The 72,089-nt window shown below is 40.8% G+C and overlaps 1 long non-coding RNA gene across 1 annotated transcript; it reads left to right on the top strand.

The window, feature by feature from the left end:
* The first annotated feature begins 41,519 nt into the window (after positions 1–41,519).
* LOC137146239 (uncharacterized) lies at positions 41,520–49,784 on the top strand. Its single transcript, XR_010917862.1, has 2 exons — positions 41,520–41,685; positions 49,580–49,784. It is a non-coding gene; the product is annotated as an uncharacterized lncRNA (long non-coding RNA).
* Positions 49,785–72,089: the final 22,305 nt, after the last annotated feature.

The raw sequence follows: 72,089 nt of genomic DNA, 5'->3' as shown, positions 1-72,089 counted from the left end.
AGATAATTGTCTAATTCATCATTAAGAACACAATTATAACACAAAATTAAACTGCTAACCTAGACTATAAAATAAGTAGGTGTTATCTGTGTAAAATGCCAGTCAGAATTTAAATGGCTTTGCATTCATCTTATTGTAAGAAACTAGACTGCAAGAAAAATAATGTGTTTAGGTAACGATGAATTCCAATGCACAATGGCTGGTGGGGGAAATCACTTAAATCAGAAGGAAACCTTCTGGGCACAAAGACTTACTTAACTAAAATCTAACTTGAGAAATTAATTGAGCTTATTTTGCAAAAAGTAAAATCAAGTGTTCTGCTCAGGCTTCTCACCAGCTGTTCTGCCCCTCAGCCTTCCCTCTTTCTTTCTACCTAGATACATCTTACTCAACTACCTTATATTCCTAAAATACCTGACAACATTAACCTTGTGGTGGGTTTTACTTTCATTCAAATATAGTCAAGAGTAACAAAACTTCTTTATTAAGCTGCAAAAGGGAAGCATAACTGAAAGAAACTGTCCTGGCTACGGGTGAGCAAGTATCACTGAAGCTCAATGCCAGCAGCAAAACTTGTATTGAAAAAGCAATTTTCTTTTTAGATTGCTACTGTGTGCAAGCTGCAAACTTTGTCTTTTCCATTGAATAATAAGTAAAAGTTAAAAGATGCTGCGATTAAATCTGTGAAGCAGATGGCAGTGGTGTTTGGGTAAAAGTAATTAGAATGAAGCAATATCACTGAAATCAAGAGATTTCATGAGCTTTCATTTAAAAAAGAGTAAGTTTTCTGGCTCTCCTGGTTGCTGAGAAAAAGCTTGTGAAGATACAGTGAGTGCAACCTAAAATTTCAAAAACTAGCTGGCAAATTAAAAGAACCCAAAATGTATTGTTTTAAAAAAAAATCAATGTTTTAATGCTTGGGGCATTCATATTTAAAAGGGTGTAGAGAGTTTGGTGCTTGTTGCTTGAGTCACAGGTAGCAGCACTTGGAAAAGCAGATTCTTAAGCCGCTATTACCCCTCCTACACTGGAAATGAGAAGGCAAGGGCAGCGAGCTGGTGAAGCCAAGGCACCCCTCCCTCCTCATGCACCAGTCAGCATAGATGAGCTGGCATGGAGAGAGGAGAAAGTGGTAACAGGAAAATAGCTGGCACTGCTCACTTCCCCCGGGAACAAGGGGGCACTAGAGGCCAAATTGTGACACTCAGTGACAATTCAATCCTTGCTCTGCCTCCGGGGCAGCACGACAATGTGCTGCCCTTTACTCAGGGTGGATTGCAAAGTGCCAATCCAGACCTTCATGTTTAATAGTGAAAATAGCATCCCAAGCAGCCAGTGTGAGAGATCAGGCAACAAGTCACCCACCCCTCCTGTCCTGCTGCTGAAGAGGTAGAACAAGGCGGCCTGGTCATTTCAAGTCTGCAAAGCCTCTTGCAAAGAACTTGTAGGCACAATCTATCTCTTGTGTTGCTTATGCTAATAGCTGGTTTCATAAATACCCTATAACAGATCTTTTTCTAACCTCAAATTTATAACATACTAGAAAAAATCCACAGGCCTGGAGAAACCCCATAATCTGTGGGACTATTTTCTGCTTCCTTTCTCCTTACAATAGTCCATGTTGTTGTTGTTTACTTATTATTCATATTACAGTATCATTCACAGGATGCAATCAGTACTGAGGCCCTATTGTCTTAAGCACTCTACAAACACAAAAGAAAACCTAGTCCCTGCCCCAATTTACACGTCACACACCTATGCAAATCAAATAAAAGCATTTAACACACACTTTGCATATCTGTAAATGACTGCGTGCGGTGAAAGTCACCAGAGAATCAGGCTTCCTTGTATGTGCTCACTTTGTATTTGTTTCTCACGGATCTGCTATATACTATAGAATCTAAACTTTACTTTTTTAAAAACCTATTTTTAAAAAATTAATTCAAAATTCAATTATGCATCTACAAAAGTAAAACAGTGATCAAAATGTACTTAATAACTTTGTCAAACTGAAGAATAGCAGGATTAAGGCCGTAGGCTTTAAACACAGTGACGAGCTACAAATTACAATGAATGGATTCTGCTTTGTCCAAGCATTCTATTGAGGAATAAATAATCTAAAATTGGATTTAATGAAAAGCACCGCACGTATTCTCCTTAAATTGTGGAGCAACTTTTCCATAGGTTATTCTGTAGCTGATAAAAGCCCCCAGACTGAAGTTCATAATTTACTCTTCTAATTCTGTAGACATTTTAAATCCTGTTATTTAATAATGTATGATTTAGCTATGTGGTGGAAATTCCCATTAAATCTGAAAAATTGTTTTTTTATTTCAATACAGAAGATGAGTCTCCCTAGCATTTTGTATTCCTATGTTATGCTGCTGTTAATCCTACTACAAAATGCAGAAAAATGGCTCTTCAATTATTCTCTACATACTGCAGATCATGATATTTTTCTCCTATTTTATTAGGAAAATTTAGTTTGATCATGAAATTACAAAAAACATGCTTCTGATTTTTTTTTAATTTTTTTTTTTTATTTTTTTTGTTAAGAACAAGGAGAAAATGTTTTTGCTTTGTCCATGAAGGAATTTAAATATGTGCTCCCTCTCCCATCTCTCTCCGGAGTTCGTAGAGAAGTTTTTTATTTTGTTGATCCTTCCTGAACACCCACCAAGAAATGGGATGATGGACTGTTTCAGTTAGTCCTGAAGCTGGGCCTTCTCGCTCTCCTTCCAGCCCCCTAATCCTCAAAAGGTGGTAAAGGGTATATGAGGCCTGTGGAGGTAAGGAGAGATTATTGGGTTTGAGACCTCCCCTGGTGCTTCCTGAGACTAGCTGGAAATGTTGTTGAACCTCTACATTTAACCTTGATGAGTCTTGCTTTTGTACAGTTTTGCTCAGCTGTAGCAAGGCTGGATTTCTTCTGCAGTATCAGAATATTGAAGGACTCTTAAGTGTACTTATCATGATTAACTCAGTCGTTAGTCAGCTTCTAATATCCCCAGATAATTTTAAATAGAGTCAGAATCTTTCTCAAATGGCTGCACTTCAAAAATTTGCTTAGAGTTGTAACCCTTAAAGGAGTAGAAAATGATTATCAGCACAATGTCTTTCTAAACATGGAGAACACACTTTAGAAATTCTATTAACATAGATAATCCAAACTGTATATTAGCATCCTAGAACAAAAGAGAAACTTTGCCGATTAAAACCCTGCTGAACTTGCTATGTAAACACACATTTTAAATATTAAGCATGGATATTCCAAATCTGAATATTAAATCAATATTAAAGTGGGACATAAACTGAGTTTATTTTATGTGTTGCCAGATCTGTTGATTTTGTATTCATTATATTGATTACTTAAGAACCCCCAACTGATAAATTAACACTCTGAAGTTTAGTAGGTTTTAGTCCAAGGATCAGGTCCAGTGTTGTTAGAATTACTGTTAAGGGGAGAACATTTGCAGCACTCTGGCTTAGGAAAAAACTTCTGAATTTACAATAGTTTTATTAACACCTTAGCAAAATTACAAACATTCCACCTCAGCAAGGTAGATAGAGGCATCCATTTACTCACACCATCCCTTGCAGAAAAACCTACAGTGTTAGTTGTCATCCTCACGATCATCATCATCATCACCAGTGGTCATTATCCTGGCATCTCCTTTGGCTCGCTGGCCAGGATGCAACTTTTATAATGTTATGCTGATGCCCACTACTCCTAATGCATGTGCGGTAGAGGTTTTATCCCCTTTTCCTTCTTTGAATTCCACTAATGTTCAGGTGCCATTCTTTCATAGGTTAGTAGGCTTTTTACCTCAAGCTTATTAGCATATATGTCAAATAGTTACCAGGAATTCTTGTGGTCAGACATCTGCTGTTGTTCCTAACTTAAAGATATCTAAAGCCACTATCAACTGGCATCTTGTGTTTACCTGCCAGAACTTTAGTCATTACAACATTCTACCTTGCGATAGCTTATGATCTAGGGTCACTCCTGCTTAGCTGCTTATGCTATAGTTTTTAGGGCCTTATGTCTTGATTAGTTCAGCTAACTATTGTTGTACAGGCCTTGAAGCTTTTAGGCTCATTGCATTACTACTTTAATTTATATCTGTGCCTTACATAGCATATACCTACACCTATAGGCTACATGTGAGTTTTCATACTGTGGCCAAGGTGGATGAAACTTTTAATCATCCTTCCTCTGTTATTTTTTAGGTACCTGGAGGTTCAGTAAAATTCACCTTTGCAGGGATCAATGTGCTGTCATTGAGACTTTCTTGATTCCCCCCACTCTAGTATTTCTTGAAGTCTTTTGCTCAGGTCAGAGCTAGCACAAACAAATGCAGATTCCTCAAAAAGACATCAAATAAACTTATCAAAAAGAAAATCAGGCATACTTTTTAAGGACCTATCCTCCTGCAGATAATGGTTTGGTACTCTGTCTTTCTCTCACTCAGTGTAATCATTAGCTCTCCTGAGCCTGTTTGACATTCCTAGAATGACAGGAGTGTTTGTGTCTGTCTTGCTGGTATGATCCCTTTGAAGACATGGTTTTCTAAGAACATTCAGATTCACTTTGCAAGAGCTGTTGGAGGAGACATGGCATATTCCAGTGGGGAGGGCACTTGATTTGGACTTGAGGGACTCAGATTTTGTTGGCTCTACTGCTGTCCTGCTGCATATCTTGGGCGAGTCACTTTACCACTCTGTTTAATCTCCCACTTTTGTCTGTGTTGTCTATTTAGACTGTAAGATCTCTAGAGCAGGCACTGTCTCTTACAGTGTGTCTGTATAGAATCATAAAAGATTAGGGTCGGAAGGGACCTCAGGAGGTCATCTAGTTTATAGTTTCTCAAACTGTGGTACGTGTACTGCTGGGGGTACACGAGACACAGGCAGGGGGTACACAGTGAAAAACCCAGTGAAGGGAGGAGAGTGGCAGCCGCTGACTTCTGGGGAAGCCAGGGTGGCAGCCTCCTGCTTCCTGCCCGGTGCCAGCTCCCAGCTGTGAGGCAGGCAGCAGCTGCCAGCTTCCTGCTCGGTCCCACCTCCTAGCTGGGAGGTAGACCACAGCTGCCCCAGTCCTGGGAAGCTGGGCAGCCGCCGCCAGCTTTTTCGGATGCCGGGTAGCAGCCGCTGGCTTTTTGGGAAGCCGGGCAGCAGCATCTTGCACCCTGAGAGCTGGGTTCGCAGCTGGGTGGCTGCCACCCACACCCCAGCTCTGAGCCGAGAGACAGCCTCCCATGCCCTGGCTTGAAGACGGGCAGAAGCTGCCTGCTGCCTGCCCACACCCCTGGGTCCCAGCCTGCGCGGAAGCCTCCAGCTCGGAGTAGGTGGCAGTCGCCCACCTCCTGGGCTGGCAGCCAGGTGGCAGCTGCCTGCAACTTGCGCAGGTGGCAACTCCCCTCCCCGGCTCAAAACCCGGTGCCCAGAAAGCTAGGTGGAGAGTCCAGCAGTTTGCCCAATCCTGGAGCCAGGCTCTACCAGCAGGCTCACTTGTCAATTTCACTGCTCTAGTTGTGCAGTGAAATTGACAACTATGACAGCCCCAGATTTTATCAGTATAAAAATGTTAAGAGCGGCCCACACAGTATGATTTGCCCCAGGCCCGCACGCCCTTAGGGACGGCCATGTGGAGCGCTGCTATCCACTCTGGTGGGCCGCTACTGCCTGTTCATACCTCACAAGTTCCTGCCTGTGTGAAGAGAACACCACATGACATAGTGATTGGCTGGCGTTGACCTTTGCTCCTATATGGAGGAAGGAGGGGAGAAACAGTAGGGGATTTTGTGATCTGTCACAGCCACAAAGCACTGCAGAACTCAGAACTCTCCTGCTTTACAAGAAATACTGTCATCCAGCAGTAAAGGGGGAAAAGATTGTATTTCTCAGAATGGAAAATTGAGTGTTGGGGTACTTATTAAAATTTTCAGATGTTAGGGGGTACTTGCTACTTAGAAGGTTGAGGAACGCTGATCTAGTCCAACCTCCTGCTCAAAGCATGACCAACCCCAACTAAATCATCCCAGCCAGGGCTTTGTCAAGTCAGGCCTTAAAAATCTCTAAGGATGGAGATTCCACCACATCCCATTCCAGGCAACCCATTCCAGTGCTTCACCACTCTACTAGTGAAAAAGTTTTTCCTAATATTCAACCTAGACCTCCCCCAGTGCAGCTTGAGACCATTGTTCCTTGTTCTGGCATCTGCCATCACTGAGAACAGCCTAGTTTCATCTTCCCTGGAACCCCTTTTCAGGTAGTTGAAGACCACTATCAAATCCCCCCTCACTCTTCTCTTCTGCAGACTAAACAAACCTAGTTCCCTCAATCTCTTCTCATAAATCATGTGCTCCAGCTCCCTAATAATTTTTGTTGCCCTCCACTGGACTCGCTCCAATCTGTCCATATCCTTCCTGTAGTAGAGGGCCCAAAACTGGACACAATACTCCAAATGTGGCCTCACCAGTGCCGAATAGAGGAGAATAATCACTTCCCTTGATCTGCTGGCAATGCTCCTACTAATGCAGCCCAATATGCCATTAGCCTTCTTGGCAATAAGGGCACACTGTTGACTCACATCCATCTTCTTGTCCACTGTAACCTCCAGGTCCTTTTCTGCAGAATTGCTATTTAGCCAGTCGGTCCTCAGTCTGTAGCAGTGCATGGGATTCTTCCATCCTAAATGCAGGACTCTGCACTTGTCCTTGTTGAATCTCATCAGAGTTCTTTAGGCCCAATCCTCCAATTTGTCTAGGTCACTCTGTATCTACCACTCACCCCAGCTTATTGTCATCTGCAAACGTCTGAGGGTGCAATCCTCAATGCTAGTGCCTGGTATAATGGTGTCCCTATTAGAGCTGGTTGGGCATTTTCTGAGAAAATGGGGTTTCTCTGGAAAATGCCAATTTGTCAAACCTGAACTGTTTTGGGAAACCTGAATTTTCTGCCTGCTTGAATTTCCATCAAAAACCTGCCTGGTTTCCTGCTAGCTTGCCTAATAGGCTGCTCAGGAAACCAGGCATCCAAATCCATGGATCTAAGATAGCCCCACCATACCAGGGCTTCCAGTGTCCAGTCATGAAGCTGGGCTTGGCTCCTGTTTCTGCAAGAGAGAGCCTGGAAGCCCTGAGAACTTTTACTTGACCTGGGGCTCTGAGGGATTCTCCTGACTCCATGGCAGGGAGCCTAGGTTCTGAGAAGAGCTACCATGGCTCTGGGGCAGTCCTGCTTTGTGGATTTCTGCAGGCCAGGAACCTTATGGCCTCAAGATTCAGGCTGCCTCATTCCAGAGCAGTCAGCGTTGGGAATGAGCTAGCCCAGGAATCTGGAGGCCCTGGGGTTCCCTGCTCTGAAACAGCCTGCAAGATGGGGCTTCCCCTTAGGCATAGACTTTGGGAGCCCAGGCAACTGTGGGCTGAAATTCAGAGAGGGTTAAATTGATAAGAATATCAATTTCAGTCAGCAGCTACCATGTCCAGAGAAGCATATTTGTTTCCATAACACAGTATGTCTGTGTTTCTGAAGCGATTCCACCCACCCATCCCCAACATTCTGGTTCACATGACATTTAAAAAAAAAGATTTTGTTTTAGATCAGAATTAAGTCAAATTTTAAACTATCAAGATTTCTCGCAAACTGGAAATCCCTAGCTCTAGCCAGCTCTGGTCCTGATGTCAGCTGGAGATTCTAGGTGCTACTGTGATACAAAGAATAAATACTAAACAAGACGATTTGGGAAGGATCAATGTTCTGTGTTAAAAATGTTGAGCTACACACCTCTAGTTTGGTAGTGAAAGTGTTTGGATGAAAATGTTCAGAAGGAGGGAAAATTAGATGTTCACTTTGTTCATAACTACTCAGAAAGTAGAAAGAACCTCACTGTTTAACTATGGAAACAGAAGAGAAGAAAAAACTAACGAAAACAGAGGCTTAGTTTCCACAGGAGGAGGAAAAAAGTTTAGCTTTATTTGATAGAAAAATGTTTGAATGTAAAACAATGAGAAATTTCAGACACTTAGTCAGAAGTGCATCCATTGATTTGTGGAAGGATAGACTCAAAGAAAAAATACACCCAGCTAATTACATCCAATTGTACCTTCATCACTCAACATTATATATGTCCCCTCTCAATTAGTCGCATTGACTTTAAGTGACATTTTATCAATCATACTAACATCCTATCAACCCTACTCCCACATAGTGCCTAACATTCAGACTGATATTCCTCTTCACAGATGCTTACTATAATTCATTCACTTTGTGTTGGCTAATTACCATCCTGTCTCTTTTAACCATAACAGTCCAGTCTAATGATTATAGGAGGTGACTGAGTCGGATTCCTGGGTTCTATTTCTTCCTCTGTTATTCACTCACTGTGTGATCTTGAGCATATCTTTTAATTTCATTGTGGTTCAGCATGTCCATCTGGAAAATGGTCATAGTAATACTTTCACATCTATTAAGCATGCTGTGAGTATTAATGTTTGTAAAGCAGTTTGTAGTTATCACCCAGCGCCTTTCATAATAGATCTCAACACACTATTATAAGACAGGTGAGTAAAGCAGAGTGTATGCTGTTAGTACAGCCAGTCCTCCTTGGGATTGATTAAACCCAGCTATTGATTAAACCAATAGTTCTCCTTTTAGAAACAGTCTTCTCAAATTCTTCATAAAAATATCTAGGTTTTAGATACATGTCCAGTTCATTAGAAATGTCCATTCATTTTAAATTTTGATTGCACTTTCAAGGTTTAACATTCCTCAGGCATTCATTATATTTGGTATTTAGCTGTGTTTCTCTGTCACAGAGCTATTCTTACCCAATGTGAATGAGGGTGGCAGAATTTAGTCCTAAGGGAATGGAGACAAAACAGAATAATTCTTTCAACTGAGAGACTACTTTTAATTGGAGCTGTTGTAGTTGTACCAGTCAGTGTTTGAATTGTTCTTGCAAAATAAAATCTTCAGATAATGTCATCAGAACTGTTTTTCATTTTCAGATGTATATTTTTTCTGTGGGCAATGCAAAAGTTCTTCCTTGACCTATGAAAACTTACCTGAAATATGCAGGCAAGGAAAACTAAAAGGGGTGTGGGTTGGTACCCATGACAATTTGGGTACCTTTTCAGATATTGCCACCTATATGAATCAGTAGGTAGAAATATTTTAGGACCGGCCAAGAGGGGGACAGATGCAGAAGAAGTTGGGAAGAGGAGGGTGTAAGACGAAGGGAGTATATACTGGAAGAATGCAGAGGTGCCTCACCTTGTGCTTTCTTCCTCCTGTTAGCTAGCTAGAGGGAGAGGGAACTGATCGGCTCCTTGCTTCCCCACTCAGTAGCTTAAATCCTTTCCTAGGGTTTTAGGATGTTCTCAGTGGTCTATGGTAAAAGGTTGACCCGAAGTCTTTATGGACTGAGGTCCCTTTTATGATAGCTTCTGTCAGAGGTTATGGTAGGAGCCCTGTAACCCCCCACTGGACCCGCATACATTTCTGATATAAGAGAGGCAGGGTAGACAGCGCCCTTCTGCAGTGTTCAGAAAGTTTTCACCTGCCAATTAAATCCCACTTCTGTAGAGTGGGATTCATAAGGGGGTTTAGATACCTAACTGCCACTTCAGATGCAGAGTCCAAAATTTGGATCCTCAAAACCCCTTCTGAGTTGTCGCCTAACCCTGTAGTCATAAACTCACTAGGCACATACTTTTCCACTGGTGAAGTCATGTAGGTGACTATGTTTCTGCTGTTGGTTATGTGAACAGTTGCCTCTCTCCTGACACCACCCAGCAGCTCAATGCCTCACTCATACTTAAGCCCTAATGGATTCACAAAGTAGGTATACCTCTGCCTACCTTTGTTGAAAGGTCTGATCTAGTAGATGTGCCCAGTGGCTGCCTTAGAGCATGTCTACCAAATTGGGACCTGCACAACACACAGCCAGAAAAGGTGTACCTCTTATGCCAAAGAACCCAGTGTTTCGAGCACTCTTCTAGGATGTGCGAGACCTGTATTCAGATGTCCCTCTGCCTGATGTGGAGCCAGGATCTGAACCCAGCTCTCCCACCTCCTGCTGAGTGTCATAAACAGTGAGCCAAGGAGTATTCTGGTATGTGTTTCTCAGTCTCTCCTATTGAAGCCATTCCACTTTGTGTAAAACACTTAGTCAGTAGAAGAGGAACTAGATCCCGGGGTTCCTCCCTCCCAGGTGAGCGCACTAAACACTGGGATATAGAGTCAATTGACTAAGTTGTTTATACAAAGTGGAACATTTTCAACAGGAAAGACCCAGCCCAGAATAACCCATGTCCTAGTGGTTAGGACCAAGGCCAGATTTGCCGTTTACATGTCCCTAGGCACAACATCTTCCATGCCTCCCCTGCCTACAGCTGACCTTCAAGTTTTCCATATGGGAGGGTGGAGGCAGTGATGGGAGAGAGAGGGGTCTGGCCAGGCCAGCTCTGCACGGCTCATGGGGGAGAGGGGCTGGGGCGACTGGTTTGGCCAATTCTGGGTGGGGGGAAATATGTTTAACCCTGGGGTCTGGCTTCTGGCCTGGCCAGGGGGTGGGGCCTCTGGGGGAAGAGGAGGAGCAGGGTGGTGGGACTCTGGAAGAAAGGAGGAGGAGGAGCAGGGGGTGGGGCCAGAGTTCCAGTGCTCATGCAGGGTCCCCAAATTGCTTGGGCCTGTTGGCGGTAATCCACCACTGTTTAGGCACCCCTAGAATGCCGGTGCCTCTAGGCACGTGCCTACTGTACCTAATTGGAAATCCGGACTGGTTAGGACATGCACCATGAAGTGGGAGACTTAGAAATCCCTGTTCAACATCAGGGGAAAGGAGATATGTATCCTGGTCTCCCACCTTCTGGGTGAGGGCGCTAACTAATGGGTATTTGGAATGGGGGAGAGGGGTCACAGCTGTGAACCCCAAGTATAAAGGGGTACCTCCCTTTGGCCTGGAGCTAGCCACCTAACTCATGTAGAAGTTGAAAAGGTACAGAGAAGGGCAACAAAAATGATTAAAGATATGGAACAGCTTCCACATGAGGAAAGATTAAAAAAGACAGGAACTGTTCAGCTTAGAAAAGAGATAATGAAGGGGGGATATGATTGTAATCAGCTATCCCTCAATACGAGGATGATGTCTGCTAGGGGGAAAGTCACTGAAGAGACTTAAGATGGCTGAGGAATCCAATTCATACTCTACAGATTTTTCCACGTATGTAACAGGTGGTTGCTTGGAGAAAACACAACTGCTGGCTGGGCTGCTGTACACTTTCCTTCCTCCTCTGCCATTACTTAGCCTCTTGAGCAAGGTGATTCTCTTCAAAATGGGCTGAGGCTTGATGTATGATGTGACACCATTGCAGTCTTCCCAGTTTGCTCTTCCCAGTTTGTAAGGTCAGTGCCTCTCTTCTTAAGATATGCTTTCAGACTGTCCTTGTAGCATTTCCTCTGTCCCCCATGGGTCCTCTTACCATGAATAAGTTGACAAAAGAGGACTTGTTTCAGAAGACAAGTGTCAGCCACCTGCACACTGACCAGCCCAGTGAAGTTGATGTTTCAAAATCTTCTCCTCAACACTGGTGATGTTAGCTGCAGAGAGAATGCTGGCATTGGTGCAATGGTCTTCCCATCTGATATGGAGAGTCTTCCTAAGGCGGTGCTGTTGGTACCACTCCAGATACTTAGGATGGCTTCAATATGTCACCCATGTCTCACACCCATATAGAAGACTGGGGATGACTACTGCATTGTAGAACAGGATCTTAGTTTCCATTAGTAGATCGCTGTCAATAAAGACATGACGGAACAACTTTCTGAAGGATGCACTGACACAACGGATCCTGTGTTTGATCTCCATGTCAAGATTGGTTGTCAGGGAGATGTGGCTACCAAGGTAAGGGAAATGTTCAATGTTTTCCAGGGGTTCACCACCAATGACAATTTGTGGGATAAGGGGGACAACTTGTACTGGAACAGGCTGGTGGAACACCTTAGTTTTCCCAGTTTTGAGAGAGAGCCCTAGGCTATGATAGGTGCCTGAGAAGAGATCTAGTGTGGATTGCAAGTCAGCGTTGGTGTGCACAGATAGCACAGATCATCAGCATGCTGAAGGTCAGTAATAACAGTCTTGCTGGCCTTAGTTTTAAAATGAAGATGCTGCAGATTCAAAAGCTGTCCATCCATGCAATACTCAATCCAAATTCCAGAGGAAAGGTGGTCATGAATAAGAATCAAGATTACAGAAAGATAGATGGAGAAAAGGGTTGGTGGCAATAATACAGTCCTGTTTTACACCAGTATGGATGGTGAATGTGTCCGTCTCTAACCCAATACAGAAGACGGTGGTGGTCATTCCATCATGAAGTAGTCTGAAAACACGAATGAACTTCAACAGACAACCAAATCTTCAGCACCTTCCCTAATGCTTTATGATTCATGGAAACAAAGGCCTTAGTTAGGTCAACAAATGCCATAAACAATGGCTGGTGTTGTTCTCTACATTTCTCTTGGATCTGTTGTGCAACAACAATCATGTCAGTGGTGCTCTGAGAGGGACTGAAACCACACTGGGATTCCAGAAGGACGTCTTTAGCAAGAAGGAGGAGACAGTTCAAAAGAATGAGAGCAAGGATCTTCCTGGAAATACCTCAATGATTCCCGCACAATGACTTGTCCCCTTTGTTAAAAATGGTCACAATATTGGCATTATTTAGATCAGAGGGAATTTCCTCATTAACCTAAATTTTAACAAGAAGTTGATGAAATTTTTGTATGAGTGTTATTCGACCAGCTTTGAAGACCTGAACAGGGATGCCATCTGGGCCTGGTGCCTTCTTGTTTCTAATCTGAATGATGGCACACCAAACTTCCTCAGAAGATGGGGTTAGGCAAGAAGTTCTATTGCTCGATGCTGAGGAATGGACTTGAGGGTGGCATCTGAAACTTCAGATTCACAGTTCAGTGGAATCTCAAAGTGCTCCTTTCAACGTTGCTGGAGGGCTACATTGTCCTTAAGAAGGGTGGAACCATTCTGGTATTGCAAAGGGGTTATGCCATTTGAACTTGTCCTGTAGATGGCTTTTGTTACTTAAAAAAAGCTTCTCATGTCATGTTGATCAGCAAAGCTCTGGATCTCAATGGCCTTTGCTTGCCATCACTGATTTCTGAAGTCTGTGAAATCATGAATGGTGTGGAAAAAGTGAACAGGGAAGTTGTCACACATTACACATGTAATTATCATCTATGAAAGTGAGTTTCTGTAAATTACAAACTTCCTCCTGCAGGGAAAAGGCTGTGTTACAAAATCAGCATATTCCACACAAGTAAAGAAGCTCATTGACAGAAATATTTTAAAACAGAGTAATAAATATGTTTGAAATAGACAATTAGAATGACAAGAACTGTTAAAATGAGCCGCCTTCTGATGCTGCTCACCTACAATATTAGTGTTACGTGACATTCATGTGTCATTAATGAACTAGAAAAATTGACCCTAGCTTTTGGATTCTTATCTCTCACTGTTATGAATTAGTTTTGCACATAACCTAATTAAAATCAGTGCTATTTATTGTGTGTAATCTCTATATATCAGAGAGAGCTTTAGCTATTTGTTCAGTCCTGGAGTTTGGTGGAAAAGCTATGATTTAGGCTTCACTGCACTCATGTACAGTAGTTATGGATTTGTGGTGTGTGTGTGTGTGAGTGTGTGTTCAATTTCAGTGATTACTTATAATGATACTTAATTAAACCTTTCCAGACCTACAGCCACAGAAAAATATTTGGAGGAAATGAGGCAGATGCTTTTGTTTTGCACACATTTTCAGACTGACTGCCTACTTTGGAGCCTGCTTTTTACCATCTATAATTTTATGTTTCTAATCTCAGTACTAGAGTTGGGTAAAAGTTTGAATGTTGCTTTGTGAAAACTTCTAGCTAAACTAAGAGTCTTTTCACACAGATTATTCTGGTAAAGCTTGTGCTTGGTTTTGTGAGGTCCTCTGTGAAATTATATGCATGGAATGCAAGGCAGATTTTTCCTTAACTATATGGCATATTTTGTGGGATGGGATATGGAAAGAGAGGTTAGGTGGATTTGGTTACTTTAGGGGGATGAGAGTGCCTGTCACTGAGGATCTAGAGAAGGAGGTTATCAACTGGTGGGGGAGCAGGGATTAGTCTTTGTGGAACCAGTGTGGGTTGAAACCCCCAATTAGTCTATCAGAGTGGGAGAATCACATCAGCAAGGGCAAATAATAGGTGCCTCTGGGAATGATGGGTGGTTGATAGAGTGAGATCATCAAAAGCGTGGGATCTGTGAAATTGCAGTTAGTCCAATGTCACAGCTGCTGCTGGTGCAAAATATCATAGGGTTTTTTTAGATGTGTACTTTTAAGGCCGAAAGGACCATTACAATCATCTAGTCTGACCTCCTGTATAACACAGGCCATAGAACATGACCCAACGTTTTCTGTGTCAAGTCCATAATGGAGCTAGAGCATCTTTTGGAAAGACATCCAGTCTTGATTTAAACTTGATTTCTAACATTAACAGCATTTGGAGAATTTCGCTGACACTTTATGAGTAATATATAAATTAAATCAAAGTATGATACTGTTCTTACTTAATAAACAAGCTAACAAACAGGTGTGACTTCATATTAAGGGCCATGCTTTTGGTTATTCAACAAAAGAATAATCCATACTAACTACATTTAAAGAGAGTGAGGCATGTAATAAGTTGTCCTTTTCATTCAGGAATTTCAAAACAGTTTATAAACACTGATTAAGTCTTCAACACCATGTCAGGTGGGTGAGTGTCTATGCCAGGCTACAGATGTGGGCACTGAGATTGAGTGGTCAATCAGAATCAAAATTTTCAAAAGTGACTAGAGATTTTGGGTGCCTTAATGGGGCCCGATTTTCTGTGGGAGGATACCCAACACTTTCTGAAGATTAGACACCTTTAAGGAATTTCAAGATGGACATCCAAAATCTCTAGTCACTTTTTTGAAAATTTAGGCTTATATGACTTGCCTAGGCATACACAGTAATGCAGCGACTGAGTCAGTAATAAACCCCAGCACTTCTAACTCTCAGTTCCACATGAAACCCATTTGTCATTATTATGTTTTCTCATTAGATAGTTCCTGCTCTTCTGCAATATTCCTCTAGCACTAAGCTATGAATTGTTTTGAGTGTTTTTCAAAGGTTTGGCTCCCATCTGCTGTATGACCTCTAACTTTTCCTCATTATAAAACACATCAGCTCATTAGGAAGATCAGATTCAGCAAGTGAAAATGTCTCCTAGCAGGGAAGATTCACCCTATTATTTTCAGTTTCTCCCTTCCATAGTGATGCAGAACTTTTATTCTACTTTCCCTTGAAAAGCTGGGAAGGGAAAAAAAACAAACTACACTTCTCTGCCATTTTGCAGAAGGAACAAAACAGTGAAGCCATTTTGTTTTATGTGCAGAATAAATTTTACAGATATAAGAAGGCTGATGAGAAACAGGTGGCTTGCTAAGTCACAGCTGTGTGGAGCATTGCTCTCTCCTCTTTGTCTAGCCAGTGGCTGTAATCCGTGGTTGAAGAAGCTGCTGTTATGCTCTTAAATTCAAAGTAATTGCATAGTAAGAATTGTATCCTGCCATTTTGATTTACAGGCATCATCTCTAGGAACAAACCTCATGATAGAAAAAACATTTGTTTATTTTTGTGTCAGAGGGATTTTTTTGTTTTCTTATTTTGATTATTTTATAAATGCAGCAGTAACACAGGAGTGAAAAACCTAGTTTGAATGCTAGAAATAAATAGGGTTGGTTTTTTTCAAGCTTTTAAGACACATTTCTGTATTGCCAGATTCTCTTTTTTCTCCCCCAGGGGCTACGGTGCTGCATTCACGTATGTACAATTTAGGCTAGATTCACAGTTGGTCATCAAACTGCCAATTGTGGGGCTTCAGAGCATGCCTAAATGTGCACAAAAGAAGCCAGAGGAAGAGAGATGGCCATGCGTCCCTCTTACCCCACTGGTTAAAACACTTACTCAGGCTTTCAAAGGCCGAGGTTCAAATCCCCACAGTATCTGATGTGGAGCAGGAATCTGAACCCATGTCTCCCACCTGAGAACTCTGACCACTGGACTTAGGGGGTGTGCTGGGATGGGTCTTTCTCAGTCTTTCCTGTTGAAGCTGTTCCACTCTGTATTAAAAAAATAATCATTGGAGCAGGGTGACTGGAACCTGGGCCTTTTCTCTCCCAGATGAATAGTCTAGCTCCGGGAAGAATATAGTCATTCTCATTCTTTCTGGTCTAGTGAATATTTAAGAATGTATATAGAGTGGAACCGCATCAACAGGACAGCTTAAGAATCCTAAGGCACTCACCTGGGAAATGGGAGCCTGGGTTCAGGTCCTTGCTCCACATCAAACAGAGGGGATTTCTGGGTGAGTTTTCTAATTACTGGGCCATTGTGTACATGGCGGCACCACGACATCATCTGTTTTTTTGGGGAAGAACAACTAACTTGGCTTAGGACCCTAATTTCAGGAGAGGATTCATGGCTGTGAATCCCAAATCGATATAGGCACCTCCCTCTTGTCTGGGGTTAGGCACCTAACTCCTTCTAAGTGGCAGGTCTTAGGCCACTTATTTCTCCTTGGCATTTCCACTGGGTAGCATAGGTGGCTCCCTGCTCAGCGTGCAGACTTCTGTGAATCCCTTTTTTAGGTGCCTATCTCTCCCCATGCCTTGTACAGGGATCCTCAGTGCCTAATTTGGGCCGTGAATTCCACTAGACAGCAGGGACCTGAAAGTCAAGCATTGCAAAGCCTAAGGGGTATGTCTACACTAGCGGCTGTATATGTGAACATGCATGGGCTTGTGCCATAGCCTCCTATTATCCAGATTTAAATCTGAGAAGCACACGTCTGGAGGTGAGTTAGAGGGTTAGTAAGCTATGACCCCTGAGGAAAGTGTGTAAGTACACACCTTGGTATGTGGCACCACCCTGTTCCTGAGCCAGTTTTTCAGTGTGGACAGAGGTAAGGGGGTATACCTGGCCTCAAGTTTCAATAGTCCTCCACCCCCATTCCCACAAGGCATTGAACCCTTTTCTTTCTGACCCTTACCCAATCTATAAAAGGTCCTTCCCCCCCTGTTTTCACTGGTAGTAGCAAGCTATGCTGATCACATCAGAACAGCTTTCCACTTCACTTTTTGCTGATCAGTACCAATGGAAATGGATCCTGCTCTGAGAGCAGCTACCTGGCCAGCTGATCACACTCAGGTGCTGATCAGTGTGTGGTTGGAATACATCATTCTCCATGACTTCTCCCGACGTGGCAGAAACATTCACCTATATTGGGAAACTTCAGAGGCTGGAGCAGGCAGGGCCTTGAGCAGACTCCAGCCCAGTGCATGAACACATCAAGCAGTTGAGGCTCCAGTACAGGAAGGCTAAAGACTCATATGCTGGGAGGGCTCATCATACATGCCTCTTCTACGTGGAGCTTGACCAGGTGCTGTAAGGGCACCCAGTACAAAGCCTGATGTGGCTCGTGATCCCCTCCTCAATCCCTCCAACCTCATTGTCCGGGATGCTGATGAGGGCCAGGGCAAGGAGGTGACAGCAGCCATGGAAGATGCCCCAGAAGACCTGGAGAACAAGCAGCATTTGATTCTGTACCTCTACTTGGAGAAGACAGTTGAGGAAGCATCCCCTTCCTAACAGACCTAAGGAGGATCCCGTGCCGTGGCAGGAACCAGACACTGTTTTTCTTAGCCAGCAGTCAGCCAACAATGGTCTTGGGGCCATATGGATCTGGGGCAGAGAAGGGATGGGTTAGAAAGATCCTGGTTGGGGACGGAACAGTTGGTTGTAACAGCTGTCTTTTGTCCTCTGGAAGATTACACAAATTCAGTGCTTCTCCCACCCTGATCTTACTGCCCCCTCACAAGTGGGAGTTGTGAGGAACAGGTGGCTGTTGGGTGGGAGGTGGAGGCAGGGATCCAGTCCAGAAAGAATCAGGAACAGAAAACAGTTGTAGAACACTTTGGTTGTTTGAGGAAAAGTTAGTCACACCAGTCCTTTCTTCCTTGGAAGACTACAAAATTTTTACTAACCCTGGTGTCTTGTTCTCCCCACACTGATTCATACTGTGAGCAAAAGGAAATTGGGGTGGGAGAAGGATCCAATCTGATAGTTAGATAAACACAGTTGGTTTCCCTTTGCCATGGAGAGGCAAGAGGCTTGTGGTGCTGATCTGAAACTTCAGGGAACCAAATAAAGTTGGGGTGTGTCTTTCTTTCCCTTTCCATTTCACTGTTAGGCAGGATTTTCTGGTGATGCTAGGTGCTGGACATGTTTGTGGCTTGCATTTCCCGTTGCAAGGAAACTCATTGTGCTAGCTGAGAATATAGTTGATTTACAGTCAAATTCCATCCCAGTCCTCTAAGTATATTTCAGCAAATTTCTGGTGTAGCAGAAACTTCACTTTGGTCTTGAGGTTCACTAGCAGTGCACAACTGCTTGGTCCACATTGTGATAGCTGACCAAACATCTCCTCTGACATAGATTGCCAGATCTCCTCCATGGGACTGAAAAGCCACTTGTCTTTTCCACTGTGGTTCCACTATGTTCTCTAAATGTCTGGCCAGCCTGCAAAGAAGAAATTGAAAATTAGTGACATAGTTTATACTATGAGCATTTAATTTTTTTTGAAAACATTAGTACAGTTTACATACCATTAGTAGCTTCTGCTACTTACTCCTGGGCTGCAAAAGTTGTCTGAGAACCAAGGATAGTCTAACAGATGCATTCCTGGAGTGCTGAATAGTTTCAGAACTATGGCCTTCTACAGCAAAGTTATGCTCTGTGTGTGTGTCTGTGAACCTGGCTTCTTGGCTTCTTCCAGGAGAAAAAAAATATAATGATATCCTTGTCTCTGGATCGGCAGGACCTTCATCTCCCAAGAGAAGATGGGAAACCATTCTGTCAGGAAGGCAGAAGCAGCACGCAAGCAGAGGCAGCTGGGAGGGACCCTGGAAGAGCTGTGCTTAGGGACAGACAGAAGAAACCAGGAGCAGTTTGAATTCCTCAGGTCATGGAAGGAGCAGGCTGTTCAGCATGAAAAGACACTGATGAACTGATTCATGGAGCAGGAGGCATGTCACCTGGAACGGGAGCATTCCCTAATGGAGAGGCTCATTGAACTGGTGGTCAAATGAGTTTAAAGTCTGCCTGCTGACAAGGCCACTAAACCAGTTCATGAACCGCCACTGCCGCTGCCTCCTCTGGTTTCCACCCAAGATACTACGGAGCCCCATGATCCTGTTTCAAGGACCCTGAAGAGTAGCCAGGAGGAGATCAAGTAGCCTGCAGGACTCCCAGGGGCAGGACTCCCAGGAGCTGACCATCCACTGGCACCTGAAACCCCTTGCAGGGGGACATTTCACCTCATACTTTTGATAAATGTTATACTTCCCTTGACTTGTGCCTGGCATCTCCTTCCTAATGATGAACGAAAGATGTTTTTAGGTTCAGGATTGAACCCCATGATTCACAGCACATGAAACTGAATAGTGTGTAACTGTCTGGTCCCAGGATACTGCAAACACTTTTCTAGCTGTCTTCTACCAACACCCTTTCCACCTCCAGGTTCAGAAATATCCAAAATCCCAGGGGTAAACAGAAGGGACGGGGAAGGAATAGAGTTGGTCTTACAGAAAGCACTGCTAGTTTTCAACACAGCAGAAGTCTAAAACACAGAAGAGGGTAAAGGGAAGGTCTTTATGAAACACAATTCCAGTAATAAAATAGGCAATGACAGCATCTGCCACTAATTCTGTGCATAAATGGCACCTCCTTCCCTCCTGAAACCTAAACCAGTTTCAACTGTAGTAGAGATTAGTGCTCTATAACATCCACTAAGTGCACTTAGTATGAATGACCATCAATGGTCAAAAACCAGAATGGCTAATACTTCCCCCCTCACCCAGCTGCCCTCCAAACAAACATGAGATTGTGTTCTCCCAATACCAGGTTTGTAAACAAGTGTGAATATTGCAGACAACAAACATTGCACAATGACTGCATTACATCTTGGCTGTCACCCTCCAGACCACAAAACCATTTCTGCAGTCACTATAACTGAATCAGACAAAGCAGTTTTGTCAAACATATCTCTACTTATGGCCAAGATACAGTCAATTGATTTGAGAATCTAAGTGCATCTCCACTCATAAATCAGGAAGTAAAAATGAAGGACTTTATTGGTAAATGGTCAGAATTTTGTGGATAACCAATACATTCTGCTGCAAACCTCTTAGATCCGAGGTTCAAAGGTAGTAATGTTAGTGATAACATTATTACAGCATTTGACTAGATTACTAAACAAGCAACACACTTAGCACTAGATGTGGGGAAAATATTTCAAATGGTGCAGAATACTGTACATCTTCAGGTATTTGGTTCAGGTGTGCAACCTCGGAATCTGCCTTGCATATTGCTTTGACAACATGGTACAACAGAACGTCTGACTCCTCTTGCTTTTCATGTGCTTCAGATTGCTCCACTTTTTGCAGCATGTGAAAGACACCAATCAATGTTTGGAAATATACGCACACAATCAAGAAACAGGCTATCATATGAATGAGTTGAGAAGTTTGATCCAATTTGTGCAAATCTTTAGTTTAATGACATATGTGAAGATCATAGTGAAAGTTCAGAAGCAGATGTTGTGGATCTTTTAGACACAGATTCTGATTAGAGAAGTCAGAAAGAAAAACTTGAGCAATGCTAGCATTTCCAAGATTATATTAGTAACTAAACTGTTATATTATACTTGTTTATAAAATGGCTAGTTTTGCTTACAGTTATAATACTTACTTTATATATGACGATGATGATGCACTATTAGTCTGGTGTTTATTAGAAAATTTGGATATGTATCCAAATGTACAGTTGGTCCTTAACATGCTGTGTTAACTACATAATAAAGAATAGATTTAGGGATGTTTATTTTCTGAGCTCTTTTTTCTCTAGAAACGTAAGTGTCTTCTGTATCCGCATTATAACAGCAGATCTCTATTAACGTACTGTTTCTGAGCCCTTCGGATATAACCTTCCTTTTTGTTTACAAGTCAACAATATTGATGCTTTCTATTTTCAACATTTCCCCCCATATTTTGGAGTTATGTCAGCAGACAAAAATAAAACAAAACCAAAAACCCACGCAGGTACCTTAGTGCGTAGGTCCAGCTCTAATACTAAGTATATTTGTCATTTTTCAAAAGTAAAGAAGTTATACTTATTTACTTCATAAATATACCTAGCAGTACTTTCTACATGTTAACTAAATTAAACATAATACATTTCTTAATCCTAAAGAAGGAAATATAGTTTCAATTAGCAAGTAACTACTGTAGATATTTCAATTTTCCAAAAAATGTATGTTCCCCCTATGCCTCCTCCCACACCCAAAATATTTTGGTTTTCCTCTATGCCTTCCAAATCTCTGGGAATTTTACATCTCTAAACCCAACTCTAAGGTGATAATCCAGTGGAGGTGTCCTGTTTTATTTTTCTTTAATATGTGCAGTTTCGTATGAATGAATGGCTAATGACCTTCAGCTACAGGCAAACCAAACCCTCTCAAAGCTATGTAGCCTCACAAGTATGTGTCAATATTTTCTCATGTACATTTCCAGCAGCTATATGGGATATGAAGGTGTCCCTTAGCATAACCAGGTATCTCCTTCTGCCCCTGTGCTGCACCAAGATGTGTGGGTGTGTGGCATCCCTGATTTCCCATGTCCTCTGGGAACCAGGACCAATGTGCATGTGGGTGAGATCCATCTGCCTGTACAGAATTTGTAAGCCAGACTTATCCTATACCCCCTCAGGATGGAAGCACTTCCCTTTACACTTACAAACGTTGTGGAGTGTGCAACAGACATTGATTATACGAACAGTGTTTGTCACATTGGCATCTATATGGGTGTGCAGGAAGCAGTAACAAGTTTTCAGCCTAACAAAAAAGCACTCCATCACCACTTTTCAGCTACTGAGATTTCTACGGTCATTGATGTTGGGGTACAGTTTCATGAGCCAAAGCAGGAGTGGGTATGTGGGGTCCCCCAAAGTAGCAGTAGGCACAGATACAGTCTGTAGAACAATATCATTTCTGGGGAATAAACTCAGCCAGAGGTTAGGGGTCAATTATAGGAATGGGTGGATGAGGTTCTGTGGCTTGCAACGTGCTGGAGGTTAGACTAGATGATCATATTGTTCCCTTCTGATCTTAAAGTTTGAGTCTATAAGTGCCTTCTTCACCCTGCAAATTCAATCCTGATCTGTTCAGTACCCTGGCATCATGAACCTTGTATTCATGAATCTGCCTCTGTGAGCCCCCAGGCCTTGCAGAATGAGTGAATAGTAACCTTTTTGGTTCATAGATTTGCCCCTTGTGAAGGGCAAAGTATTGGGATATGGTGACATCTATGGCTGTTGCACAATTCAGTAACCCATCCTTTCAAATCCAGCTATTATTTCTGGAACTTTCCTTATTTACCTGTGGGTAAATCACAGTATTAATTGCCTCACAAACCTGCACAACCCCAAATTCATTATAGGTCTGCCAGTAATCAGCTCCCCATGGCAATAGTGGAAGCTTCTACATGGCAATATTTTGAGCAGGGGGTTGGACTAGGTGACCTCCTGAGGTCCCTACCAACACTAATCTTCTATGATTCTATGAATAGAAACCCACTTCTGAACTGGTATGGATCCCCTGAGTTAAGTGTGCTAGCACTGGAGGTGTGATGAAAGTTTGTCACAAATCTCCATGAAGGTTTGTTTCCTCATTTGGAAGTTCTGAAGCCTTTGCAGGTCCAGGTTTCCAAAACTGTGATTCCACCACATCATGTTGGTTCTCTTGTACCTGAAGTGACAGTCCACCCATGCACATACCATGGCAATACTAGTATTCACCATATGTGTTCCATGTGAGCTGAATGAATTGTCACTGACCCTCGAGGTCAGCTGCCTTCAATGCGTCAGTTCTGCCCAAATTCCATCCAGCATCTTGTCGATTGCCTATCCACTGCATAACCATTTGTCCTGCAATAAGGAGTAGGAACAGAACCAGATCATTGTCTCATTGCTCCATGTCTTCTACCCAGTTTTGCAGGGAATAACGGTAAGGGGCAACGTGATCAAAACTGGCATAGACAAAGGTATGAAGGTTGGGGACAGTACCAAAACCACACTGCAAAGTGGTTCCTAGAGTACCTCCCTGTGATGCACAGGGCTCTGGGACACCACCCCTGAAATAGTAACATTAGCATTCTGTATCAACAGCAGCAGTGTGGATGCAGGTATACACATGAACATAGCATTATACCATGTCTAGCACAGCATAATGTGGACACTCTGCATTGATATAAAGAGCATATATGCAAGCAAGTACATGGTCCAGTCCTTGAGTATACATGTGTGATGGGGTGTACCTGCCCCACGCTGGACAAGGAGAGGTTAACCTTACAATGTGGGTTGAGGAAGCTATGCCTCCCACCCCTGCTGGGCATGCTCCAACTGGGACCACTGTATAAAAGAGAGCAGCCTACCCCAGTCTGGGCTGACAGCTAAGAAGAGAGTGTGTGTGGTGCAAGGTCTTGCCTGGGAGCTGTCAGAGCCCCAGACTATAGAGGCTAGGCATGTTGAGATCCAGGTGAATATCCAGCTAGATGCAGAAGCCCATGAGAAGGAGGAGTCATTGGGAACTTCACCTGCTGACTACCCCGGAGGAACAGAGGGCCTGTGGACTACAGAGCAGGTAGACAGGGTAAGAAGTAGCCGAGGGGAACCAGACATTGATCCGGTTGTGGAACCGGGAACAGAATCAGAGTGTTTCGGACAGATCCCTGCTGACCCAGTAGCAGATACACTTGCCATTGATAGGTGTCTGTGCTGGTGGAGTAGAAAGGGCCTGGGTTCTCTCTACCATGGACACCAATGTACCCCTGATGGCGGCCCACCCCCTGCCTCGCCACTAGGTCATACTGGCCTGCTCAGGAGGGCGTCCCTACTGTCTCTGGCTGCTAAGTCATGCCACACTGCACAGAGAAGGGAGGGTCCATTGACCTTAGTTATTTAGACTATACTGCCCTGAGAGGCAGAGTGACACATTGTATTTGACTGCAGAACCATAACGCCCCCCAGGGTTTATAGGATGTACCTGCCCCATGACAGCATGTCAGTTTGGAGATGTAGCTTCAGTTGCAACCTCATTTCTTCTTCTGTAACTTTCTCCTATTGATTCCACAACCAACATCTAAATGAAGCACTGGCTGCTTGGGTACATTTTTTCATTTCATTCTAAAACCCCAGATGACGTAAGAAAAAAAGCATGTTTTTTCTCACTAGCACCAAGTCTTGTTACTTTAATCTGTTGTATTTAAGAGGAGAATCCGGCCATCATGTTTCCACTACATAACCATTACCTAAATACTGAACCTTATGTTTCATCAGGAAGGATGGAGGCTAAAAGGAGCAGGTTCAGTAGTGGCTTAATTATAGGAGTCTCAAACCTGGAAGAATTAACTGACCCATTTTGATGGGCACTTTCCCATGCCAAATTAGTAAATGCATCGCACTGTGTAAAAACACATCACCCTAATACCGTTCTTTATAAAATACTGTAGTAATTTTCATTTAATGCTGAAATTATCTCATTTTTTTTTACCATCATTAAAAATATAAGCCCTCTTAGAATACGAAAAGCATATATTATAATGAAATGGATTAAATTAATAGAACCAAACAAACTCTCTCCAGATGAAAATATTTATGATATATTTGCCTTAACAATTTCCTTTTTAAAGAAAAACCAAAACAAAAAAGTAACTGCAGCAGTTGTGCAATAGTATGTATTCATAACAAGTGTCTGATGTTTTTTGAAATAGGCACATTTTCAACATTCAGAATTATGTAGCTTAGAAAAAAGGTTTTGTTCCTCATCTAATTTTGCATATTCAGATGTTTTTTCTCCTCAGGCTGCAGGGTGCTAAATATTTTTTTTATTTGCATAGCTGTTAAAGAAATGTTCTTTTGTTACACAGGTTTGATGGTTTTGTAGTGTGAAAACTGTCAATCACTCTGATCTAAATGGATAGTCCCAAAAGTCATTTTGCTTAGATTCATTTACAGTCAACTGATCTGAACGATTTTCAGTTTTCATTTTAAAACCAGCAATCATTTGCTATAGTTGCCACTATTTGCTGCAGAGATATCCAAGACAAACATACCGAGAGGTACAAAGGGATTTCACAGACATTTATTTTGAAGGCTGAGTGGTTTGGCAGCAAAAGCAATGATTTTTGCACCTCTGTGACTATTCTTAAAGTCCTATCTAAAATACGCCATGAAATAAAGTTTTGTTAAAATTATTTTCAATCCATCTGATTCCATAGCATATAGCATTTACATCACAAACTGTAAGCACAAAATATAGCACAGTCTAGTCCATATTATAGTCTTTTGTGAAGACAGAAAGCATGAAGAGTGCTATGATAAAATAACCCTTTTAAGTCAAGGTACATTAGAATTGCAACACAATGGAACACATTTACTAAGACTGGAAGTTTATACTTACATAGAACAAGTATATTAAATGAGTATCATAGAGCTGTTCAGAAAACTTTGATGGAACCATTTTTCTGCTAAAAATGCAGTTCCATCAAAGTGAAAAAAATCTTCAAAAAATCATGCTGATTTTGCCAAATTTTATTTTTAGAGGAAATAATGCATGGGTAGGGAGGAATGTTCTGACAATGTCAAAATGTCTCATTTTGTCTTTTTGGAATAAAATATTTTGATTCTTTTTGAAGATGGGGAAACAGACACAGAAGACCTTGAATGACTTGCCCAAAACCAGAGACACAAGCAGGGTTCGTTCAGGAGTTCCACTTTTAGTCATTATATTCAAATGGCTGAAAAAATTGTGCACTTAAATTCTAATCATTTGAGCCTTCACAAATAGTAATGCACTGGTGATTAAGTGCTAAGCCTACTTTTTTGGATGGGGAAGTTGCATTCCAGGGGGAGGGGGAAAATAAGTCCTGAAGCTTAGTATTCACCTTTCTCTTATAGGGATATTTGGATGAAATGGAATGACGTGTGATACACAGGAGTTCAGACTAGATGATTTAATGGTACCTTTAGGACTTAAACTCTATGAAACTAAAAAAATTGACACCCATTTTAAACCTTTACATACACAAGCTGCAGTGTCTGTTTGATTACAGATGTCTCAAACCTGAAAGAAGGAAAAAAATATTGACCCATCATCCTTTCTCCAAAGATTATTTATTATATGGATGTGACAAGGTGCTGGCTGCACCCTGGGGGTTAAGCCAGCCTGCTCCCACTATAGCCCAGGGAGAGATCCTTCCCACCCACGCCTCAGGCCATCCAGTGGAGCGTGAGCCTGCTGCTCCATCTGCTCATGTACCTTTCTGCCACCCATCCTTCTCTGCTGGAGAACTGGAAGGATTTGGAGGACAGGGTAGCTGAGTGGCTCCGGAGGTGGGATGGACTGCTCCAGATGGTCTTGTCCATACTCTGGTGCCAATGCAACACCCTGGTCCCTGCCCTGAGTTTCTTGGCCTACCTCCAGAAGAGCATTCTGGTGTTCTTCTGGCCAGGACAGCACTGGATCTCTGCAAGGGACCTGAGTCTCCCCCTGGAGGATGGGGGACAGGACCTGTGCTGCGTCCACAGCCAGGTCCACACCTTCCGCCTCCAGGCCCTGCAGAGGCTCCTGTATAGTGCAGGTAGTCTGACATGGAGAGCGCTGGTGCACACCTTCCTCCACCACCTCCAAAGGCTCCATTATGACTGGCAGCTCTTTTTTCTCCACCTGTGGGGTCTTCCGTGAGACCTCTCCGAGCTGCCAGTCTTCTATCAGGACCTCGTCCGGAGCTGGAGGCTGGTCTCCACATCCAGGTCCTTGGCGGCCACCGAGGGGGTGGATCTCCTTGTGAAGCCCCTGCTACACAACCCCCATCTCAGTGTGCAGGTGATGGAGTGCTACTTGGTGCGTCAGAAGTTGGTCCTGGCAGGAGTCACCAAGATTGGAGACCTCCTGGACTAAGACCGGGGGGATGGATGGATCCCCAAATGTGGGCTGACACATGTGGCTCTCCACCCTTTGAACCCCCCAGCGTGTACTCCAGGCAGTGAGGGCAGCCTTGCCTCCCGCTGCTCGCGCCTACTTCAAGCGGGTCCTGAGAGAAAGCGCTCCCTGCCCGCATCTCACCCCAGGCCCTCTGGACCTCTTCATCGGGCTCCAGCCCCACGAGCCCCCCCCCAACCACCTCCCTCTGCACACCCCGAGCTGGCTGCAGGACCTGCAGCCGGCGCACTTCCGAACTGCGCCATAGGCACATCTCCACATGCTCGTGCTCCACACTCTCCATTTCCTCGCCCTCATGTCCCACCCTGACATCAAGTGGTGGGACCTCTTACCACCTGTCGAGGGCCAGAGACCCTGGTGGGTCAGCCTATGTTCCACCTCGGTTCCACGGCCCATCGGGAATATTGGATAGTGGTTCCTTCATGGACCCATGAGCACGGGTGTGTAACTGGTATGGTTCACCCTCAATCCCAAAAACTGTCCCTTTTGAGGTGTGAGGGAGACCCTGGTGTATGTCTATCTGGAGTGCGCCAGGTTGCAGCCCCTATTCTGGCTCTTCCAGAACTTCCTCCTGAGGTTCTGGCTGCACTTCTCCCCGCACCTTCTGATCTTCGCACACCCCATCTGTGGCCCCACAAAGTCACGAGACTTCTTTGTCAAATCCTCTTTGCCTTGGCCAAGGTGGCCATCAACAACAACAGAGAGACGAGGTTGGCTGAGGAGGTGCTCTGTGACTGTGGGGCCTCCTTCCGTTCCTTTATCCAATCACGTCTCCGAGCAGAGTTCCTCTGGGCCACGTTCGCTGACTCCTTGGCTACCTTTGAGGAGCAGTGGGTGTCCAAGGTTCTCTGCTCAGTGTCCCCATCAGGTTCTCTCCATTTAGCCCTTTGACCTTCATGTCTGTCCCTGTTCATGTCTGTCCCTGTTTCTCATTTGTTGTCCTCCATAACAAATTGAATCCAGGTTCAGTGGCTCCTCCCCTCTGTCTGGGGGAGGGGCTTTCAGCTGTGTACTCAAATAGTACCAGAGCCATAATTAAGAGGGGAGTGGAGCCAGCTGGGAGAGCCTGCAGGGGCAGAGCTAGCGAGGAGCAGCTGGTAGGCTCACTCAGCCAAGCCCTATAAAGGCTCAGGGGAGTGGGGTGGCAGGGGAGCTGCAAGGGAAGGGGCGAGTGCTCAGCCTCCATGGGCGAAGTCGGAGTGGGAGGCAAGCTGCCCTGATTATGGGCTGAGGCTGCGTGGCCCTAGCCTAGGACTGTATCTGTATATGGTTGGTGATGGGGAAGCCCGTAAATAAAGAGCACTGGTGGGAGCATGAAGCCAAGGACTGTACGTGGTTTGTGGGCACAGAGGACCTGGCGAGCAAGGTGGGCCTGTGTGAACCTGCTACACTGGATAACACTGGGTAAAACCCTTCACCATCTTAGTATTCTCCACACAATGCAGCTGTATTATTTCTTTCCTGAATAACTATATTTATTGCTCTTCTTTTCTTACTGCCCTTAAAAAATAAAGCCCTCTTTGAATCAGGTAAGTTCCTTTTAGGAATAATGAAATGGACAAAATCATAGAAATGATTAATACATACTCAGTACATGAAGGAAGTCATTTCACATCTGAAGTATTGGGAATAGTTTACCCATACCGTTCAGATTACGATGGAGAGCATTTAACATCTTTTACGTTCTGTAGGCCTTTTAGATTAGTTGTAACCAATGATCAAATTAAGAGAGCAGAGCTGTAAATGTCTGAACTTTCTGTGCTCCTCTCTACACCCAACAGGAGAGACTATAGGCTAGAGAGACCAGGACTGAGAAATATAGACTCCAAAGAACAGGGTTGTGCAGCCCCCTGAAGGAGAGACTTTATTTCAAGTTTATTTGTATTTAATAAAGTAGAACACCTGCAGGGGAAATTTGTCTTGCATCCTTTGGATGATATGAAGTTCTTAAGAACTGAGAGAAAGGAAACCGAGTCAGGGAGTGCCAGCAGTGCCATACTAGGTCATAAGGGGATGCTATAGGGTAGGCATGCCCTGTGACGGGTCATCTTTCAGTGCCCCATCTAGCTTCCATAGAACTCCCAGGAGCTGGATCAGGCTCTTAAAAAATGTACTGAATCCGTAGAGTGTCAATTAAAAATACTTTTAACTATTGTACCTACATTTCTTCAGTCACAAGGATTTCCCAGTTTTAAAATGTTTGAGTATTTTGTTTGTGTGTTTGAATGCACATGTGTAATACACATTTATTGCATATGTGAATTCTGAATTTTGCTGTACTAACAGGTCTATACACTGTTTATTGTATCTTTATTCTAATTTCCTCTTCTTCCTTTTTTTGTGTCTGAAACTCAGTTGTAGCTCTTTTCCTTACTGCTCCTTTGTCTCCATGTCAAATAGTCTCTTTTCCCTTGTTCCTTCTTAGAACCTAGTTTTTGGAGGAGCCTTTAAACACTGATCTTACTGCCACACATCATTTCATCTGAACTCTTGTCCTGTGTATTGTGTTTATCTTTGTTATATTGTAAAGTCTTCAGTTCAAGAACCCTTTTCTTTTGTATATTTTAAGTTGCCATATAAATTCAAGCTTCTTATAATAGCAAACTACAATTCCACCTCTGAAATATTGATCGCTCGTCAATGTTGTTGTACTGTACAATCTTGTCTGACTATCCTGAATATTAGGATTTCAAAATATTGTCTGATGTAGCATGGTAAGTGGAAACTGGCATAGTTTTGATCTGTTGGAAAGTAATAGATTCATAAAACATCTTTGATAGGTGCATCTGAGTTTGATTGTTGTATAAATAAATCACAGAGTGTGACATTAAAAATTTAATGTATTAAAGCTTGACTTGGTGCAAGTTTGAAGGAGAGTAAGAAAATACTGCTTTTCATTAGACACATTTCAGATGAAAACTAAATCTGTGTCTCAAACTGTCAGAGGAGTCTGAAGTCAAACAGAAAATGCTGGTTACTGAATGTTCTCAGTTTCAGTTATACCTGCATAGTCCACACCCACTACAGGAAAGATCTTGAAGAAGGAAGGAGGTTGCACATAAAATCACTAAAATTCACTAAAAGAAAAAGTGAAAATTGACTAAAATTGACTAAACTCCATTCCCCCCCCCCCCCCCGTTATCTTCTTTGATGATAGATGGTTTGTTTTTTTCCAGAGCAATTCTTTTCTTTTCTTTATTTCTCTAAAAGATAATTAAGGATGAGAGAGACTTTTTCTGGAAAGATATTTTTGGAATAGAGGGAATCTAATATTAAAGAAACTAATAACACTAAAAATCATGGATTTTTTTTCACTGGAAAAGCGATGATTCTGTCAGTGGAAAGAGGAGGAAAAGAGTATCCCTTCCTACTGAGCTCATACAGCATCCTCTGTGTAAGAGGCAGAGGCTGAACGTTCAATCCTGCATGGAGATCTGTGCAGGAACACCCCTGGCCTGCTGAGTCAGTGTGGTTCTACGTAGGTGCAAGGGTCTGCTTGAATGGTTCTTAATAGAATCATAGAAGATTAGAGTTGGAAGGGACCTCAGGAGGTCATCTTGTCCAATCCCCTGCTCAAAGCAGGACCAACCCCAACTAAATCATCCCAGCCAGGGCTTTGTCAAGCCACACCTTAAAAACCTCTAAGGATGGAGATTCTACCACCTCCCTAGGTAACCCATTCCAGTGCTTCACCACCCACAAGTGAAAAAGCTTTTCCTGATATCCAACCTAGACCTCCCTCACTGTAACTTGACACCATTGCTCCTAGTTCTGCCGTCTACTACCACTGAAAACAGCCTGATTCTATCCCTCACTGGAACTCCCTTTCAGGTAGTTAAAGGTTGCTGTCAAATTCCCCCTCATTCTTCAATTCTGCAGGCTAAGCAAGCCTATTTCCCTCAGCCTCTCCTCATAAGTCATATGTTTCAGCCCCCTAATCATTTTTGTTGCCCTCCGCTGGACTCCCTCCAACTTGTCCACATCCTTTTTGTAGTGGGAGGCCCAAAATTGGACACAATACTCCAAATGAGGCCTCACCAATACAAGGATTGGGTCCTCATCTTAAAAATTCAGAAAAGACAGCTGATAGAGGATGAGATCCTAGCCCCAGTGAAGTCAATGGGCATTTTGCCCTTCACTTCAGCAGAGCCAGGATCTCACCCTGTCTCTATTTTAGCTCTAACTTGTCCGAGTGCAGAGTAACAGCACACATACCATCATCTGTTGATATAACTACAGAAGTTGGAAATACCTCTGTAGTAACTAGTGCACTGACAGATAATTTGTTTTAGGGTCCATTGCTGCTTACCTTCTATTTCCTATTTTAGTATGAAGTGACATCTTGCTTTCTTTCTATTTAGAACATCTTTATTTAACTCTAGTAGCAATGTGCTAACAGAATGTTATGCAAAACACACTTGCTTCAAGTTTTGAAAATTTTGACAAATTCAGTAAATCTTTACTATTTTTGTTAAATAGCTAACATTCAAATATATTTCTGTATTACAACTGAATTTGAAGTCGCTTTTAATTTTTCTTAACCACAAAGCAAAATGTTGAAAGAAAGCTTCAGGCACTCTAAAGTCCAGCTCCCTCTACCTCTGTTCTTCAGCAATCCTGGGCCATCTCTACAACAGAGGAATTGTTTACTACTACAGAGATACTGGATTGTCTTTTTATACACTTAGTCTCTTAGTGTTAAAACTATCCTTGAGAGACACACACTTTGAATGTGTTGTCTGATTGAGTATGTGTGTAAGAGGATTCCACTTAGTGATGCACTAGATAGAAAAAGCCAGTCTTGAAGTATGAACAGGTGAGGACTGAGCAATCTTTCTGGTAGCCTAGTTGCTTTCTTTCTTGAAGTACCTTAATATTGCTTCCGATCAAATCTGCACAATCTTTTCCAATTACTGTAGGATATAAAAGACTCATTAGCTGATGGGATGTCCTCTCATGCCACACATCTATTTTGAGGTGACTTGGCTTGTACATCACTATGCATAGCCAATAAGCGATTTTGCATTTCTGAGACTGCAGCTTTCCCAGAGTCTGTCTCTACTGCTCCACTAAAACCAACTTTCTTACATGCCATTGGCTTCATACTAGAGCATGGTAAATGAGTGTGATCTGTAAGGCTGTGAAGGCGTTAATGTGTGCCAGAGAGGCCAATTAATATACCTGGTAGCACCTATGTGAGAGAGAAAGTCAGGCTTACTTGAAGATGAAGCCCGGCTGGGTGGTGATTATAAAGCCAGGAAATTTGTAGCAGAAAGAAGCAGCAGGGAGAGAGCCTGTATGTACTCATTAGGAGCAGAATCAGTGAAGAATCTAAGGAAATAAACTTTAGATGCCAGTCTCTGGGCTGAAATGTTTCCAGCCACTAATAAAGGTGAGCTGAACCCCCCTGGGTAAGAGGTGCATAAGGACCACAGAGATGGACAGGAGACCTCTATAAGGTCAGTGGACTATATCTCGACAGGACTCTAGTCCATCTCTTCTGGGATAATGAAGTGTGAACTGTCTAGTGAGTGCCAAATTGCAGGAAGAGAGACCAGCCTAGTGACAAAGTGACTCTTGGTAGGAGGTGCCATACGGGGAAACAGCAATACAAATAAATTAGTTGACTAAACATAAACAATAAAATGGATTCACAAATCAATATCTTGCACATGAAAACCTGAAGTACTGACAACAATAACCAGATCATTCCCTTCTGCATTAATAACGTGAGAAGAGGGTCTGTGGGAGGAAATTATGAGAACTCCCACAGGAAGATTCTGCCATATTGTTCCACTGAGAGAAGAGTTATACATATGAGATTGTGCTCTGATCCCCAGCAACCTTCATCTTGGATTCCTGGTAGCCACTGATGGGGGCAAAGAGGGACAAAAACAGCCTACTATGGAGCCCGTACCACTGGCCTAGACACTCTTCCACCTACTCCAAGCATAGAGAAGCCTCTGCTGTGTTATGGGGAGTGAGGGCAGGGGTGGTACAAGGCATAAGGAAAATAAGCAATTACCCTCAAGTAGCTCAAGGAGGCTCCAATTTAGCGTTACCTCAAAAATACCATTCATCTTATTTAATGTGGACTTTAACAAGTGTATTAGTATGTTGTTTTTTTTGTCTTTTGGAAATAATGCAATTAGTATTTTTAGGTGGGTCAGGAGGACCACCAATGGGCTAGCACAGTTGCTGAGTAAGGGGAAGGGGAGAGAGGAAAGAGTATGGTGACACTAACTGATATTTAGAATGAACTCTCTTTGAGGCCGCGACCAAATCAGGGTCTTCTACAAAGCACCTAGCACCGTTTCTGGTTGCTATAATACTAACAATAATGAATGTTCCTCTCATAGATTATTAGATGGTGAATTGCTTAAATATAAATATTTGAATATATTCAACTACTGTCTTTTTATACTCTCTTATTGACCATCAATATCCCAAATTAGAGCACTGTTGCTTAATTGTGATTGATCAGAAAATCACACATTGTTTGTCTTCCGACTGGATGTGCTTTTTATTTTTTTAAACGATTCTTATGCAAATGATGAAATTCACTTTGAAATTTGCTTTCCATAAAGATTTGCTTAAAAGGTCATGCCTTGAATAACTCAAGATTCCTCTTCTACAATTTAATTTGAGTTTTTTCTTGCTTTAATTATCACTTAAAGTTTGTTCCACTTACTTTTCCCAGCTACAGACTGTTATATTCATTTACTTTCAATATACTCCAAGCCTTAGTAACCACAACTTAAGTACTGCACTCGCCATATATTCAAGAAATAAGCCTCTTATCTTGGCTTTCCTTTGATCTATACAGCAATATGCAAACCTCCTTATTTTATTGCCAATATTATACATGTACTTTGTGGGTGGTTCAAAACGCAATGTGGATGACTTGAACAGCTAAAGAAGATTAGCTAGGAGGCATCTTATCTCTGCAGCAACCAGAACCAAAGCAAATACAGTTAAATGAGTGGAACATGGCACACAAAGAACATAAAGTGAACTTTAAGTTTTGATATTATTAAAATTAATCAAAATAAAAAGAGGCATGTCATGTCCTAGAGCCACCTTCAGTGGCTCATTTCTGGTCAGTCACTATTAACTGAGAAGGAGAATAAAAGGAACGTAGATAACAATATCAAAGAAATTTGGGAAAATACTTGTCCTGGAAGGATGGTGTTAAATATGTTTTTCCTTTTTTGGGGGTGGGGAGGGAGGGTACATACAGATGTGAGAGATGAGCTCATCTGAGCTAGCACTCAAATAGTAGTATAGTTGGGATAGCATGGCAGAAGCAGTGGCAGCACATGCTAACTGCTCCAATATAAACCCAGCCGAACCTGTGAGTATATACTCAGAGTGGCTAGCCCATGCTGCCATGACTACTGCCTGTGTTACACCAGTACCTTACTATTTTTAGTATGCTACCTCAGATGAGCTCCAGTGCGTATCAGTATGAGGTGGGAATCTTGCCCCTAGATCACAGTGTAGATGTAAACGGTTAATGTTTGCAATAGAAAAATAATTAAAAGATATTTCTGAATCATGAGGCAGAACAGTGACTTGGGAGATTACTAAGCCCTTTGATTTCTCTAGAAACATTAGTCGTGTCATCAACTATCTTTTGGTGACTCTCAAATCTATAAGAATCTGAGAAAGGGAAAAGAGAACATCTACTCCAATAACATTTCTCTTACTCATGGTGCCACTACAGTAACAGACTTGGAACTGGAGGTAGTTGCTGAGACTTATCCCACCAGTCTTTGGAATCTGATATATGTTGTTCTCAGACCACCTGTTGATCGTAACTTGTTTCCAGTCTCCCAATTAGAGAGATGGTAACAAAGTTGTATTTAAAGTGAGGATTAAGAAATATGGCTAGAAGGCAAGTTGGATGCTCAAATCACTTATCTTTTGTAGGTTCAGTGCTGTTGGCAGAAGAGCAGTATTTGCTTTTCAAAATGTTCCCTGCTCATCCTTTACACTGAATCTTTTTAGAAGAGTTTGTTTCTGATAAGGTTCTCCTAAGGGGGACATATTAATCATTTGCAATAGGTCGTACATCATCCCACTTTGTATCTACCTGGCTAAGTTTATCTAAGTCATCAGCCCATTTTTGTTACCTCATTGGATAACGTCTAAGAACTCTTATGCTATTGATATTGTTCTTGTATCCTTTCTTTTTTTGGGGGGGGGGCTACACTCCACCCTTTTAATCTCCTTTATGGATTTCAATTGAAAGCTAAGCAGGGACATTCCTCTTCTTGGTACCAAATTAGAGATCTGAACCCTCTCTCTGCTGAGTTTTGGTAGTTAGTACGGAAAGTACCTGCTGAGGAGGCATACATGTCAAGAATGTACTAAATATGTTCTAGGAATTTGAGGGAGGGGAAGTTTCTATGCCTGCATTATCCAGGAAGTCAGACTAGATGGTCAAATGGTCTCTTCGAGCCTTCAGTATCTATAAACTAGAAAAATCTCTTGCTGTTTGTTAAGGAGTGGGGAAGCATATACTGGTCTTGCCCTCAAACTGAAGACTGAAGACAGGATGCTATTTCTGAAAACTGAACTTTTCCTAAAGCTCAGAGTGGCAGAGTGTTACACACACCTGCTCTAACAAGCCAGACAAAGGAACCTATTGCTTAATGTGCAGTGAGATCTTTTTTCTCGAGTGCTACCTACGGCACCTTATGATTGGCAGAACCGGTGTTGGTGCCTACAGTTAAGGTTGCCCAGCTCTACCCATTTTATAATCCTGTATTCAGGATTGCTAATAACTTTGCTAAGTGTAATTGTTTAGTCTGAATTTTCCCACCCCAGGTCTCTGCCTCTGGCTGAAGGTTTTTGGTGTGTTGCAGTAAAAATGGTTCAGCCGTAACTGAGGAAGAGATTAGGGAATTATAAATTGTTTTGCCTCTGTTAAAAACAGTTCTTACAATTGTCTAATTGAGAAGCTGTAGCACCACATGCTTTGGAGCAGGAATTTGAATTAGGTGTCCTCTGTGTCAGGGATATGCCCTGTGAAAGTCTGCCAAACTGCCTTTGAAAAAATTCAGTTGTGCACATTCAGTAGAGATTACCACCATGATCATGTAATTAAAATTAAACACATGTAATCATGTAACGCATATTCACAAGGGGACCTAATTAAGGTTGCATGGGAAACCTTTTTCCCTGGCATTTCTTAACTTTTTGAGCGCTTGACTTTGCAACTAGAGCTACAATATGAGTAATCTATTACCAAACGTATTTACAGATATATGTATATGAAGACTCATTCACAGAGCACAGATTACAGTCTCTGGTGGTTTGGCCCTGTTTTATGAGCTGTTTCAGAGAAGGCTTAGGATTATGATCCTGTTTCTTTTCCCAGTCCCCACTCCAATCTATCTTCTTTCGGTGATTTATTCACTAAAGGCCTGGTCCGAAGTCACTAATTCAATTAAGAGACTTCCATTGATTCACTAGACTTTGAGGCATAAGGGTGAGCTTTTCCTACCCTTAACAAATGACACCCCATGACTGAGCATGGCACCTCTGCACACCAGGTGTAAATTCCAGCTTGAGGAGACATACCTGTGCTAGCACTGACCTAACTAGGACACTCAGAATGGAATGTAGCCCCAGCAGCATGAGTAGCAGGAGGGGCTAGTTACCCACATACATACTCATCAAAGATTGTAGGCACATACTCTGGGCTTCTAGTCTCTCCCGCAACTCATACTGCCACAAATACACTATTTTTGTTAGAAGGAGAAATTGATAGATATAGATATTTCTTTGGTGCAATATTGTTCATTTACAATGAATGACCTGTTTCGCTGAACACTGCAGAAATCAAACTGGAGGCATTCTTTTTTCCAAGTTCCAAACCTCTTTCTAGACAGCACACTGCCCAAAAGGTTCTCCCTCTTGGATTTCCCACGAAGCTGTTCTCCAGTGCTCTTCTGGATGTCTCATTAGCTATTTTGCCTGCTTCTCTGTGTTCTCTGGCTCCTTTAGTTCACAGACTCTCACATCTCCACCAAAGAATACTCACTCCCCTGCATTTGCATGCAGTCCTCAATGGAACCCTTCTTTACATAGCTCAGCTTCTGACCAGTCTTGAAGATGGTCTGCGTGGTTCTTTTTTTGGGGGTTTGGGGGGGGGGGGAGGGGAGCTCCTATTGTTTCAGCTGTCTTGCTTCAAAAAGGAGCTTAATTGTACCAAGTAGTTATCCTGGATGAAGGGGACCTATCATGCCCACCGGCTTTAATGAGGTTTCACATTCTCCATCATAATAGTACAAAAAGCTTGACTCAGCTCAGTAACCAATTTCAAGATTTGAACAAAAAAGATCCAGCACTCTAAAATCAAAGTTTAGTCTATGCAAAAAAGCAATAGGCTGTCATTTATTTTAAACATTGGACACATTTATTATTCCCATTTCACATCACCCATAATTATTTGTAGCTTACATCTTACTTACATACTTGACCTTTTAAAAGAAAATTATTTTTTGTGAAAACAAAATAAAATTATACATGGTTGAGGGCATGCATCTTAATAAACCAGTAGGGAAGACATTTGAAGAGAAATGTGGCTATGTACTGACATATCTGAAAAATAAAAGGGTCTGCAAACTTTTATGAACTGTTTCTAATGCCTCCTTCACTCCTTTCTAGTGGTTTTCATTATTTTTGCATAAAGTACATAGTTTGTCTCTTACCATTTTAATTAAACTTTAATTTTGTTTTCATTTTTAGGGGAGTTGAAGTTACTAAAGATGAAGGCGCTATAAGAAGACTCTTGTATTCCAGTGTCTTTCTGACATGTTACTATCCATTTGAAATGCCATTTAGAAATGCAGCTGCTGCATCATTCAAACGAACAAAAATAGAAGCAACTACGTTACAGTCCAACACCAAATAAGTGATAGACTTTTGTTTGTGATTTTTACTAAAGCACCATGAGTAGGAATACGGTGGGAACACTGAACAGATAATCTTTGCTGATCCAGATGTGTGGACTGCAAAAACACAGGGTTTCATTTGCCCTGCAGGGACTGAGGACATAGTTTGGCTGGTGTCAAGTCTAATATCACTTTCATATTGGACATATCTCCTATAAGTCTGCACTCCTGATCTAATAGGTCTCTCCCATTTATGTTCGATATGATGCTTGGTTTTCAGTCATACTTCATATTACAGTTCTATTTATAGTTTTAAAAAGGTTTGTTATACTTATGAACTAAACAGCAGGATCTTATTCAGGGGATAAGGCAGTATGCCGCGTTTATTATGAATACAAAAAAAGAAAAACATTTTAAAAAGCAATTGCCTGAGAGAGAGAGAGAGAGAGAGAGAGAGAGAGAGAGAGAGAGCCACACACACACACACACACGAGTTCTGCAGGAGGGGTATAATTACCAGTCCCTGTGTTGCCTGAACTGAATCACTAGCCAGGTAATTCAGGCACGGGGGTGGAGCCAGGCCCTTGTCGGTCACCACACGAGGCTCCTTGGGGTATGCAGAACGAGCCCAAAGTCCCATTTTGTTCTTCCCATTTTTACATTAATCCATCCCCATTCGGGTCTATGGATCTTGTCACGTCAGATAGCCTCCTTGTTTGATGTAATCATCAATTACGTTTGAAGTTGTAAGTGTGACAGCTTTCTCATCATTCCTGTTTCACACTTTGTCCTTGGGTGTTACTCCTTTGTCTTAAGGTGTTCTCAGATCTTTGGCCATCTGGGTTGTAAAAGTTCTTTAAACAAAATATCTCATCTCCTCTCCCTCCTGCCTTCAAGGCTGAGAGTATTGCCTCAGCAATTATTTAATTATTTCCTTGCCGTCTTATCTCAACACTCAAACTGCATTCATTCCTCATCCATACTTACTAAAAATCATTACATTCTTATTCCATTTCATTAATAACATTCTTGTCTTTATCTTATTCACTCACTTAATAGAAATCCTTATACCTACACCAATTTTACTAACACCATTTTACTAAAAAGAAATACATATGCAGAAATCTTAAATCCTATTTGTCCCCTCATTGCCCCATGATTTACACATCAACCACATTCCTGATACGCATTGGGCACTTGTAAATTATTACAATTAGATTTCAGGATGTTCCCAAACATTCACTCAGGGATGTAACAAACAGCAAGGGCCTCAATGTGTCATAAATGTTAAATCACAGAATGTTTAGGCAGGAGGTTCTTACTTCAGTTAATTATCATAGTGGAGCCTGGGGTGGCATGAACAAACAATCAATGTGTCCCAAACGTCCTTATCTATAATGCCTAGTTTTTGTTCTCTTTCTTAGTGTAAGAATTAACCCTTAAGCTTCACATAGTATCCATGGTTCAGGCCTGCTTTGGTTCAGGCCTGTATTACAGCATCACAGCGCTGGGGCCTGCTGGGGCCTACAAGTTAAATGATTGATGGTTTAATAAATACTTAATCATTTGTTAGCTTTTAATCATCCCGTCAATAGGTTTCATAAAAGCTTGGCTGATAACCGTCTACATCTTCTATTATGTGCTTGTAATCATCTATACACATTCTGCTCATGCTAATATGTAAACTTTTTATAAACTATAGATAGATGGAATCTTAATATTTCACCAGTCCATGAGTTGATGTTCTTGGGGTCATTCTCCAATAGGTCCATTCTGCAGTGCATGGAAGGTTGGGCTAGGTGTGGTTTCATGATTCAGAAGTACATACCGTTGACGCAAATTAGGGCTTCAAAGGGGAAGCTCTAATTTATTCCACTGGCATAAGGCACCTGGCTCTTTTTCTACTGTTCACCTTAATAGGCATGAAGCAGTTTTCATGAGATTCTTTGATATTTTGAAAATTTGTCCTATACTGAGTCAGGATGAAAGTCAAAATCTCAATGTTTTGCAAATTGATAATCTGGAAAAATAAAGGATGAAGTCAGGTGAAATGTTTCAATTATTTTGAAATATTTAAATTTTGACCTTTTTGTACCTTTTTTTAGTGGACATTAAAATTTCAAACCAAACGGTTGAAACGGTTAATCTAAAACCTGTCAATGTCCCATTCTGACAAGTGTGAAACTTTTTTCAATGTTTTTTATTTTGAAGTGGGAGACGTAAAAAATGGACAATTTCCTGAAAACAGATTAGTCTTTGAATCAGTATTTGCTGGAGTGGGGAGAAATGTGATGTTGAAAATTCTTAACTAGCTCTTAACTACCTTAGCATTCTATACTGAACACACCCCTCCTCATTCCAAGCAGGGGAGGACAGCTGGCATGGGAGCTGGCAAAGTCACCGTCACCAGCTTTGTTCCTTGGCAAAGGGGTAACTCTCCAGTTGCTTCATAGCCACTTTCCACTACTTGTGGAGTACAAAATAGCCTTAGTGAACCAGAGAATCCAGCCCTTTAAATTCAATGTTATAGAAATGGAAATATAGCCCCCTACCTCAGTGTTTTCTAGGCAGCCTACTAGATAAACACTTGTGCTAGGTCATCTGAGACATTTGAAGGCCTACTGTGCCAAATAAGGATGGCAGAAACCAGGAAATGGTGTGAGGCTCCAAGCAAGGAGTTTGTTTCATTCATTTTTCACTGGGCCCAAGTCCTACAAAGTTAAACATCACATTAATTATCCTTCAGGTGGGTGTGAAATTTATGGTAAAAGCAATTTCATCTGGATTTATTTTTTGCTTGAAGTGAAAACATGATTTTTCACAAGCTTCTGCTGTGGTAAGCTCTTTCATATAGCTCTCATCTTAAATTGTACTGATTGTGCAGCTTTAAGACAAGTGAATAGAAAGTGAGATTCTATTGTCCCTTTCAGGAGAAATCTGAGGTCAATTAACAATATGGAATAAGAGCAAAAGAATGTTCAGAACCAGTGTTGTTTTGTATAGTGACTGGGATATGAGCAGTCAGGCCTAGTGATCAAAGCAAAGCTGGGAAACAGATCTAATCCCAGAGGCTGGTCCAGAGTCAGGAACCAGTAGCCAGTCCCAGGAACTGATAGCCATGTCAAGGGTCAGACCCAGAGTCAAGAACCAGCATAAGGGTGAGAAAGTCAAAACCAGGAGCAAGCTGAGGTAGTAAGGACTGAGTAGGAGCAAGACTGGGAAACAAGGCTGGAACAGGACAGGAATAAAGGGGATTGCAGGTGAGAACACATTAATCAGCCAAAGAGCTGTTGCTGGACTGAAAGCCAGCCAGCTGCCCTTTCTGACCAATCAGATGGGGGTAGTCAATCAGGTAGCCTACTGAAGACCAGCTGTGCCTTTTTGATTCACCCAGAGAGTAATTGCTGCAGGTGCTGAACTCTCACAGCTTGCAACACTGCATCTAGCAATGATTTGAAATGGCTCAATATGTTTAAGCAAAGTCTACTAAATTAAAAGCAAAAGAGGGGGAAGGTGTTGAAGGGAACTGGTGAAAAGAATGCAGTGTTATCGTGACTGGATTTGCATTAAGGTACTAAAATTTACTCTTGTTTTGTTTTCATGTTTATTTTTGTCCTGGGGCCTTGTTTTCTACTTTGAATATTTTATGGACTCAGGTTTGATAACTGTGACTGCTGAATCACTTATTGTATAGGCAGCATCAGGGAAAAAAGCAGGCTTTTCCCAATGGAGAGCTATAAATATCTCACAGTGAGCAATTGGAAAAATAATAATTGAAGTCCTGAATATATTTGTCCTGAAAGGGTTTAAATTCACAGGTTCATAACTAGTGGTGCAAATCAAGATGGGGAGGAAGAATTAATAGAATTCATATAACATGGTTGGCCATACCTGAGAAATTGTCAGATAATGAAAAAGTTTTTACTTAAAGCTTAAAAAAAAAAAAAACCCAAAACCTATAGAATGCTATAGCCAAGTTGTTGAATGAAAATAAGGTCTCTTCCTTGCCATTCATTATGAGAAAGAAACCTAAGCTTCTGAAGCATGGTTGTTATGGAAGGAACTGCTGAGAGCTGCTCAATATTTTTTACTTAATTTCCCCCCCCCTGCCTCCCCCGTTTTCTTTTTCTTTTCTCCAATGAAGGTAAGAGAATGAATGATGTTTAGGGGGGTCATTCACTTTTTCCTCTTTCAACTCTACCTTTTCCAAACTTCTCCCACTTCGGAGAAGTTACACAATGTCAAAGTGGAAGTGTCACTTTTCCGTTTTGCAGTTCTATAACTTTTCCAAAGTTGACACTGGGGGAGGTGAGAAAAGGAGAGGAAAAAGAAAGGTGTGTGAGAAATATCCACACAATTCACTTTATTAGATGCAGTGGAAGTAAACTGGGGGGGGGGGAAGAGAAAATGAAATTTTGAAAAAAAAAATTCTGAAAACAAATGAAATGAACACTAAAAACAGCTCAATGAGAAATTTTCAAATGGGAACTTTTGTTCACAGTAGGAGTTTTTTTGGGGCAGGAAAAAATACATCTAGAAATACTCTCTCATTTCTTAAGCTGCTTAGCATTCATATACTTACTCTTAACTCAGAGTGATGTTAACTACAGTGGTTTCCATAAACTAGGGGTTTGAGCTGTACCATGTGAATCTGGGTTTGGATTATAAACACTATTGAGTGACCAGTTCCAAACCAATCCAGGTTTTAAAGAGGGAAGAAGAAACCATTTGTCTGCTCCTCTCTTTTTCTTTACATCTGTGGCCACCTGAAGTATTTGAATTTTAGAGAAATTGTATATGGCTCAAATCCCAGTTTCAGATGGATTCTACCATTTTAAAAGAAAGTTGCCACATTCTTTCTTTCAATGAGGAAACTGTGATCATCTTAATATCATAATAAAGAGATGGAACTGTTTCTTTCCCTATGGCACACAAGAAGAAACTAATAAGGAATGTTCTTGCTGACAATTTTTATTTGAAAACATTATTTTAATATTCTCCCTATGAAAACAGTGGTCCAGAATTGTTAAAAAGATGTACCTTGCTTTTTTTTTTTTAAAAGCTTTCATTAATATAGATTAGTGCTTCCAACTGTAGACACTGAATATTATGTAGCCTTTTATTTTGAAATCTTTTCTACTTTTCACACATCTGTTAAGGAAGATCTTGATTGAATAAAAAGAGCAAGCATGGAGAAGGAGACCTAAAAGAAAACTTTAAAATTTTAATACAATATCTTATTGGGTTATAAATAAAATGTCCTTATTTATAAGTATCACGAGCATGTGTCTAGTGAGACGTTCTTAACTGTCCCTGCTGGCTTATAATTTATATAGTTAGAAGTTAATGTAAGAAAGTGCCATAGTAGTACATTTTAAGAAGGAAAGGAGGAAAAGTTTAGCTGCAAAACATGCATGATAAAGATTTTTTTTTTCCCCACTGCCAGAAGAAAACTTTTATTCATGACTAAATTAGTTTCTAATAAATTATGCACAGCATTTTATGAAGTTAGTAATGATCACACACCACCGAATACTTGTTACAAAGATCAGTTGTTTTGTGATAGGCTGTTATACTTTGGCTTCCTCTTGAAAAGATAATTTAAACCTTTCTTAATCTGGTTTCTCCAATTAAGGCAATTTAATCTTAAGAGCTTGATTCAAAATACTGTTTTTCTTTATATATAAGAAAATATTTACATAGACAACAAGCTAAAATGATCTCCAATACCTTTGACACTAATAAGGTAACCTGAACCTCTTAGTGAAGGAAAATAATACAGTTCTAGTCTGTTATTCAAAAACACTTGGTCCCTACTGACCTCTTCTTTATTCTGTTTATAGTAAGTCTGGACCTTCACTTTTCCTATAATTAAGGAGAGAAAAATGGGAAAGGAATTTATTAAGCTCCAAAAACTAGGAACAGATTAAAACCCTTATAAAAGGTGTTGCCAGCAATCTCTTTTATAAGCACATGGGAAATGGAGTCCTCAGCCCAAAACGACTAAGCGTGAGCCACCACTGATAATGAAGCCCTGGGAAGGGATAAGAGATGGACCCTGCTATTCATCATCCTGTGCATGATTTTTGCCCTGCAGATCTGGGAAATGGACAACTGAGATCTTATCACATCTACTATTCTCTCTCCACCCAAGCAGAGACACAATCTATTGCATGCTAGGACATTCAGGGTCCATTTGGTGAGGTGCATGCATCTCAGATCCAGTTGAGTAATGAAGGTGTGGAAAGTATTCATTGGAGTAAGAGGAAAAAGTCTTCCCTGATGCATATAGACTACTAGAGCAGACAAGCTTGAAGAAAAGGGCCTTCAGATGTGTTCCATTTAGAAGATGGGGGGTGGGAGGATTGGGTTTTGGTTGGGCACAAAAACTTCTGTTTGGAAGAAATTCCACTTCCTTTTTTGTTGACCAACACTAGGTAGTGGTAGTGCAGGAAGCCTGTTAAGGCTGCTAAGTGCTGCTGTTCTTGGAGCTCTGGTGTTAGCTGCATGAGCAAGAGGATGCAGCTTCCTGGTTCAACAGACCTTGATGTTACTCATAAAAAAAAGGCCACAGGCTTGGTTTGGTGGTGAAGGTGCTTGTCCAGGTTTATAGTCGTCAAAGCATGCTACTAGCACCCTGGTTCAATGGTTATAGGTATGCTAATACAGATATGCCCGCAACAAGGTAAAGGCTCAGTCAGGACACCAGAATCCTGTCCCCACAGCCAATAGACAGATGCCCCTCATATGACAGCTACTTTTATACGCTGATATAAACAAGTTAAGTATTAGTTAGTTACTGCCCTTATCCTTGCAGCTGCTAATTAGAACAAAACATCCTCCTCCGTTATCCTATCATTCCCTCCTTATCTTATGGGGGGTAGATGTGTTCTTTTACCATCTCTTATGACTGTTTCCATAGTTACCTGAGAGATTGGTGTGTTTTTGTACCATCCTCTCTGCTCAGGAAAGAGTTTACTTGGTTCGCTGACACCTGCTCTGTTGCTGTTTTGCCAAGGCCAGGCCTGCTCTAGTTCACAGCCTTTGGTTCACACTGTTAATTATGCATAGGGCTCCAACAAAGGCCTACACTAGGAACTAGCTATGCCTGATAGGGAAGAGTTGTTTTGGGTGTGCTCAATCAGCCAGGATCCATTCCATTGCTTGACAATTTGCCCTCTTAATAGAAGGTACAAATGCATACCTTGGTGGTGGCAATTTTTCTCCACTTGTATGCTTATGGAAAAACATCCACCAACATAACTCTGCTTGTGTCATAATGTTGGCCTTCAAATTATAAACTCAGTATATGAATGCCTCCACTGCATTTATGACCTCATTAGTGACTTCTCAGATGTTCTGAACACCTGCAGAGTGAGGATCATCTTTGGCGGCTGAATCAAATGTTTTCCAATAAAATAACTTGGCCTTTTCAGCCAGTAGCATCATATCCTGAAAGAGCATGGAAACCTGGCAGTGTGGTGGCTTTTGATGATCTGAGTGTTAGGAACTTATCTTTAAGGGATATACAGCAATTCTATTTCACTAATATCAGGGCACAAAAACAGAATCTTGCAGAAGTCTTGGAGTAAACTCTCTCAAAGAGCACTAGAACATCTGTGTCTTATGCAACAACCCAGAGTTTAGTAGCAAGCACCTCTTTCTGTGGCATTGATGGTGTGCAAGGTAATTTTAGTGTCTGCCTTCTCATGGGAATTATAAATAAACTCCACTAAACAGTGCCTGGCTGCAGCTTCATTATGCTATACAATGATTATACAATTATGCTATACCACATTCTTTGAACAATTCTCATAGTGAAGCGTTTTTCAGGCAAGGTATGCAGTTAACTTGTCCTTTGTGAGTATGAGACAGTAGCTTCTTCTCTGTGACATTGGAGATGTTTGCGGAGTCAATGATTTTCTATTGGACAGGAACAGTACTATGGAGTCTTATTTCTGGTAATATTTTTCAACTGACTCTTCTGCATACATGTCAAATATGAGGTGGACTTCGTCATAGTCCCCTATTTTTCTCTGTAGTCTCATAATAAAATGTTCAGCCAAATTTCAGCAGGTGTTAACAATTTCTGAAAGTCAAGAGCTTGTACCTCAGCTATACTATCTATGATTGCTGCACTGAAAGGTCTCTGCTGGCATAAGGTAGTGGTCAAGCTGCCATTATCTGTTGGCTTAGAAAGACCGTGTGAGATGTGCATTAGTTTGCTTTTTGCCTGTCACCTACACAGTGGTCTGTTGCATTTGAACATTGCTTGGGGTATCACAGAGAACTTGTATTTTCCCAAAGTCCCACATAGATCGACATTACACTGAGACCTGGACATGATCAACAGTTGAGCAAACAATGACCTGTGTGTGGTTAGCTCTGTAATAGTCCCTGTCATTTTCACTCTGACTTTTTTCTTTGCATTCCAGCATAGCTTTAATCTGTTGGTTTTGATTGGAGCCTATGCACTGATGGAGCCTTGGATAATTGTTTGGGTTTTGAAGGCTTCATACAAGTTATGACAAGTATCCATTTGGCTGACATCTTTAGCTATCTCATCACTGAAGACTGTTTTGAGATATTATTTTGCTGTGGGTCCATAATACATTAATGGGTTGTTGGTGTGACCTTCGGTACATTATGTATGTTTCCAGTGTGAGTAAGCTCATCCTGTTGCTTTAAAATTGCTCATTCTTGGCATTTAACAGCACCTAATGTGTCTAGATGGGGCTTGGTTAATTTTAGGGATGTCATCCCAGCCATGCTTAATGTGTACTTTGAAATTCTATGGAATCCTGGGGCTATCAAGAAAACCTGGAAAGAGCATTTGGATACGATGTTATGCCCACCAATCCCTGCATGCCTCTCCCCGCAACTTTTATTTCAGTTTTTGTGCTCTAAGGCTTTGTCTGAACCAAGTGCACAGAAGGGAACTGGCAACCTTTTAATAACCCATTTTGCTTTCTGATATTCCTCCAATATGTCAGGATCAGACTTCTCTCTAACTTTTATTGCAGTGAGATACCAGGCAATCGTCACTTTTTTGCTTTAGACTTAACCAGCTGTTCTGTATTTCACAAAGTATGCCAGAGTTGTGAAATGCATGTTCCAATGAGCAGTCCTGAGAGATCCAGTAAAAAGCAGCAAAGAATCAGCCATCTTTGTTTTGCCACATCATCCCGAAAGTTGGCTTTGTTGCTAATTCAACCGTATCAAATTACGTGCTCTGTTCTCTGATATTGAAGTTCTCCATCATGCATAACAGGTCATTGAAAGTGGAATGCACACTAGATGAGTGGAACTCTTCTCGCAAGTCTGATACCTGTTGGGGAATGACTTCAGGCACATCAGTATGCTTGGCAAAGAAAACATATAGGTAGCATTTTTGAGGGGTGGTGACTGTTTGGGTGTGTGCTTGTATAACACGTTGCAGTTTTTTCCCTGCAAAAATGTTGTTCACAGTCCTGATGCTGTACAAAATTTCAGGAAAACCGATGTCATTAACAAAGGACCTGACTGTATATAACTGCAAAGAATATCTATAGTTCTCCAGGATGTAGAATTCACTATCTGCAAAGATCACAGAACATTATTAGCTGCTGAACAAGACAACAATTTAACTTTGTGAGGGCTGCATGTTTGACCATCCCTGTGTTGAAGTATAATTAATGTTGCTTTTTAAACATTTTTCTTTAAATGCTGTCTACATAGTTGTTCTAGGTTTGTCCTGTTTGGTATCATTGTGTTAGTGGGGGGGGGGGGAAGGGCTTTTGAATGATACCTAACTCGATCCATTTCCAACAACACTATATTATCAACATTTCCACCAACTGGAAGACCTGGAGCTGGGGTGGTGGGAGTGGGAGAATGAGTCACCCCTGCTGCTCTGCAAAGGGTGATACCATTGAAACTATTATTCTTTATTTTTACAAATCAAATGACACCTCCCCTTACCTTTCTATTGCTAACTTGCCTATGGAATAGCACCTGATTCCAGACTACAGTGAGAGCTTTGCAAAAGCAAGGAATCCAGGATTTGGACCTGTGTGTGTAACCAGGAACTTTTAGATAAAAAAATCACCTATGAGAAATATAGACATGCTTTGTCCATTGTAGTGCTACAGTAAATGAAGAGATGAGTGTTGAACACCATGAGAATAAATCCCAGAGTGTCTTTGAAACTGATACCACAGCTAGCTACCTCTGTAACAATTTTACTTTTAAGTATTATTCATAAACGTGTGTGTGTGTGTGTGTGTGTGTGTGTGTGTGTGTGTGCGCGCGTGCGCACAAGAATTTAAGGTCTAGGAATAACTGAAAAGCATAGTTAGAATGGAAGTTGGCATTCATTTGTCATTTAAATAAGTGACCTTGATCACAGGCTGCATTATGGTAGCTGTGAACTTTGCTGACATGAAGTTTCCCTAAAGCTGGCAGACCTAGCTCCCACAGATCTGTTGTAGATCTTAATGGCATAGATCCGCTGCAGAAGGATTGTTGTGAAGCAGAGAATGCAGCAGATCTCCCTGCATCCCAACCCTCTACAGCAGCTGTCACAGCTCAACCCACCGCTGTTGGGGTGCCTGAGAGAGTAACTGCTTGATGTTACTTTCACCGCAACCTCTAGAGAAAGATAGAATGATTGTGTGTGTGTGTGTGTGTGTGTGTGTGTGTGTGTGTACTGAATTTAGCAAAGCTGTTGCCAGGGAGATGCATCTCTTGCCACCTGGAGAAGGCAGAAGCCAAAAATATGGTGTGCGCTTTTACTTTGATGTGTGTAATTGGTTGGTCTCTAGATTCTTTTATGGACCGTATTCTGATCTGTTCCACTCTTAAAATTCTCTTAAACAGATAAGATGTATGGGGCATGGAAAAGAGGGGCAAAGGTGACAGTAACATCAAATATTTCAGGCACATACTCACCATTATGTTTAGAATCGGTTATTACAGATTATATACTGGCTATTAGTATCTCCCTTACTTCTCAACCAAGAGGCCAATGAATGCTTCATGGATTTTTTTTTTCTTTTTTCTTTCTGAGCCTATAGGGTCCAACTTTTATCTACACCACTGAGAATATATAGAAAATATAAAGTATGGATTTAATGCTCACTTATAACTTGAATTTGATGCAATCTCTATGAGTAAAATATATCAGAAATACCTGAGCTGAAATGTCATTTAGCATACCTAAATATGCCAGGATGAATGTACATGACCCTAATCATACTTTCATTAGAATATAGAAGTGAATAAACAAATGAGTCTACTACGTAGTTCACCTAACTTATCCTTCCTATTTTATACTTAATGTTGTTCCAATCAACCGTTGTTCAAATGGTAATTATTTGAGGAAATAATGTGTTGGGTCATAATAATTAAATTTAATACTACCTGTTTTGTTTGTAGATCTCAGTGTACCACAAAGGAATGCAAGTAACATTATGCTTATTTTACAGATGGGAGAATCAAGATACAGAGACTTACTCAAGGCCACATAGTCAGTCAGTGGAAGAGCAGAGAATGGAACTCGACTCTTCTGGCACCTACTAGACTAAATTTCCTGCCCTGGTGGGAAGTAACTGCAAGTTTCTCAATATTACCCATTCTGGGTAAAGTGAAAGAAAGTTTAACTTTTAGCATTGAACAAAAAAATTCACCTTACCTGCCTTGGTATTCTTAAAATAAGCTCGACTACTCACTGGAGATGTCTTCATCTACATATGCCTTTCAAGTCCAATCCCTTGGATACAGTAGGCAGAACAGTTATTATTCATCCGATATGCTTTCAGTCTAATTTTGTCACCACTTCCCTTGAGAAACTATATTCCAAATCCTAATAGATCTCCCTGCCATAAAGTTAGTTCTTATATGCACTTTCCTTAAGTTTTTTTTTCTTATTCATAGTATTTTAAATTAAATTTCTTTGTGTTCAAGAAAGGATCGGTCAAGGTTTGGGTGTTATCTTAGGCCATGGGAGCCCCAGGTTCAGTTACTACTTTGCCACAAATGTCCTGTATGACCTTGGGAAAGTCATTCAGGGCCAGTTTTTGTAAGGTATTTAGGTACCTAAAGATGCAGAGAGGAATTAATGCCTCATTCCCATTGACTGTTGATTACAGTGTTGTAGCCATGCTGGTCCCAGGATATTAGAAAGGCAGGGTGGGTGAGGTAATAACTTTTATTGGACCAACTTCTGTTGAGGGGAGAGAGAAGCTGTCGAAATACACTGAACTCTTCAGGTCAGAAGTTGGTCCAATAAATGACACATCCTCACCCACCTTCTTTCTCCATTTGGTTTTTTAGCTGACTTGAAAATCCCAGTAGGTGTCTTTCTGCGTCTTTAGATCCTAAATACTCTTGAAAATCTGGCCCTTAGGCTTTGTGTCCTCCATCTGTAACATCATACAAATAGCACTTCCCTACCTCACAGGTGTATTGTGAAGATACTACAGTAATGGAGGCCCTGCAATTACCTAAGTGACATACTTTTTTGGAAACAGAAGAGATTTATCTATTTTCCATTTTATGTTGGAATATTTTATTAAGTGAGTTAAAATGAAGTCTGGTCTCTAATTTAAAAAATGCTAACAAGGAAGGGCACAACAAAGAGGATACAGGAGGCCCAGTACTCTCTCCTCTTGGCCCTTGACTAGACCTAGAAATTTGGCTCAGCCAGCCCTCCAACATGACAGAGGGGCAATCAGCCAAATTTGGGTGGTGCTTCAGCCCCATGTGCCTGCTTAGGACCCCACCCTCACATATTTACAGTCCTTCTGGTGCCCATGGTCACCAGTTTCCCCAACCCCCCAAGTGAGAAGCAGAGCAGGGGGTACTGGGAATCTCCATTCCCCGGGACGGTGGGAGGATTGGATACAGACTTTTGGCACTTCCTGGGTGAAGTGGAGACACAGGAGGAGGCTAGAGTTTGGGACTCCCAAAACTGCCTGGCCCATGGTGGTGCTCTCCAGCCTGACTGACTACCTACGTATCAGCTCGGGGATGGGTGTTTGGCAGGGAGACCCCAGGGCTGTGTGCAGTGGGAGTGGGGCAATGTGGGGGTATTATAATTTATAATGTGTGGGGCGGCAGGAGGGAAGTGCATGTGGAGCTGGGTGTAAGGGGGAGGGCACAAGTCTGAGTGAAGAAGGCAGCGTGAGAGAGGTCAGAACTGGGTATGGGGGAGTGGCAGGGGGAGGCCATAGGTCTGGGTGCAGGGGCCATGATGAGTGTGTGGCACTGGGTACATGGAGACAGTGTAGTGGAGAGAGAGCTTGGGGCTGAGAGCAGGGCAGGAGCGGGGGAGTTCTGGGCCTCCTCCTCAGGAAAATTCTGATTGCTTCATTCCTGACAGGCTTGTTAGCAGGGGTGCAAAGAGCTTGGTTTCTTATCTGCTCATGTAGAGAAACAGTAATGCAAAGAGGCAGTTCGTAGACCAAGTGGTGTATTACTACAGGTATGCAAGATGGAGTATGGGTTTTGGTTCCCATTTTGGTGTGAACTCTGACACACAGTAGAGTGAAGTTCTAAAAGCACTAAGTTCCAACTGAGCTGAGGATGAAAATGGATGCTACTTGAACTTCACAAACCGAGCCTGATTTTGCTCTGATTTACACTGATGTAAATCAGCCCCTTTGACAACAATGAAACTATGCCAGTGTGGAATCAATGCAAGCAAGATTAGAATAAGGCCCTGTGTTCAGATGATAAAGTGTCTAACATACTCCGCAAAAGTAAACTTTTTTTAATAAAGGCTGAAACTCCAAATTGTTGCGTGTCTGACAAGCAAGAAAATCCAATGCCTGGAGACTTGTAATAACTAGGTATGGAAAAGACTGATCTTGTTTCAGATGTAATTGTGAATTATTTTTTACATTCTTTAGCTCAAGTCAGACCTTCCATATTATTTTAAATTTAGATGTATTTTATTGTTTTGTTGTAATAATTTTCTCACCTCAAATTCAAAAGGGTGTGGGGGGAAATGTATTCTTGGAATTCTCTAAGTCTTGAAACTGTTGGATCAAAAATCTTGTCTCATTAAGATTTAACTTAGTTTCATGCAATATTTGTAACACATTCACAGGATATAGGCTCTTTGGGAGTCATTACAGTCTATGCTGCTAACAGATATATGTACATGGCATGATATTTCTTTGAAAGAGTGAGACGTTTTGTGGTCTGTTCAGATTCATATACATCCCTAATGTCGGTATGTACATTCCAGACTCCAATCTGCGCACAGACAATCATAAGCACTCAAGAGATGTGCATACAAGCTTTTCCAGGTCTCACCTATGTGTCCCTGTGGCAGTGACATCTTTTAATATTGTACATTTTCATAGACTTCTATGCTAGAAAGGATCATTATGTGGTCTACTCTGACCTCCTGTCTAACATAGCTCATAGAATTGCACAAAATTCTTCTTTGGGTTAAGAGAGAAAAATTGATTAAATGCAATCAGGTGAACAAAACAATCCAGCCATTGTTTAATATTCCTAAAATAAACCCAGACAGTAACTGCAGATTTTTATATATATATATATATATATACACACATACACACACAGCAAGATCAAACTGGCATATAGTTCCACCATTCGGTATAGCTGCCTTCATTTATATAAATTCTGTTAAATGCTTGGTGTGGTTGTCCTTGCAAATTTAAATGCATCCTGTCATCTCAACTGTCTACATTTACAGAAGGGTAAAATCCAGCCACTAACTATAGCAAATCTATCAAAAGCCTATACAGACAACAGTCCTCAATTAAGACTTCATAGCATTCAGATCAAATGCACAGTGATCATCACTAAACTGTACTCTGACACATTCAACCCATATTCCGTTGACTGGTCATCTTAAAAACAGTAAGATATAAGGTTTGCCAGACTGGGAACTTGGAGATCAAAAACACTCAACAGCTTTTAAAGGGGACTCTGATAGGGTGTATAAACTGGAAGGGGTAAAGGAGCTGCTTTGGGCTGGAGTAGTCCCACACCACCAAACCTGCAAGTCATGCCAGGAGTGCAGGAGTAAGAGATTAAAAGGAGAAAACCACTTTACAAGCAGTACTAAAATCAAGGAAATAGCACAGATAAGAATATCGCACAAATATATGAGGAATGTTAGAAATTAAGCAGTCAAAATGTAGCCTGACACAATAAACTTCCTCATACTTTTAGGATTAAAATGTGAGTAAGAGATAAGTGAAAAGGGAGTACTAGAAGAGACTAAAATCTATAGTTATGGAGCAGTAAATTATACTTGGGTGTGGATTTGGAATTATTATAATAAAAAATAAAACTAAGAATCGTCCTATATGACAGATAAAGTTTGAGTTTGTGGTAAATGGACTCACCATAGCTGAATATATACTGGTGGATCCAAAGATGAGAAAAGAGTGAAAACAGCCTTTTGCATCCCTGAGAATGGAGTTAAGAAATTTAAAAGAATATTTATTTTTGTAGCCGTTATGACAACTGAATTAGTGGCAATAATGTTAGCATTAAACTGGATAAAGCATGTATAGTCTACCACAGCAGTTATCTTTTCAGATTCATTGTCAGGTATACTGGAAATTAAAAGGGGTACCTTGGAAAACAGGAATGACCTAATGTTTTTACAAGAGTCAGTATGTGCAGGCATGAACATAGTACTGTCATGGATTCAAGCACAGGCTAGTAGATAAGGAAGCAAAAAATGCTTTTAAAATGAAGAAATTTGAGTAAGCAGGAATTTAGAAATTTAGTTGAAAAAAAAATTTAAAAAAAAGTTATGAAAGTTATGAAACAGTGAAGTGTTTTAGACTATTAACGGGGCCCTGCAGTCAGAATATTTATATTTGAGTAGAGACACAGATTCATTATGTAACACTCATACAGTTAAAAAATAGTTGATCACCTGATATGGGAATGCAAGGGGGAATGTTCCCAGGAAAGAAAAACTTTTAATAAATAATTTAGGTGCTTTAAGGTGACAGACTATCCTATGAAGGCTTTAGTGAGAATACTGAGCGAGTGGGGAACATTAAGAAAATGCTCTACTATGTTTTTTAAGGATATAGTGTAGGATAGGGTAGTGTAATGGCACGAATGTATGGTGGAGGTTAGACTCAGCAGGTGTCTGCTTCACTATAAAGCAGCGGTTCTCAACCTGTGATACGCGTACCACCGGTGGTACTTACCGGAGGGCTGGGTGGTACGCGCGGCGCTGAATCCGCCGCCGCCGGATGGGCCCTCCCACCCACCCTTGTGAAACTCTGTCACCGAAAATGGGGAAACGGTGGAAGGGTTTCGGCGGCGGGTATTGTTTCTGCCGCGAAACCCCGCCGCCCGTCTCTCCCCGCCGCCGCGAAACCCCGCTGGAAATCCCTCCCGCCGCCGCTGCGAAACCCCGCTGCAAATCCCCTCCCTTTTTTTTTCCCGAGTGGTACTCGGGTCGGGTACAGTCGGGTCAAGTGGTACTTGACCCGACTGTACCTGGCCTGAGTGGTACTCGGGGAAAAAAAGGTTGAGAACCGCTGCTATAAAGCATAAAAAGTAGTAGTGGTAACTTGTAATTCTGTGGGGCGCAGACTGCTGATCCTCCCAGCTCAGAGGATGTTGTGAAGGCTGAGGCTGTAATAGGGTTAAAAGAAGAACTAAAGTTTATGGAGGACACATCCACCACTGGCTATTTGCCAGGATGGGCAGGGATTGAAAACCATGCTCTGAAGTGTCCCTAGCCTCTGTTTGCCAGAACCTGGGAATGAGCGATAGGGGGTGGATCACTTGATTACCTGTTTTTGTTAATTCTTTTTGAAGCACCTGGTATTGGTCACTGTCAGAGACAGGATACAGGACTAGATGGACCATTGGTCTGACCCAATATGGCTGCTATTATATCCACCCATGAGGAGCTCTAGTAGCAAGAAAAGCCCATACCCTGCCTAAAAGGAATGCAGGTTCCCTGTGATGAAGCGGGGAGACTGTATCCTACAATTTTTTGGGAGAACCATAGACTTTGAGTGGGATTAGAATCCATTCAGGGCCCTTCTGAAGGAAGAGAGGCCAGTGTCCCATCTCGAACTACCTGTTTGTTCCTTTTTTCTTTTTGTATATTTTGTTTTGCTGCTATTGAGTTGGTTTGTTTGGCCCCTGAAATTGTAAAAGGGGGAGAATGGTTCCTGGCCCTCTTGGGATTCTGGATACATTACTGCCAGAGTGCCATCCAACGCCTCCGCTGGAGCAACGGGACCTGAGTGAGAGCACATCCTCTGCAATGCCCAGTGGGATGCTTGTTAGGACAAGATCCTGACAGGGATTCTCCATGAAGCTGCAGAAAGAAACAGTTTGTGAGTTAAGGGAATGGACTATGCCAGCCAAGCCCTAGAGTCGGGGGGCGGAATCTATAGAAAGCTTAGCTCTACCAAGACCTTTATGTGCAAGAGGTCCAGTAGATATCATCTACTGATATCTAGTAAATAGCAGGAAGATAGCTGGTAAGTTACACATATATATATAGTCTGTTCTATTGTTTTAATATTTACTTTCTCTTAAATGATTTAGTTTTAAATAAATAAGAACATAAGATTGGCCATTCTGGTCAGACCAATGGTCCATGTAGCCCAGTATCCTATCTTCCAACAGTGGCCAGTGCCAGGTGTTTCCAAGGTGTTTCCAAGGGAGTGCTTGTTTTGTTCGTTCATCCCTTGTTGTCTACTCCCAGTTTTTGGCAATCAGAGGCTGGGGACAATCAGAGCACGGGGTTGCATCAACTTATCTAGATCTGTGGGAACCTTATTGCAGGAAACCTCAAATCCCACCAATGAAGCTTGGAGTTGCCCTTGGGATTTATTCTGATTTGGGAGTAAGTCTTTAATCCATTTTTCAAGTTTTCAGAGCTTAATATTGTATGGAAAAGTGTGTTTATATAGTTAATACTCAAATAGACTTTGTTTTCTTTTATGTGATTCTAATATTCCATTGTGAATTTTGCTGGATTTACAATCCCGGGAGATTGAATTCCTCTATCCATGTAATAGTCAGAATGTGGGTAATCATAGCCCAAATGCTGCTTGGTAATGTTTTGGAAGTGAAACAATTGTTCAATGTTCGTGCTCATTCAAACTTCAATCTCTGCCCCGGCAGCCTTAGTGACGATGATTTGTGTGATGTATTGGTTATAAATGGGCACTTATCTGTATCCATACAAATTTGGACTGGAGCAAAAAATATAACATCTTGACTCAAATGAACATGCTCAATCATCCAATACAGACCACTTCTGAAGAAAAGCCTGAGGGGGGAAAAGATTGGTTTGCTAAACTTATTTCAAATTCAAAAACAAAACTTTAGAGACATAACAAATCCAAGAATTTCGGGGGAGGAGGGGAAGAGTGCTTGTGGTCTCATGGCCTCCTGTAAAACACCACCCTTTAGGTGAAATCCAAAGGAAAAGCCAAAATTAAGAGGAACTACCAGAGGGAGTAGAAGGTAGAGGTTATGCAGGAGAACTCTGTATAGCCCCATACATACTTGAGAAGTGAACTCAGAGGAAGCTACCTCTGTTGGATAATGCAAGGCATTATAGTAGGCAAGCTGGAGGAGGGAGAGAGGTGTGACCATTGGGTTCATAAACCATTTCAGTTCACTGACTGCAAATCCTACACTCTGGCACAATAGTCTTTCTCTGTTAATGCACCACATGAGCTGTGGAAGCAGCCCAGCTCCTCATGCTGCCTCTGAAATGAAGTGTAGGATTTATCCTCAATCTGTACATTCGCTGTCTTCACACACACACCTGTGTTACTGTGGTTCTGCAGGGTACATGTTGCTTTCACCTTTGTGCTCGGTTTAAAATGACAGCACTGGGGATTGATGAAAGTTTTATTATGAAGTGTTCTTGCACCTTTCTCAACTGTCTTCGTAGTAGCACACCTCTTACATCATTAAACTGGTGGAAATCTGGCTTTGATTTCTTTAATTTGTGGTTTTATGCACAGCACATACAATCAGAAGTTTCTAAAAGTGAAATATGTTAGTGCTATATAAAAGCTAGATACTGTTCCTATCTCATTGCAACTGGATTTTCTATAGTTAGCAGAATTGCTGTATGCTAACAAAATACAAAGAGCAACATTCTTCCCTCTTCCAAGGAATTTGCCTGGTAGACAAGGTGGCAAGGGTATGGTGACAAACGTATCCAGCTGAAGAAGTTCTCTAACATTGTATGTTTCACTGTAAAGCCTTATGTTGGTCCATGATTCTGTGAACAGCCATGGTACGCATATAGCTAGGACTTGCTGTTGGGGTTGGGACATCCATGACTCTTAATGTCATAGATAGGAGGCATAACCAGCTAATACACCAAACAGTTTCTTGAGCTCACCAGGCTGCTTTAAGCTTACACAGACTTAAAACAAAACAAACTCCATAGGCCCTGGGGTGGGGTGTTTACTCTGCACTTCACCTGAAAGGGTTAAGGGTGCTGTGCTGGGATTAATTAACCTAATAGGCTGTACTTGGGGAAACATTAGGCAGGCCAGGACAGACAAGTCCTGACAGAAGAAGAAACCCAGATTAACAGAGGTAGCCTAAACTGGTACAAAGCCAACAAGCTGAGGACAGGAAAGGACTGCAAGAAATGTAGTCTATAGTCAATCCCTGAGAGAAGGAAGGTGTGTTTGGAACATGGACTCTAGCAAGAACCTAAAAGGGGTGAAATAGCCACAGGCAGCAAAGGGAAATCCACTGGTAACTGGGAGAGAGCAGAGGTAGAGGAGAAAATTAGGAAGGAGCACAGAGAACTAGCAACGGGTTCTAGTTAACTGGCTGGAGTGCCAATCACAAAGAGAGAGCATGCTAAGTTACAGGGAGTGAGAGCAAAGTGTAAAAGGGGGCATCAGACCTGGATGAAGCTACATCCAAGAGCAGCCAGGAAGAGGTACCCTAGCAGTGAGTGGTCCCTGTTACAGGCCCATAGTGTACACAAGAGGGCAGAATTTCACCTAAGGAGTAAAATCATGTATTTAAATTTGAGAGAGACTGGATGATTAATTCATCTGAATTGATCATCTTTTTCCTGAATTTTTGTGAATTACACACACAAATTAGGATCTTTATTTTTTTACTTGAAATCACTCTCCAAATAATTCTTGCAGATAGTCGAAAGTCGGCAGCTTGTTCATGCATAGTCCCCTGCAATATACAAAATTTACACTGTTTTGATGGAACACATGAAACGTTTTTGTACTTGAACCAGATGGGCATAACTCTTTAGAATCAAGTTACCGGCAAATAATTGATTATGGATTTGGAATTTATTTTCCCTGGAATTTGCTTAAAATTTCACAGATTGAGCAAACATTCCTGCCAGTAAACTCATTTGTTAGAATCATCACAGAAAGAAAGAGGGGTCAACAAACACATGTTCCTGGATTCTTATTTTGCAACATACACCCAGATGGATTACATCATGTAATATAGCTATTTTGTGTTTGTTAATACTTGGTTTAATTTACAGCAACTATTCTTTCAAAATGAAATACAATCAGAGGTAAAACTTAAAAGATTAGTAACTTGGTTTTGCTCTTCAGTAGGCATGCAACATCCGGTCACTGTTGTTGCAAATGTCTGAGAGGAAGCAATTCATTCCAAAGACTTGGGAACAGTTCATACTGCAGCAATTTATTAAAAATTTTGCTTCAGATTGAGCTTGCTACAAATGGTGAGAAGGACATGTTTTTTCACAGTTGCAACTGTGCATCATTACTGCAAGCTGAGATGCTAATAGCCTGTGGAGAAGATTTTATTTCCATTAAGTTACTAAAGGGAACGCCAAAAGGATTTTCTTCATCTATTGATATAATGTATATATTTTTTCTCTGATCTTTGTAAAAGAGGTACATTTTTAGAACACTGATCAGTTTAAGCATGACAGATATTTTCTGGTTCTCAAAAGTGAATCTGGACAGATTATCTTCTGATCTATTCCTTTCTATCTTCTGTTTAGCTCCTTGGAAAAACTCAGAGAAGGGTCATGTGAATTTTAATGATTTTAAAAGTATTTCACTTAATGCCAATCACTGAAGAGTATACCAGAACTCCAGAGGGTTTTTTTTTTTTTGTCTTTTATAAAAAGATGTAACCTGGTATAATAGATTATTCATATGCAACGTAGCATAAAAAGTACTGAAAGTAGTCACTTTAAAATGGAATATTTGATTATGTCCATTATAAAAGTAAGCCAAAAGGCATAGGTGTTGGTTTCATTTCCTGAGTATATCTTAAGACTACATTTTCAGCCTCAAACACTTGTTGGCTCCCTTCACTTTGTTATTCATGTATCTGTTTCTGAACACACATGTATAGAATGTTTTGGTAGAAGAAATAGTTAATACACCCATTTTTATATGTGCATGTTTAGCACTTATAGCTGAATATTTGGCTGTTCACCTCTCTAAATTTTGAGAAACCTGAAAAGCAAACAGAACATGACACAATGTATATGGAAAAACTAGCCTTTTCTTGGTCTTTGGGTTTTAGTCCCTTGACCAGGCCGTGTAATAATGTATTGGACCTTGTGATTAAATACAATCACCTTTCTGTTTAAGCTGTAGCAACAAATGAAAAATATAACTTATTCAGCTCTTTCAGTAGCATCTGTCTCGGCATTTTCATGTCTGAGGGAAATAAAAACTGACTCAAAAGCAACAGATCTACTAAACAAAAAAGACATCTTTGGACAGCTGCATGTTTAAAACTGGGAAAAAGGCTCTTTTGTTTTAAACATTACTCTCGGGATATCCTTAAAAACAAGCCACAGTGCTGATGTTCATGCCAGGTTTATATTTGCTATATCTCTGCAGGCTATGAACTTTTGATGAGACATGCTATAACGTTAACTGCTCTTAATTCGTATGGTCAGTTCTAGAAAGAAGGGCTCCTGTTAACACAAGCCTCCATTTTATGGTTAATGCTCAAGGTCTAAGCTTGAGACCCAGCAAGAAAATTCTTTCTCTGAAATGTCTTAAACAACATTAGCTGTTTTGTCCTTGGGGTGATGTAATGCCTGGTCACTGCAGGGCTACTGAGGACTTTATCAATGTTGGAACTATAAGTGGCCTTTGAGGAAGAGACTAAAAAGTGCACAGGATCTAAGAGAGAGTACTGTCCATGAAAATGGTGGTGTAGTCATGGGGGAAAAGAGTAACTTGGAAATTGATCTTGCTGCTCACTTTTTTGCAATTCCTTTTACTACCATTGATTGAACTGGTGCAGAAGGTGACCACCCACTTAGTAAATGGGACATCGTATAGAAAGTCTGACATCTGTGATCAAGGACTTAAACTGGTAAATATGAGAGATCAGATTTGCAGGTGTTGGCTTTGATTTATAAAGCCCTATATACTTTCAGTCCAGCCTACCTGAGATACTCTCACAGTTGAGATTTCCACAGTGGCTCGGGATAGATCCTGCTTGATATAATAGAGAAGGGGTAGGTGGTGGGTTATTCTCCACAAAGGCTCTTCTACATCTGGTCTGAAACACCCACGATTTGCCAACTTTCAGAGCATTCTGCAGTGCCATTTTGCTTCACCTGCTCTTTGAAGAGGTAAGGGGGTTGAGGTAGAAGTTGGGTATTAATATTTGATTATGAGCTGCTGCTTTGTTAGAATTATGGGTTGGGCATTTTTATTTCAAATATTTGGAAGTTTGCTAAGTGGCAGAGTACATGGACGCCATTCTAAATATGAAATGGAATAAATTAAATTGTGAGTCTGAGATGTGTAGATTAAGAAATTTAACAGCATTTGCTGACTTTAGGTGTTCAGATTCCAAGAACCAAAGTAGCTTTATATCTCGCTTTACACAGTATATATTAATCTCTTTCAGTTTGGTTAAACTGTGTTGATGAAAACTCTGGAGGCGCTTTCTCTCATCAGAACATTGAGAAAATTATAAATGGAAATAGTGTTAATTACTACATCAGTAAAATGACCAAATACTTAAACCAAGAAGAGTGCTGACCTGGAGCTAAATGAGGAGACACCTTTCAGATTCCCTATTGGATTTTAAACTTGCAGCGATGTCTCAGTTATTGCACACTTTTTCTTTATTATTTGTGGTTTGATGTACAGTAGTTTTACTCTAACTCCCTGATACACTATCAAAATATTTTCTTCTTGCGTTTCTGTCTCATTTTTCTTTCCTGACTGCCCTGTGCTTATAGGTGTTCTCCATGACTTAACATTCATCCTGCTTAGGGCTGGATAAAAATATTTTAGTATTACAATAGTATTCAGAGCCCTAAATCACCTGTAACTGTTTACAAAATACTTTCTCCTGATGTGTTCAGAAACAGGACTCCACAGAGAGGATCATACCTAATTAATTGTGCTTGCACTTACCTGTGAGTGACTGATTATAGCTAGGCTTTAATTTGAAGAATGCAGATAAAGCCAGAACCTATTATTAAAATAATATTTAATGTTTACAGAGACTCACTAAATATTCACACTGTGTATGAAGAATACTTCAAGGAGTATTTTGCAACACTGTATGCTGCCGATACCTTGCAAAGGCATTTAAAATCTTGTAAAGGTTACAGAATATTCAATTGGCTTTCCTAAATTATGGTAGAGATCAGGCACACCTTGCTACAGTGTCTACATTGCAGCATCAGAACTGATGTGTGAATGCCTGTTTCTAACTACATGCAGGGATAGACATGATAGGATATGCTTAAATCATATTGAGATCAATGGAAATTAAGAATGTGTTGAAAGTGAAGTATACACTTAAAATGGCCGCCTGAATCTAGATGCTTTCCTGAAATGAGCCCACTGATCCTAGTTTCCCTATCTGCCTTTTCCTAGGATGACTGAGGGTAAAGCCCAATGGCCAAAGCAGGCTTGGGGCAATCCGAAGCAGTGAACCAGTGCATGCAGGTGGTCAGGTAACCAGGAGGTCACTTGGTATCAGAGGCAGTCTGAGGCAATGGATGGAGTTTTTGCAGGGGTTAGTAGCTGGGAGATCCATTCCAAGGGGCTGGGTCGGCAGGGTAGGGAGGTGAGGGCAGGTGAGCTGGGACAAGTCAATGGAAAGAGATTTCTTTATGAAAAATTGAATTAGCTTGGAATCAAAGATGTTTCTCTGAAGGAACTCGTGAGTCAGGGAAATGGAACAGTGGAGGGAGGAAGGAGAAATACAAAGCACCTTGCTGCATTTTCTTAAGGATACTAGACTGAATGAAAAGTATATTTAAAAAAAAAACTCTTGGCTAAAAATGAACGAAGAATGAGGCTTCTGTGCCAAAAAAAACAAAGGCAAAGGGAAGCAACTGAGCCATTGCTGCATAGACTGTCTTGTCCTGCCATATTTGCTTATTTTCCCCTTTAATCCGTAGTTCTTGCCACTCGTTCATGATCTGACTTTTAAAGTCTTGTCTAATAAAGGGTGTCTTAATATCCACGTCCTCAATTTTTAGAGCTTGTTTTGCTGCTTTGTCAGTTATTTCACTTCCGATATGTGCCAAAATCCATGCTATGGTTACATAGATCCCTGCTTGCATTATTGCCATAGTTAGGAAAATGATGTCACTAATGCCATTTCTCCTTTCCTGTTCTGACTACCATAATGCCCGAAAAGGAATCCTGCAACCAGTTACAGCTGTAACTTTATCCATCTTACCCAGATTAGTGCCAACATTGTCCCCATTAGTCCAGCTGTCAGAACAGTCACATCATTTAAGTGTCTTGGAATCCAGAAATTGAAAAGGCTAAGAACACAGAAGGCTGTTCCCATTTGACCTGTTCTATCATATTTGGTCCATCTATATAGACTTAGCAAATATGGCCCATGTTTTTTATAAATTCAGAAATTCCATTGGTCAATAATGTATGTTTTCCATTCATTTCCAAAGCCACAAATGGGTGAATAACTGCCCAGCTGTCATTTGATTTCCGATGACTACATTTTTTTAAAAACATATATCCTTTGTCATTTTTCTGACCCTGAGAGCATGAAGAAGTCTGCTGGGAATTTAGTAGACAAAATTATGTGGATTGCCACAATCTTCATAAATTTGTTGTGCACTTCTATTTTCATGATTACTTTTTTCCTTTGCCCAAAAAGATCAATAGTTTCATCCTTAGATTTATAGGTATTTATCCAGGGGCTATTTTCACCACATACACTGGTGAGACCACTTCCTCTTCCTCCTGGGGTCTTTATATAGTCTGGGTATTTAATGAGAATGCTGTCAGCTCCAGCCAATCAGGATCTTGAGGCATGACTGCTGTGGGGCAGCTGGCCTTCAGCATTAAGGTTGTCATGATGTGGAAGCTAGGGATGCCATCTAGGGACCAGGAAGACTGGGATTCAATACCAGGATCCTGGCACTGTTGGAGATAGATTTCTCTGTTATAGCCATTTTCACTGGATAACTTTTGAACTATATTTTGTCCACATCGGTTTTGAGGGGAATTGACTGTCTCACAACCATTGTCCTTCTGATGTTTGGACTCTCAAGCAATCATGACATAATGATGTTTGTTGGCTATCAACCTGGGCGAAATTAAGCAGTGACAGAGCTGAAAAGCACTAGGTCTCGTTGTCAATGCAATGAATCACCTTCTTTTTGCTGTCTTCTGGCATTCTTCTCAAAGATGGTGTGACGCTTGTATTGAGTAGCTTATTTTATCTAATTTTGAAATACCTCTCATCTTAGAGCTGTATTCTTGCATTTTTATTCAGCTTTTGTATTTTATTTTTAAAAAATCCATTTCTTCTATGTGCTCAGAAATGTAACTTTTCTTTGCCTGATCCAGTTTAATTTTGGGGGAATTGAGAGCGGAATCAAAATCTGAGTGCTAGAAACCCCAGCGCTTATAGTTACAGCTAACAGCACATTCTGTACTAATGTGGGTGGTGGTGGGCACATTCTGTACTAAGTAGGGGGGGTGTTTTCAATTTTACTTAAATAGTCTTTTCTTGTTTATACCCCATTGCTCCTTTTGATATAACCATAATTGATTCAATGAAAAGATCCAGCAGTGTAAAGCTTAACAGTCTGTTCCCAAAAGGTCAGACAGGAATTACTGTAATTTTGCATAAAATGAAATAAGAAAGGCAGCCCCTTTCACTCCAAAGGAAAAAGGTTAGGATAATAAGAATTCCCATGGGGGGCTTTTTCAATTAATACATGCACAGTGAATGATTGCTGTACTAAAATTGAAAGAGCATTCTTCTCAGTCCTGCAATTATCATAACACAAAGTTGAATTTTAAGCGGGGTGGTGAGGAGGAGGAGAAAGTGGCAAGTCCATGATTTGTTTTTTGCCTGAAAATGATGGATTTTTGTCTATAATACTCTTGTTTTCTTCTAGATTATATTTTCTGCATTCCATTCTTTTCTCTGCTGTCTGCTGGCTTGACTCTTATTTTCTGAAATACTTTTGGTGTGATTTGACAATCATTGTCTGCCAAGTTCTGCTGCATGAAATATAAATGGCAGTTAAGTGCTTTGTAATTGTATTTAAGACACAGAATGGCACGAGGATTAACTGTTGCATCTGTGGGCGATTACAAATGAGTCTGCAATTTAGCCTCTGTGCAGCTAGAAAAATGCTGCAGAATTCTTATTTCACAAATGCTGTCTGCAGTAACTTTAGCTATCATTTTCACAGTTGAGCCTTCACTATTGTTTAAGGGATGAGCAATCTGGTTTGGCTAGGAGAAGGAACCTTCCCAAACCTTTGACTGCAACTCAAACAATGCTGCAGTGTACTTGCTTTGGGCTAGATTGTGTTTTTGGCTATAGCAGGCCCAGGTGGGGCATAATGAGGAATAAATCCATGCGCCTCTTCCTGCCCTAATGCAAAAAGCTGCATGAGGTACATAGATTTTTGAGCTGGCTGCAAAGGAGAAACTAGGCAACGTGTGCGGGTTTTTCATTTTTGATTGTCTAGTGTATATGTGTACTTTTAGAAAAAATATACCATTGAACAAATCAAATTGCTATTTAATATATTGCAGAAGTAATTATGAACTGCTGTCTTTAAATGACTAAAGCGATGCCAAGTTCATGACACATTTAAATTTTGATGTTGAGAATCTGGCGTCCATTCATTTGCACTGATTTCTCTCTGCATCCCATTTTTCAAAATTTGAACATGTTCCGCACCACCACTTTCTATGCATAGTATTTTGATGTAGCACATCTTTAAGGGCCAAATATCTTACTCAAATTGACCAGTACCTACTTCTGAATAACAGTATGTTTGATGGGCTCTGTCTCTACATAACTGCTGCTGACTGTTTCTGGATCATTGTTATACCATGTTTTTTATGAAAGACTGAGTTAATTGGCATTTTTCTACTATATAAACTAATAATTTAAAGAAAATAATTTGGTATCAAACTATTTTAAACTCAATATGTCACATTTTGAAAGTCTTGTCTTAATTTAACTTCCCTTTGATCATTGGGTATACATGAACTTGGGCAATTCATCTCGGAGCATCTGAATCTGTACTTTAAAAAAAAAAAAATTATAAGGGTTTTGATTTGAGCTGAATTGTGGCTTCCTTTAAGTGCTTAATTTTTGTACTTTATGTAGCAAGAAGAGGGGAAAAAAATAACTTTTCTAGACCTAACCACTATCTATATCTAAAACAGAAAAAGGGGAAAGTTGCTGATTTAGTTAGTTCTAGCATAGTTCATTGAATGCATAACTATTTTTTGAACATCATGAAGGGCTTAGATGAGAGACTGCTAATTTATACATAATTTCCTATTCTAAATTAAGATCTTTATACAACCTATTCAGCCAACTATTTTTACTCATTTTCACTAATGCAACTTCCCTTTAACAATATGGAACATTAGTAAGGTAGTTGTAGTCTTTTTCTTTTCTATTGTCTGAAACTAACTTTGTACCACTTTTTCCCCACTTCTTGTCTAGCAAATACTGATCTCATCTATCTAGTCAACACTGAGGTACAGACTCTCAGTTGATGTCAATTGTAGCTAAACTGAAACCAAGTATCCTCACTGAAATCAGTGCAGCTATGCTGATTATTATCAGCTGAAAATGTGGCTTTGACTGAAGGGTTTTTTTTTAATTCTGTTCCTCATCAAATTTATAATATGAGCTCTGCATTTTCTATCTTATTTATGTAATCCATATCATCAGTAATGTCAACAAAATTGAAGACTGGCTCTGATTAGTAATCTTATGTTCCCTTCCTTATATTCAGAGTCTGGGTACAAAAATTTCTGTTTGTTTGTTTAAAAAAAAAAAAAAAAAAAAATTACCATGAATGTGGATTTTTTTTTTTTTGTCCTATAACAATAATAGGTTACTTCACGGGTATGTACTTTGGGTTCTAGCTATTTCTAGGAAAGGTCTAGTTTGGACATGAAGTTAGTACATTTTATGCAAATCACATTTGGCTCTTAACTTAGCTACATCCATTGCACCTACTGAACCCACAATTGCAGCTATAAATTGGATAATTCTGCATGAAAATCTCATTTGCTTTCAAAAAGTCTACTTTGTAGGTCCATGTGCATGGCTTTATAAGCAAATTATTTTATGTCCAGGAGATTTTAGTTTCCTTTACCATTTCCTTAATTTAAAGTAGTGATGTTCAAAACTTAGCAAAGCTACAGTACTTCAACTGTTTTCTCTAGTTTGTTCCTGTGTCCTGGAAGTTTTCATTGTGTTTTATCTTACTGTTGATACCCACATTCTCTGAAAGGAAAAGAAGTAAAATCTTTCATCCATTGGTGAGCGAATCAAAAATTAAAAATACAAATTGATAGTGACAGGAATAGAGATTAGAATGAAATGACATTTAAAGGATACTAAAAGTGTGGCTCTTTTCTGACCTCTGAGCTTTCTTATAACTCTAATATCTAAATTCTGAGAGCAGCTTTGTCTGAGACAAATATGGACACACTAATAATGTAAAGGAAAATAAAACCTAGGAAATCCCAAAACTCTAGACAGGAAACTTCTCTTATCACAGATGTGTTCAGTCTGCAATTATTTCATAATTGTCATCCAGGTATGGAAGGGGTGATTGATATACTTTTGCTGTTTGATCATACTTCCAAAGAATATTTGTGATGGAAAGCTTAAACTGTATGATAATATTTAGTCAATAGATGGCACTGTGTGAAGAATACTGCAGCACATCTTTACTGAGTGGGGAGACCATCGACTTTCCTTTTCTTTATCATAAAAGTGCTGTTATTGCTGGCATCCATTTCGCCTCTGTCTCTGCATGACTAGCCTGATATGGTGTCAGAAGAAAAACAGCAGAACCTGCAGAATTTTGTCAAAATGCAAGTTTCCAGCCCCAGAGAGCTTCAGCTTCAACTGGCCATCATACTGGCCTAAATGGAAGGAGCAGTTTGCACATTTTTTTGCATCTTAACAAAACTCCATGAGAAAAGTGAGGACTTGTAGGTTGGCTGCCTAGTCTATGCCATGGGCAGGGAAGCTGAACATATTTTTAAATCCTTTGCCTTTGGACAGGAGAGACGCAAGAACAATTATGCAGTAGTGCTAGCTAACTTCGAGCATTTTATACTTCCAAATAATGTGCGAGTGTGTTTCTATCAGCATGTCCAAAAACCTGGGGATTCTGTGGAATCTTTTATGAAGCTTGTATGACATAGCAAAAAACTGATTTTTGAAGAGGAAAAGAAGTACATTAAAGACAGTAGTGATTTGCATTTTAGACTAGGTACTATCAGAGAAACTGTAAATGAAGAGGGATTTAATCCTTTACAAAATCAGAAATAGCAAGACAATCCAAGAAGAGAATTAATCAAAATAGACATCAGTGGCTGCCAGAAAAAAGCTGAGAGGAAGTGACTTTTATAAGCAGAATCATGATAGGAGATATAGCACAGCTGCTAAAAGCAATTTTAATAAATCCTCAAAGGCAATGCAAGGTAAAATACAGGCAAAATATAACACTTTTCAGAGTATATGCACAAAATGTGGGAAGGATCACTGTCCAAGAAGCGATTACTCAGTTAAATGTCCAAATGCAGAAAATGCACAAAAATATAGACACTGTGCTGCTGTCTGCCCCACAAAGACAGTACAGGAAGTGACCTTGAGAGTCAAGAACCATTTTTTCTGGACTAAATCACGTGTAATCACACAGAGCCCAGAGGGTGGAACTGAATATTTGTGGAAAACTGTTCATTTTTAAAAACCTATTCAGGCGCAGATGTAATGGTCCTATCAGAAGGGACTTAAAATGACCTTCAACCCCTCCCTGAGCTGAAACCATAAGATACAGTCGTAAATAGCACCAGAGATATTTTGAACTCCATTGGACAATTTTCCACAAACATACAAAGGCAAAAGCTTTAAAATTAACGAGTATGTGATTAAAGGTTCAGGGCTAACAATTTCAGTCAGTGTGGTTGCCATGATAGTTCTAATGAGAGATGCAGAATAAGTTGATGGAATACTTGGTGATATTGGATTTTTTAAAGGAGATGCAGTAGAAATAATAAGAAAATGCTGTACAATGTAGTGTACACAAGTCACACGGAATTCCTATCCTGTTTTTTCATAAGACTTCAGAGACTGAATTAAAGAGAATGGAAAAGAATGGTGTAATTGAGAGAATATCTCAGCCAACTGCATATTGCCTATCTATGATACGTCTTATAAAGAAGAAAGGGAAAACATGAATCTGTGTGAATGATAGGACTTCATGAAGCAACAGTGAGAGAAAAATGTATTCTCTCAACACTAGAAGGTCTCCTCCTAAAGTGGCAGGGAACTACTGTATTCTCCAAACTAGATGCCTCAAGTGGTATCTGGGAAATTCCTTTTAACCAGACTGCTAAACTGACTACATTCAATACACCATTGGGGAGATTTTGCTTATGAAGACTACCTTTCAGGATTACCAGAGCTCCTAAAATGTTCAAAAAATAAAATAAAATAAATGGTAGAGCTGCTAAAGAACAAATGGGGTTTTCGTTTTTATGGACGACATTTTAATGTGAGTGAAGAAACATGAAAAAACCCTCAATGAAGTTCTGAATTAATTAGTGAGTTCAGAATCAAGCTAAATAAAGAGAAGTGTGTGTTCTACATACAACAAGTCGAATTTTTGGGACAGATAATAATGATGGAATTAGTTTTATCCTGAGGAAATAAAAATAATTGGAGAACTGAAGGCATCAACAAATGTACCCGAATTGAGAGACATATTGGGGATGGTAAATCTTTTTGGATGATACGTTCAAGACCTTCCTACACTAAATAAACTACTAAGATCAATACATCCTGCTTATTGGATCCAAATCAAGATACTGCCTTCAAAAGGTAAAATAAACTATCTCTGATGCCCCAGCTTTAAAGTTCACAATATAAACAAACTCTCAATGGACAGTGCTGATAACATTAGCTATAGTCTTGATGGTGTATCATTGCAGCTATGTGGATGTGAGTGGAAACCAGTTGCATTCTGCTTTTGTACACTTGCAGGAGCAGAAAAATAATGGAAAAGACCTGGATTAAGCACCATTGAGATCGTAATGTGAGTTGACTAAATAGTTGAATAATTCCTGATTTAAAAAAAAAATCTGGTAGCATATATAATGTCAGGGACCCCAGCATCACATTTAAACACCTGAGGGCAGGAGGAAGATGTAGGGGCTTTATGTGGATGCTGTGGAAACTTACAGATCACTGTTAGGTAGGGGATTATATCCCTGCTACAAAAAAACAATCATGGCAGATAAGTTATTAACTTCAAGACATTGTTAGTTACATTTGGGCAGGATGTCCCAAATATCTAAAGAGCATTCTGGCTGTTGGAAGAGACTATTTTGCTGGACGTAGACAATTAAGCTAGTCCAGTGGACTAATGATTTGAAGATGATTGCATTGTCATTCCAAATGTCTCGAGAGGAGAAATTCTAGACTTCATTCTAGACATCAAGTACTAACTAAATGTCAGTCAATGTTGTGGCCTGGAATCAGCAAGGACATGAAGAATAAAGTGTCTTCATGCAAATATTGCCTTGTTGATCTGTTTCTGCAAAAAGCCTCTTTCAAGACCTCTACCAGACAGACACTGGAAGAGGCTAGTGGTAGACTTTTATGCAGGAGGACATGCAGTTACCTAGTTGTAGTGGATTATTTTTCTAGATATACTGAAATACGTGTTTCAGTGCTTTAAAAAATTAGAGCACATTTGCCCACTTTGGTGTTCTAGCACAATTATTGACGGACAATGGACCACAATTCACTGCAGCTGAATTTTAAGTCATTCCAAACAAAATATGATTTTTGTACACATGACTAGTAGCCTGCGGTACCTACAATGACATGGAAAGGCTGAGAGGGCTGTACAGACAGCCAAGAAAGTATTGAAGCAGGAAGATCTATTCCTTGCTTTTCTGATCTATAGATCAATGCTTTTAGTAGCTACTGCCCCAGCCCAACTCCTGGCGGGGAAGACAACTCAGGACTACTCTTCCAATTCTGGAAAGGAATCTAGCCCCAAAGTGGCCGTTTCTGAGAGGAGTAGCCAAATTGGATCAAAAGGCAAAAAGAGATTAAGAACACTTTTATAACTGACAAAAGTAAGTTAGAGAATTGCCTGATATGGAACCTGGTGGTCCTATTTCAGTCAAAATAGATGGAGAAAAAGTATGGAGAACATCAGTTACACTAATGAGACAAAGTGGGGAGTTAAACAGAAACCACTGAGCTCTTCAGTTTTGTTCCAGAGGCTGAACATCAACTAAGCAAACTCTACAAATTGCAGATGCAGAACTAGGTGAAGAAGATTTACAAATTCCAAACCTGCGGAAGACAGCTGTTGCAAATAAGACTGCCTAGTCACCTACTCATCCTGCTCATTTAGTGTGTGTTTTTATATAGATTAGACACCAAGAGACAGGAAAAATAGATGCATATTGTTGCTAATCTAACTTTCTTTGGTGTTTTCAGTATTTAACCTTCAGGAGAACAAAGGAAAAAGCAAATCTTTTTTATCATAGGGGTTAGGGATAGATCAGAGAGACACATCATTATTATAATACAACCTTCATCTCTGAAATGCCATTCATGAATGTAGTGCAGCATCATTAGCCACTTCAAAGTACTTTTCTGGCAATACACTTTTTTTTTTTTTTTTTTAAATCCAGCAAATAATTTGACAAATACTTGACAAATATTAGTAAGGATGCTCTGGCTGTCTCCATTGTTCTTTCACATTGTTTTTTTTCTCTCCAAGCGATAAGTAGAACACAGGGTTCATCAGGATTTCACAGTAAAATGTCAGTTGCAGGTGGCTTGTCTCCGTCTGGGGCATTTCAAAGAGTAAAACAAGCACCCGCAGCACTGATTTACACCTGACTGCTTCTTCCTGTTTGAATTGGAACAGAGTCTACCCTTCTCATTTTGACAGCTCTTACAAGGTAGAGTGGGCTATAAAGTATTTCATTAGCAATAAGTGATGCAGCAGGCATGCAGACTTGTAAGAGCTTTGAAGCATGTTTAGAGGTCAGTGTTAAACGTTGATATGTCGGTGTTTTGGTATCAGCCTGACCTCATCTTGCTTTCATGATCCCCAGGTGCCAAGTCCTTCCTGAAACCTACAGTACCTCATCATACTACACACTTTCTTGGAAAAGGACCCATTCTCTCTCCTTTATTTCCCTAAAAAATAATGGCCAATAATTTTGTAAAACATGGCAAACTCCAGTTATACTGCTTATTATAATAATATATAGCTCTTATGTACTGATGAAATGTGCTGTATCTCAAGTTGATATAGAAAGCTACTGACGGATCTTAAAGTGGGAGGGGACATTGTGAAAACAATTAAGGGGAATGATGCTCTTAGCTGTGCTACTTGAGGTAGACTGGAAGAAAATGTGTAACATTTACTTTAAATGTTATCTATATATAATATAAATATATTCTCTAGAAATT

Source organism: Emydura macquarii, unplaced genomic scaffold (assembly GCF_026122565.2).
Source record: "Emydura macquarii macquarii isolate MOO-44397 ecotype Brisbane River unplaced genomic scaffold, CSIRO-AGI_Emac_v2 contig_431, whole genome shotgun sequence".
NCBI classification, from domain to species: Eukaryota; Metazoa; Chordata; order Testudines; family Chelidae; genus Emydura; species Emydura macquarii.
This window is presented reverse-complemented; position numbering and strand designations above follow the sequence as displayed.